At 34.8% G+C, this 64904-nt stretch overlaps 4 protein-coding genes across 6 annotated transcripts; all 4 read left to right on the forward strand.

Moving 5' to 3' along the window:
* Positions 1-12335: 12335 nt before the first annotated feature.
* LOC127872432 (short-chain collagen C4-like) lies at positions 12336-13609 on the forward strand. The gene is made up of 2 exons (XM_052415763.1): positions 12336-12534; positions 13002-13609. Exons 1-2 carry the CDS (start codon positions 12336-12338, stop codon positions 13607-13609), a joined length of 807 nt encoding a protein of 268 aa, XP_052271723.1.
* Positions 13610-26976: 13367 nt separating this feature from the next.
* Positions 26977-29219, forward strand: LOC127873407 (uncharacterized). The gene is made up of 2 exons (XM_052417255.1): positions 26977-27202; positions 27667-29219. Exons 1-2 carry the CDS (start codon positions 26998-27000, stop codon positions 28272-28274), a joined length of 813 nt encoding a protein of 270 aa, XP_052273215.1. The 5' UTR covers positions 26977-26997; the 3' UTR covers positions 28275-29219.
* An 11304-nt stretch (positions 29220-40523) lies between these two features.
* On the forward strand, positions 40524-49266 carry LOC127873652 (uncharacterized). 3 transcript variants are annotated; one of them, XR_008046314.1, is made up of 3 exons: positions 40524-40782; positions 47052-47208; positions 47677-49266. XR_008046314.1 is itself a non-coding variant. In XM_052417542.1 (2 exons), exons 1-2 carry the CDS (start codon positions 40584-40586, stop codon positions 47880-47882), a joined length of 405 nt encoding a protein of 134 aa, XP_052273502.1. In that variant the 5' UTR covers positions 40524-40583; the 3' UTR covers positions 47883-49266. The 3 variants fall into 3 exon arrangements, 1 of the variants encoding a protein (XP_052273502.1); XM_052417542.1 differs by lacking the exon at positions 47052-47208; XR_008046313.1 differs by lacking the exon at positions 40524-40782 and having other exon boundaries at positions 46648-47208.
* Positions 49267-62124: 12858 nt separating this feature from the next.
* LOC127873858 (uncharacterized) lies at positions 62125-63749 on the forward strand. The gene is made up of 2 exons (XM_052417913.1): positions 62125-62330; positions 62779-63749. Exons 1-2 carry the CDS (start codon positions 62189-62191, stop codon positions 63372-63374), a joined length of 738 nt encoding a protein of 245 aa, XP_052273873.1. The 5' UTR covers positions 62125-62188; the 3' UTR covers positions 63375-63749.
* Positions 63750-64904: the final 1155 nt, after the last annotated feature.

Here is a 64904-nt window from a genome sequence, read left to right on the forward strand (position 1 = left end):
TGGAAAAGCAAATGTGTGTTTCAGGTGTTTCTCAACGATGACTTAGCAGTTGAAGATCTGTTCCATTGTGCTCCGACCAGTTCTAAATCCAGCAGTTCCTCGGTCTTTCTTTTCAATATTGTGCAGATGATGCGTAGCATTACTTTGCTGGGATGACTGATGAGGTTGATGGTGCCGTTATTCTCGCGCAACTTATGGTTTCCGTTTTTTTTTCGGTAGGGGGATGACCAGAGACTGTGTCCACTCCTTAGGTCTTCTCCTCTCAAATCTGTTTGAATATAGCCGTCATTGCAGAAGTCGTTGCCTCCCTTTGTTGCGTATCATCTAAACAGGTGTGTGTGGTGTCCACAGCCGAAGATTATCCTGCCTTCAGACTGCGCACTTCCTCCTCCTCCCTGACTAAGTATGGACGGACTTTTGTCGTCTAGGATCGTTCTGAAGAAGACTGGGGGTCTGGTTGAAGCTGGAAGTTATAGAGGTTGCTTCAGTATTCAGTCAACCTGTAAAGGCATTTTCGGTAAGGAGGTTCCCCTCAACGTTTGTTGTAACCCCGGCCTTGGGTGTACTTATATTTGTCAGGATCTTAAGGGTGCTGTCGGCGTTCTTTCTACTTCCTGTGGTCATCGCTTTACCAATCTTAATACAATTTCTCATGCGTCCACTCATTCTTGGCATCTTTCATCTTCTTCCTCACCTTCCTGTTTGTTTTCTGGTATTCTGCCCTAGTGTCCAGGCTGGTGTTTTATACATGCCTCAGTTCTCTTCTTTTGTTACAGTAGTCAATTACATCTGTTGTCACCATGACTTGTTCTTCCTTGTCTTTCTTCCAAGACTTCTTCGACCGATGACAGCAGGATCTTCGACATTTTGTAGGTGATAATTTTGGTTATGTCAACAATGTTCAGGGCTGCAAACTTAAGTGCCATCATTCTGTGCTTAACATGAATCTGCTATTTCTTGATCTGTTAATTTGTTCATGTCAAAACAAATGCGAGAGTTCTTGGTGATGCGTTTGGCCTTTAACGCCAGCTTGATGGTGGTTAGCACTTTGTCATGGCAACTGCCGATGCATGGGAAAGTATGAAATCGATCTGATTGCGTACTTGCCCTTTCTGAGCTGTCCTTGATGTTTGTTTTTGGTTGCGGCATATTCGCCGGTGTAAGTTGGTAGCTTTTCCAATGCCGAATCTATCTACCTACCAGTCTTGGTGTTTGTCTGGTCCAACCTTGATGTTCCAGTCGTCTTGGACGGTGATTTGTTTTATTTCGTGACCTTAAAATAAAGTCTGATATTGGTGCGAAACCCTGGATGATGGTTATGTTGTCAGGTACCGCTGAAATATGAATGAAAATAATCAAGCTGGAGACTGGGGTGCATCTTGCGACGCTATTGACTACCTCCTCACTAACAATGAAAGCGATCCTGTGGAATGCTCCACGCTGAACCATATCTTGTGATCGTCGTGTCGTCTGTTGATTGCATTCCAAAGCCTAGCCACCATACCTTGGCTTGTCCGATGATGTCTCAGCGATAGCGTTTAAGCATGTGCGTAGGTTCGTTGACCTTGCGACACTCATGAAAGGTTCTTACAATTTATGTTTCTATCGTTGATCTCCTTGTTGCAAATTTGATCGGTGGACAAACTTTAGTAGCTAAATTGTCACGTTTGACCTGGGGACCATCATTTGTGAGTTGTTATTCCAGGTCCCTACCGATCCGGCTTGGTATGCTATTGTTTTGTTCTCTTCATGTTCTTTCAGTGGGCTGGAGTCTATCTTGGCGAAGGCCCGTTACCGCTTTAAGGACTTACGGCTTGTCGTACAAAAAGAGCTATCCACTCCCCCCTCACTTCTTTTTGCCCGACAGCAGATGAGGTTACAAGAGTGTTGTTGGGTCTGGAACAAGAAGCAAGAGGAAAATGGTGTGTTGAAAGACAAGTCTCCTTTAATATAAGTGTACCGGTATATGTACGTATATATATATATATATATATATATATATATATATATATATATATATATATATATATATATATAATGCGCGATCCCTCAACAAGACAAATGCCATTAAGCAAACATCTTGATGAATGTTCTAAAATGGAACCAACATTTAAAAAATTTCCATTTTATAAGTTATATTCGGACTCTATTTCAGCTAGGTTAGCAAAAGAACAATTTTTTTTTTGATTTATTTAAGCCCCTGTTAAATTCATTGTTATAATTTGACGTTTGACGTCATAATATAAGTAACGTCATTTGACGTTGTTACTTTGACAATTTGACGTTATTGTTGTATATTTTATATGCCCTGATGAGCTGTGCGAAACCGGTCGGCATAAATTAATACAATTTTTTATACCCATGCGACGTTTGTTTATTTTTTTCAATATAAAATATATATAGAAACCTTGACGTTTTTTGTCGGAAATGATACATTAAATCCAAAAACGTGTACTTAAACTAACTAAACTGGTTCTTGATGATTTGATGTTTACTTCAATAAGTATACTGCATTTGTTATTATCAACACAGTTTCATGATAACATTCGCACTCATCGGTTTCCGCTGTAGATATTACCTCATAAGTGTAAAAACATCCCCAGAAAGTCAAAATGTTATTATTTGATGGCAAATGTAGTTATTTGGGTTAGGTTAATTATCCATTGATGAAACAATTACCTTCTTTGTCAAACAGGACACAAATATTCGCTCAAACCATAAGGATATGGCCGAGCAACGACTATTGTCTGCAACCTTGTGATAATAATCACATTGAGAACCTGTTTTATGGTTTGCACGTGCTTTTTAAGCATTTAATATTTGTGTGACTATGAAATATATTCATGTAACTTACAGAGCGTGGTTAAGCTAACTATAGCAAACAATTAAACTAAAAAAAAAAGTGAGGAGAAATTCTTATTTTCATCTACTTATTTGATATCATAACACCAAATACAAACATACAACGATCGAAAGTGGGATCATCGCATTGGAACAGTAAATGCAAAGCCGCGGTTGTATAAAACGGTTTTATTGCTTGCTAAACCGCACATATAACACAGAATTAATCACAACAAAACACGTATCTTAAACGAGCACAATCAAATATATATGCAGACGGAAACTAAATTACAAAAGATTACGTTTGAATCCAATACTACACACATGCTTTTAGTCTACCAGTGAACAACAGTCTCGTGTACCAAGGATTCGCGGCAGGAACTCCTTTTTCTAGCCACGGAGGGGCCGCAGATTTTCAGTGTCTTCCTGCCGAGCCTGAACTGGAAGCCGTAGTGACACGAGCTACCAATTTTAACAACATAGTCGGGTCTGAGTACCAAACAGAGGGAGCAACAGCCTTGTCTTCACTGGTGGACCAGGAAGTGCCATGTGCTGTATGTTTCACGGATGCTTCATCAACCATTATGATTCCAGCGAGAGAAAACGTGTTACAATGGATGGAAACTCGAGTATAGAGGCTTTCTGATAACTGAACGCGACTCTCATGCTAACAATAAGAAATATACATGTGTTGATAAGGACGCCGAGGCAGCTCAAGGAAGTAGTGAAGTAAATACAGTTGGGGCGCTGCTCCACTTTCTGCTCCCGACATGTGGAACATTGAAATGTCCTCCGTACAACAGCGCATCTGCACTTGCATGCGTTGTTTGTTCAAAAATGTAGGAAGCAAATGAATTCCCGAAATAAAAAGATGACTATTTATCATCGAAAGAAGTCACAAGTGACAGCATGAGGCTCTAACTATGTACTTGCAAACATTTTACTGACAATTATCAGGGATTGAAGGTTTGTTGGAACAATAGCAAACGTTAGTAAAAGTTTAGGCCTTTGATCCGAACACAATGCCTTATATGTAATGTAATTGTCAAAAAAATATGTTTAATATGAACGAAACAATATGTTTAAGTGATTTAAACCGAAAACACGACATTAGTACTCAGTTTCTCCTGCTGTCATTAAGAAGGTCGGAATAACCACGTTTAACCGCCTACAAACAATCCGTCTTGTGCTTATTAAATAACATACTTTTATGTTTATAATGGTGTGTTCATACTAATTCAAATGCGCATTCTTTATATTAATTCAAATTGTAGGGACTTAAAAAACCCGTTTTATTATCAATTACTTGTCATAATCTAAGCATTTAAACGATAACCTTTTGGAAGAGTAGTTTTTACCAATTAAATTGTTTTGACATTAACTATAAACCATCAGGACGTGTCAAAAATTTACAAACAAGCAGGGATCAATGAATGTATAGGTCCCTGAAACAAGTAGCGCGTATGTTTAATGAAATACATTTGTTTTCATGATTACAATTATGTTTAACACATTTTCTGAATAACATAATTTAGTTTATAAAGTCAACGTCAAAAGCTTTCTGCAGTTGAAACAATATAAACAAAAACTTGTTAAATCGCTTATTTTGAAAAGAATGCATGTAACCTGTTCCAATATAAGAAAAGTAATATTTTAAAGCGTTCAATGCGTTCTTTAAATGTTTATTCACTAAAGCCAAAATACGTTTATGTTCGATGTGTATTGCCTTACTAACAAAAGCGTGCTATAATATTTGATACTATAATATACACTTCTTTTGCATAGCCCTATAATAAATACTACTAAATTGATTCGCTCATGAGCATGATTTATTTTGTTTCACAAGTTTACCGACTTGTTAAATTAAATGACATGATTAAAGAGCAATTTTATAGCTTTTTTATAATAACATGAAAATGAATTTAATTTCATTTAAATGTAATAAAACGAAACACTTACAAATTTGAATGAAACAGTTGCTCCATATCAAATTTCGTATTTTATAATATTTTTTTAAATACACATTTAAACAAACAACACGTATCTTCAACTGTCAGTGAAAGGAACAGAGTACAACTACTGGAAATGAAAAAAAAACGCTATTAGGTGACCCCAAAATTCAACGTCAGTAGGCGTTTTATTAAGGAAAACGGCCGAGCCAGGTAGTTGTTTTTTCTTCAATATCTTTGCTGATCGTCCTCTGGCTTTCATATGACCTAGCGTAGGCAATAAGGAATGCATTAAGCTTGCGATCGGTATACCACGCGTTGTGTGTGTTGCTTAGGTTTTCGAGAACACTTCGACATAAATTGCAATCGAAGTAGCAAACGTCATTCAATTAAGTAAAATTACAAAGAGTCAGTGTTCACAAAAATACACGATCACATACTTAAAGGGACCTTTTAATGTTTTTGTAAATTGAGAAAATTGAAAAAAATGGTTTATTGTGACACTACGAAGATTGCTTATATAAAGTACAAAATACATCACTCATAGTATGAGCACTGATGGTCGAGTGGTTTGATAATTTTACCATCTTTTACTAACTTAAATATAAAGTTCAGTTGATTCAAATGGCACACTTCACCCATCCTCTGTCGTGTACGTAACTTAAGTAATACGGTAGTGCTGGGCAAACTCCGCGTCCCCACATACGGTAGCCTCGGGCGAGGAAGAACCTCATAACTTTCAAAATGCACACACACCGAACCACACACTTACCTAGGAATTAATCAGAAACAAGCGCGTATCTACAACAATCACAATAAAATGTAAAAACGGAAAAACAACAACACAAACTGAATTTCAAAACGTTACGTGTGCATCGCATTCACCACACATAATTTAATCTATCTATAAGTGTTCTAAAGGTGAAATGCCGTGCTTTTTAAAACCCTTAAAAGCTCAATATTTATCAAATGTAGTTCATATAAAAAGTTTTGGCATCTCGATTCGATTCAATGAAAGTGTAGAAAGTGAGAACGAATATGACAAACTCACTAATTTTCACACATTCCGATGTACTCACAATTATATCATAATAACCTTACGGACACGTCGGTGATTTGCAAATAAAAAGGACGTATATTTATGAAATACAATTAAACACTAATGAAATTGCTGGAATTAAACGTCTATCTTTGTAAGATGAAAACAAAGTTGAACAGCTTAAGACGTTCCAGTCAACGGGCGTTTTCCTCGGTTTTTGATCTGTTCGTTATCCGCATCCGTAAAAATAATCTTCATAAGCACTCTGCTAAAAGTGTCTACTGCAAGGAGGATAAGCAGTACACGTTTACACAACACTATGATCATCAAATGCAGTGAATATAAGTCTTTGCATATACCCTGTTGTTGATAATGAATGTGAAAACAATGCTTACGTGCGAAACAAATGAATATGGCAAAAACAAAGAATGCTATGTAATGAGTATTGTGTCTCGTGCATAATTCATCAAATTGGAAAGTAATGTTTATTTCAGTGTATGAATAACAAATAAACGCTGTTTATTGTAGGATAAATAATTGTGAAACTTCTAAAGGTTTGAATGTCCTCCATGTAAACAGTAAATAAACCGTTTCGTTTGTTTGTTTTCTGCAATGTTTTGCCGTTTTAGACATAAGTTCAGTCATATCACGACAGTTAGTTAACCTACTCACTCTTTTGCTGAGTGTACCAGTACTGAGTAGAGTGGGTGCACATACTAGCATGGCAACAACTGCCCGCGATCCTCGGATCTTTAGTCAACTGAGATAGCCGACCGGTCTAACAAGACAAACTACAGCTACCGGGTAGTCAGGTTTACGACAATCGACCGAATTCTCCAACACACTCGTAGACTAGAACTTAAGAGCGAATACTATTCCCTTAACTGTTTTCTATCGGAACTGTTACAATATATATATGTGTGTTACTTTAATGACGCCTCCACACTGTAGTATAGATGATTTCCGTTCATACAACGTTTTTGCACTGGCGTCTGAATATCTCTTATTCATTTTATAACCTACGCGGTCTTTTGGTGCCGCGGCGAACTGAAATGATGACTACGAAATAACGATGAAACGGATAGGCCACAAATACGCAGTGACGCGACTTATATCGACCATTTAGTCTATTCAACGTGAAGATGCCGATTTCGAGGAGCTGAATACGATCGAACAATGTTTACGAAAGAAGTTTGCGATTTACACGCTGAAATTGAAGATTCACTACCAAAAGATGACTATGAAAACATCCAGACGGATAAAATTGAGCACGAAGATATAAATTATGCACACCCAGATACATATTAGCAAGATCGCAAGTTTAAAAAAAAGTAAGGGTCTCAAATTTGAATGTTAACTTCCAAGCATTTCTGGCTCCCGTTTTGGGCAAGACATCCCAAACCAACCTCCGCGCAGAGATTCTACTTGAACCAGCATAGCTGAATAAAATCACTTCCTTCATAACCAACCACGTGATGATAGCACAGCAACGTGGTACAATATGTTTGCCGTTGTTATTTTTACTTTTATAATTTAGGTAATTAATGTTTAATGTATTTTCAAAATATAAATAAAATGAAACTACATGTACTTTTCATAATATAATACTTAAACCCCCAAAAATAAAATCCTACCAAATCTGGTTGGATTTTCTTGTGATGGCAGAGATTGTATGTGAGATTAAGGATCCAAAACGCTGCGTGGATACACAGGTGTTAACGTGTGGCTATGATAATAATTAATAGAAACATCATTTTGAAGGAAAATTGATCAAACTCTCATGAAAAATCAACTTCTTTGAAAAAAACGTTTAACTATCAAAAATATATAACAAGGTATGCAACTCAAAATGAAGCGAAAATATTTTTATAATTGCTGGGTCAAATTTTAAGAAATAACACGATATACAACTCGCGTGACCTACTCGTCGACGATCTGACCCGAGCCAACATATAGTTTTAAAGAGTTAAAAACTCACCTTCGCGTTGGACCAATGAAATCACTCGAGTGTTAAAAATATCGACCGGTTGAAAGGTATTAAAACAAAGGTTTCAAAAGGCGCTTGGCAGTTAGTTTTGATGCAAAATATATTGTCATGAACGGTGTGAATGTAGTTTTTTTCATACGTTTAATTGAATTATTGTACCGAGGTCCGTGAATTTTGCAGGGAAAATGCCCTTTACTCCGTAAAGATTTCAGTCTTGAATCGGGTCTGATCTTCAACGAGTAGGTCATGCGAATTGTTCATCGTGTAATTCCATGACATTTGATTCAGCTATGGAGATTGACCCCAAACTACGCATGGATTGAACGACCAATCGCACACAGACTGTATTTCTGCTACATCGCACATTTCAGTATACCACCGACTGCCCTTGCTTGAAAATCGAAGTTCGACAGCAATATTCTCGATTTGCGCATTTGCAGGTGATGAAAAGAAGAGTAAGTAAACTTTAACATCCTTTCGTAATATTATCAACTTCCCTGACCATTATTTATTGTAGATTGTTATATTCGTTGGGTATAATTTGCTTATTTGATTTAGCAATGAAAATGTACTTCTTTGATCCTGTGCATCAGCTTTTTTGCAACTTTTTTTCAAAATGGCGGTCGTTTTTGTACAACGAACGTTGTTGAATTGCAATAACATTCAAATTCTAGTTAATATTTTGTGACTTTTCCACAATACATTAATAAAACTTTTCACGAAAATTATTGGGATTATGTTCAGTGTTTTATTTGCGCGGATTCTAAGAATGCTCTGCGCAACCGCGCGACTCTCTTAAAGAACGCTTAATTTGTCAGTTGTTACTGAAATACAACAATTATTTCCAGGGACAGCTTAACTGGCAGTGCCTCATACACCGAATATCAATGTGTTGCGGATTTGTGTGTGTCGGCAACGCACACTCACATTCATCACTGATTGAAATAATGTTTCTGACCTTGGTACACCTTTTAACATATAACAATTTAATGGTTATATAAATCCAAAACAACGTCCGAAACAAACAAGACGATTACATGTCATATTGTTGATATCATGTTGTATTACTATAGGTTTATACTGCTTTTCGAAAATTTGAAAGGTTTGAAGAGTATTTATACATCAGCAAGTACAACAACTCGTTCTAAAAGAACTTTCTCATGCATGTGGTATTTCCGCAAATTCATAAGCAACATATTCGGGTCAGAGTACCGGACACACGGATTAACCTTCATTGTCAAGTGTCGCGACGCTATTTCCTATATGCTTCAAAATCGCTACATCAACAACGATTATAATTCATAGAAATAAAACATGATAACGAGCATCGCAACTCGAGTCACCGCGGTTTTCTTAAGGCGAAGCACGGACATTCATGCTAGTAGCAAGCGATATGCGTATCTTGACAAGAAAAGGCCGATACAGATACAGAAGTGCAGGAAAAATTGATTACGCGCAAACTCACTTTGTTTTCACGAAGTATGGACCATCGAAATATCCTCCATATAACAGAGCCACTGCACTTGTATGAATTGTTTGTTGAGAACATATTTAAATCCCAATCTGTCAATACCTATTAGTTCTCGTGTATGTTTGTAATTGAAATACTTGTACATTAAGAGTGACAGCATCATTTCAGAACTTGCGTAACAGATTTTACCTGACCTTTTTGTTGTGTAGGAAGCAATGTATATTTGAGTAATGAGAGATTATCATGACCGTAAGAAAATGCCCTTTTTTCATGCGCAATATAAGTGTCATTTTAATACGTTTAACATGCGACAAACTAAAACAATATGCTATTAATAGTAATAAAACTGCTGACTGCCGGAACTACGAAAGTACAAGTTTTTAAATGCTATAGGGAATCCTGAACTGCTTCCCTCTAGCTTTTGTTTTGGCATTTTTATAATCTAAAAATTAAGCAAACCACGTTTTTTATGAACAGCAAAATCGTTTCAGAAAAACAATACTTGTATTTACACACTGTACTTTATACTTTGAACAACAGTATTTTGAATGTCTATTATTCACTTGCAACACTCATAGTTGTTGACGACCTTTCTTTAGGCTTATACAGTTCACATTTTGCAAATACACTTTGTGTAGAACATTCGGTTATTTTGAAACTTTTGTCAGCTATCCTGATAAGTCGATAATGCGATAATGACGAGAATGAATGGGGCGTTCATGGCATACATATGTTGCATTATATCAACACATTCAGAACAGTTGATTATTATGTTTTTGGAAGTGAATACATGTAACGTACTTGGTTGTGTTTTTTTGTTGCAAAGTACTTATATACTACTGTTTTATATATTATTAACGCCATCGATAAGAAATGTAGCATTATGACGACTAGCAAGAACTACTTAACAAGGTATTAAAAATTGAGTGTCATGAAACATAATACTTGATTATATTTGCGTAAACAGCCGGATTTATAATCACGATCTTGTGAGTTAAACATTCTTTTAACAAAATATCTCCGTGATATTCAATATTAACACCCATTATTTTGGATTGGCCAAACACATCCAATTGTGTCGTATCATATGATCAATTGTACAAATTGATTTCTTTGTGAGGAAAAAACTTATTTTCCTGTTTACGTTTTATGATAATTAGCATTTCTTTAAATCTATGTCAGTTGAATTTGAATACATTTTCTTCTTGTCTTTTTTAGTTGCGGTTTTCAATTCTCAAATTTAAAAACCAATCAAACAAAAGCGAGTAATTTGTACTTCAGGAAGTAGTATGAGTGTGCTTTTCATTTGTACTATTGCTTAAAAAGCTCATTCGAAAAAACTTCGTATAGTCAGTCGTAAATGTACGTTGTGTATTCATCTCCTGTACTCGGTTATAGCCAAAGAGGTATATTCTACAGCGGTTAACATATGATATGAAGAACCGTCACATAGATAATATGTAATATATATATAACAACATGGAAAGTACCAACATATAGCAACGTTTGAATGTTTTTGTCTCTATAGCACGTGACCTCGCTTTGGCTGCTATCTTGCAAAGCTCCATATTTGTTAAATAATAAGGATTTTTCTCATGCGATTATAGCAAATAGTCATCAAACACCCATTGTTTTATGTAAACAGAGTTTTCTGATGTTGAAAATGTGAAACTGTGCAATTTTCTTCTTTATTGGTAAAAAGTATAATGAAATTAGTTCAAATGTGATGAAATAATCTCTATCGTTTGTTTTGATATTTTTATTCTCTTAAATTTATTTAAACTACTCTGTTTCACAACAGAAGTTCAATACATGTATATACATTTTAATTTATGCAGATAAAATAAGCTAGGACAATCAGTGTTCAAAATATACATTGCATTTTTGTTGACTATTTAACCGTCTTTATTTTACTTAAATATAAAGTGTAGTTGATTAAAACGGTACACTTCAGCCAATCTACGGTAATGTACGTAATTTATCTCCGCTTTCGGCTTTTCTCATCCCAACTTAAAGGAGTCAAGTAAGGTAATTAGGTAAGAGTGATGTGCCTCACTCCGGATCCTCACACAATGCAGCCTCAGGCGCTATAGAACCTAATTAACTTCGGAATCCACGCACACACCAAACCTCACACTTAAAACAGAAACCAAGCGCCAGTCTGAAACGACCACAATCAATTGTAAATATGCCGACGGAAAATGAGAAAACGGAATAACAAAACGTAACATGTGAATCAAATACTGCACCTATAATTTAAGTCCTCCAGTGGTTGAAGTATCGTAAATGTATTAACACGATAAGGTAATAGGTTTTAAAATTAATAGAACACAAAAACTATAGCCCATTTATAAAATATCTTAAATTATCAAGTTAGCGATGTATCTTCATAAAATTGTTAAACATATAAGGTGGAAGAGAGATTGTAACAGCAGGCATGTTTACAAACTATGAAGGCAGACCAATGACAAAAAAATGTACGGGATTGTGCTGTCTTGAAAATGTCTACCAGTGATCTTGGTATTTTTCTAATATCCAACTTAAATTACTGCTGGAATCACGAACTGAAATTTTAAATTTATGCGTGTATAGACATGTTAGAAAGCTTACCAACTAGCCAATTACTTCGTTTGTTTTGATTCATAAACACAAAACCGCCAATAATCAAGACAATACAAAACACCAAGTTTGATTTGTTTGAAAGTGGATTTCAGATTAGTTCCACTGTTGTTGATCGTTCATAATCTCAATCAACACGAAATATAATGAAACATCAAAATGTATCATTATTACAACAAGAATTCTCAACGATTTCTAGTGTAAAATTGTAGGTCAAAGTTGCAAATTTAAAAACGCTGTTGATTAGTCAATGTAGTTAATGTATTCCGTAATCATATTAAAACTAGTATATTCTCGTCAGGTGAGCAATCGAAACACTGACAGCCCTCTTACTTACTCGTAATAAGCGTATATATAAAGAGAGCCATCAAGTAAACTCAGTCAGATGACATTCGTACATCGGCACACGTGTTTTAAACGTGCATTGAAATGGCGTTCATATCGGTGATGTTGATGGTACTATGTTTGGTAGTTTTGTCTGAAACAACGGAGCCCTTGTGTTCTCCTTTCAACTACGAGGAGAAATTGTTGGAAAAGATGGTTAGAAATGAATTCAAAATGGAGCAAGCCTTGAAGCGTATTGATGATTTTGAAGTGCTACTGCTCAGGACGAACCGCAAAATTCAAGGTGAGTTCATTACGTATTTATTAATTTGTTTTATATGAATTTCTTTTTCTTCATGCATTCGATTTTTACAGTTACAAAAAAGATATAAAAAAAAAACAACAACGCGGAGCAACACACAAAAATATGATGAAATAAATTATGTTTCTCGGAATTTAAAACAAACCTAAGCAAGGACAACATATTTTGTACCTCAGCCAGTAAAACGATTAGTTCTCAAAGGCTTGCCATGGTCATGGGGTATTTGCGAAATTATACATTTTACAATTAAGAACTGTGAAGTGCTATTGTCTGAGGCTTGTTTGCCTATCTTGTTCTTGGTGTTTTTCCTTATGATGTATTTATTTTAGTACTAGTATCTGGCCATTACCCATCTCGATACTGACATTCATGTACTAATACAGGTTGCAAGAGAGTAATAATGTTTGCAATCCATATAATTTTCGCAATGTTTTATTCTTTGTTTACAGGCGCCATTGGTACTTTAAAAGAAATTGAAGCAAGACTTGATTCCAAACTGTCTATGTCCTCAATCGGAGCAACATATATCCGATGGGGTCGATCATCATGTCCTCATTCGAACAACAGTCTCGTGTATCATGGATTTGCAGCGGGCACTCACTATTCTAGCAGCGGAGGGGCAGCAGATTATCAATGTCTACCTGTAGAGCCTGAACTGGAGACTGTTGTCACAAGAGCCGACTATATAAGCAACATATACCAGTCAGAGTACCTAACACATGGAGCTACAGGCCTGTCATCATTGGCGAACCACGAAGTACCATGCGCTGTTTGTTTCACGAATGTTTCATCAACCATCATGATTCCAGCAAGGAAAACGTGTTACATCGGATGGAAACTTGAGTACCGCGGGTTTCTGATGACTGAGCGCGACAATCATGCTAACAACAAGCAATACGTGTGTGTTGACAAGGAACCTGAAGCCGCCCCAGGAAGTAATGCAGCTTATACTAATAGTGTGTGGTTAGGCTTTGTATTCCCAACGTGTGGAACATTGAAATGTCCTCCGTACAACAGCGCATCTGCACTTGCATGCGTCGTTTGTTCCAAATTATAGGCATACATGATACCAAACATGATAAGATATATGTTTATCATAGAAATAAGTACTGAGTGACAGCATGAGATGTACATTTTAAAAACAAATATCATCCTTTCGGGAGTGTTGGAACGGTTGGAAACGTAAGTGGAAGTGTTTCACTGTGATCCGCACAAAATGCCTTATTTTCGCAACTTAATTGTGAACAATATATGTTCAATATGAGCGAAGAAATTGAAAACATTTACAGTGAATACAGCCGATAGCACTTGTTTCCTTAATTAAAGTACGGGTCTTTTCATAAGCCTGTTTCTCCTGCTGTCGTAAAAGATGGTCTTATTTATCCTATATTATTTGTAACCACGCTTTACATGCGATAATCCGTTTTAAAGCTTATTACATGCAATACTTGTATGTATACACTGTGGTATTCATTTTTGATAAACGCTATTTTTATTTATTAAAGAATCCGTATTGTTGTTGACGACTTATAATGTAATCAATTAAAACGATTACCTTTTGCAATAATAAATTTGACAAATGCAATTGTTTTGAATGGAATATAAACCGTCCGGACGAGTCGTAAATTTGCAAACAAATAAGGCGTATATTTATGAAAAACAATTTTATATTATTACAATTATTTTAGCACATTTTCTGAGTTAAAAAATAAGTGATTTTATATAGTTTTATATAGTTAACATGTATAGCAATCCGCAATTTAAACAACATAACATTACTGTTAACATTGTTAATTTGGAAGTGAATGCATGTTTCAATGTATGTAAGTAATATTTTAAGCTTAAAATGCTTTGTTATAATGTTTCATTGAACAAAACTGAACGTGCTATACAAATGTTATACAGTTTTTGGCATCACTCATTTTGTTTCTCAAGTCAGACTATTTTTGTATACAGCAATAAGAAAGGAATTTTATATTAAATTTTAACAAGAGCACCGCATAAAGAGTGCCACGCTCGTCTGCGGGTGCAGTTTTTAATAAATGAAAGCTCGTCAGAATTATTTTTTTAGAGGTCACAGTGACCTTAACCTTTGACTTAGTGGCCCAAAAATGGGTGTGGCATGTAGAACTCATCAAGGTGCAGCTTCATATTAAATTTAAAGGTTGTAGGTCGAAGCACTTTGATGTAAGAGCCAATGTTCAAAACCTTAACAGAATGTAAAGGTTTTAGCACGACGCGGACGGCGGACGTCGGACGGCGGACGTCGGACGGCGGACGACGAGCTGGCTATGACAATACCTCGGGTTTTCTCCGAAAACAGCTGAGCAAATAAAAACATAAATGTGATTTCTACATTATACAAATGTAAAACATTATACAAATGTGATACGCCTACACAATTATAAATATAACAGTAGATCAATGCCAACTTTCGTATTTAGTCAATCGGGATACCTCGGACATTTCCGCCATATCGGCGATCGTCTCTCGGGTGTATTTGGTGGAAGGATATGTCTAACGCCTCTAGGCGGAAGATATTACACCGAAAATATAGTTCGGGTTACACACCATTAAATTTGCACTAAATTAACTGATAATATAGATATAGATGGACCAATGTTATTGTTAAACATTAGTTGTCATTACATACAAAATTTTCAAATGTTAATTAAATGTTTAGAAAGCCAGTTAGTTGTTTCTTGAAGTATAAACAATACCATTATTCAAACTTAAAGAACCAGTATTTCTTATTATTGCATTAATTACCGGTACAACATTGCGGATGTTCTGCAGGGCGACACACTTTGAGATTTAATCCATATGTTTAGGTTCTATACCATAAATAATCGTACAACACTGTACAGTGGTACAAGGAAAACTCTTCGGTGTGATATAAGAAATAGTAAACTCCACTTAGATCCCCCCCCAAAAAAAAAAACAACAACATTATAGTGACAAGCCAGGCAGTCACAAACTGTATAAAGACAAAAGCCATATGGCCCTCAGTGGGATTTACTATTATCAGTATTGAGACACCTAAAGGGTTTCGCAGGATGGAATAAGTGGAGAGCTTGATTGAATTTGAGAAACAATTCTTTATGTGCATTTGATGATGGCAACCATACAGTACTTCTGACAATTTTTTTATATTTTAGCGTAGGCAACTTAATTCCAGATGTTGTTATTCTAGCCAGACCGATACTCTTTAGCTGGGCAACCAAAAAACTAAATATGGTCAACTGTGCAGGCAACAATTGTAACTAGAAGTGGCGCGGCAGAGGCCGACGCGTATCCCCACGCCGCATGTTTGACCCAGTAAGCATTTAAATGAACCTGGTGGTGAATATAATGGATCAGCCCTGTTTTAGCCTTAAGTGTAAATTGGTTATTCCAATACTGTGGAGACACCTATAAACAAATTAAGATTATAGTTTTTATGCCCCCGGTAGGGTGGCATATAGTTTTTGAATTGTCCGTCAGTCTGTCTGTCTGTCCTTCCGTCTGAAAACTTTAGCATTGCCCTTACTTTTGCAATATTGAAGATAGCAACTTGATATTTGGCATGCATGTGCATCTCATGTAGCTGCACATTTTGAGTGGTTAAAGGTCAAGGTCATCCTTCAAGGTCAAATATATGGCTTCAAAGCGGCGCAATAGGGGTATTGTGTTTCTGACAAACACATCTCTTGTTTTTAAATGAAAAACCAAAGATTTTGTTGGAATTTAATAAGGCATCGTGTAAACATTTTAAAACTCAATTTTCCACAATATGAAACAACTTTTTTAAAAGGCACCAATAAATGCTCCTCCATCCCCTATGCACGCTAAACCAAGAATCAGTTTTTTATAAGATTATCCTTCAAAATGGGCAAAAGTCAGGGGCAATAATGTCAAAATGCCCTTTAACAACTCTTGTGACATGCAACTGTAGTCTATTTTCTCTGTATTTTTTTTACAGCAAAACACATAATGTCATCATCATAGATGTATAGCTCAGAATTCATTTTATACTATATAAAAATGTTATGTGGTCTTATTTATACAAAAAAACTGGATATTTATGAAAAAACACCATCTCCCTGTAAAGAGAGATGACATTTGTTCACCATTAACATTTATATATTCAGTAAATTGTAAACAACAAACATGAAAAATTTAGTCCCCCAGTCATCGAGTTTTTAAAGAGTTCAACTTTGCTTAAGTAATAATGCATCAATGTTGATTCTAACAAAAAAAGAGTAGTCATTTATGCCTAAACAGTTCTGCTTTCCAGAAGAAAGGACGTCAAACACAAGCTTTAAACCATTTTTAGTTTTAATTATTAAACAAGAGGGCCATGATGGCCCTGTATCGCTCCACTGCTGAAAAAAACGCTGAAACAAATATTCTCGGCATGTGCAAATACTTAAATATAGGCCCTATTTAAGCACATTTACACTTTTGTGACCCCTGGGCTGGGTCAAATTTAACCCCAGGGGCATAATTTGAGCAAAAACTTTGTAGAGGACTACTATATCTCACTACATACAAAATGTGGTAGCCCTAGGTCCTAGAGTTAAGGACAAGAATATTTTTAAAGTTTTCACAAAATAAGCAAGATATAAGCGTATATAATGTTCAATTTTGTGACCCGCGGGTCAGGGTCAAATTTGACCCAAAAGGCATAATTTGAACAAAATTGGTAGAGGACTATATGATGCTACTGCATACCAAATTTGGTAGCCATAGTCCGAATGGTTTTCGACAAGAAGATTTTTAAAGATTTCACAAAATAGGCGCTTTTTAAGCGTTTATTCAATTTTGTGACCCCCCGGGGCAGGGTCCAAGTAAACCCAGAGGCATTATTTGAACAAATTTGGTAGAGGTTTATTTTAGATGTCACTACATACCATATTTGGTAGCCCTAAGCCCAATGGTTATGGACAATTTTTTTTTCACAAAATACGCCTTATATAAGCATATGGTCAATTTTGTGAACCCGGGGCAGAGTCAAATTTGACCCCAGGGGCATAATTTGAACAAATTTGGTAGAGGACTATTAGATGTCTCTACATACCAAATTTGATAGCCCTAGGCCCAATGATTATTGACGATAAGATTTTGAAAGTTTTCACAAAATAGGTCTTATATAAGCAAATTTTCAATTTTGAGACCCCTGGGGCAGGCTCAAATGTGACCCCAGGGGCACAATTTGAACAAATTTGAAAGAGGTTCACCCCAGAAACATTCCTGAGAAATTTCATCAGAATTGGACCAGTAGTTTAATAGAAGAAGATGTTTAATGGAAAAGTTAACGCGGACGGACGGACGCACGCACGACGAACACAGGACCATGACATAAGCCCTGCTGGTTTTTGGCCAGTGGAGCTCAAAAGTAAAAGTTTTATAATTATTTTTTTTATTCAATATAATACATACAATGTATACATGTATATGATCATACAATAAAATGATTGTACAAAGCAATAAAGTTCAGACATGTTATACAAGATATGCTAAAATATATTTATTTTTTTTTTGGTTTCCTCAAGATAAAGAAAAAAAACAACTGGGTTAATAAGTTTTTTCTTTGGTTGTTTGTGATAGGTGTTGTTTTTTTAAAGAGAAAAGAAAAGAACAACAGAAGAACAGTTATGAAAAATGATGAGTTGTATAAAGTGGGAAGAAAGCATACTGGACGTGTGTGTTTTGTTGTATATTCACAATGATCTAATAAGATTGAAAAAAAAAAATACAAACATATTTTAGAAAGATAAACTAACATTAGAGTGAAATGTATATATAAGTAGACAAACATTATGAGAATTTTATCCGATTCCATTTTTGTTCAAAGATTTGTAATGTGTCATTACTGAGGGCTATTTCTTTCTCAATCTGGATTTTTAGTTTAAGACTATGGACAAAAACAATTAAAAGTTGGTACTTGTTTTTTGTACTTCATATTAAAGATAAAAGATGTTTAAAGGAAAAGTTAACGCGCGGACGGACGCACGCACGACGAACACAGGACCATGACATAAGCCCCGCTGGTCTTTGGCCAGTGGAGCTAAAAAGATATTTGGCGTATATCCTGATTTTGTAATATAGAACGAAAAATAACGTTTTTATTTGATTCTGTAGTAGAAACGAAGAAGAACCCTTTTCTTTTCAAAGTAAAAGTTTTCTAATTATGATTAATTGCCAGGACATAATTATGGGCCTTTGTTTTTGACATCTGATATCTTGTGAAGCTAATAATGGTGCCCTAATACGAATGATACATGACATGAAGTAAAACAAAACAAAATTACTGAATGAGTGTGTGTGAGATAGAGAAAATTATCAAAAAACAATGAAAATTTTATTTGCATATTAAATACAACACACTTTGACAACAAAAAGTATTGTTTGTATAATCAATATGAACATAAGTTGCTGTTAATATGGGATCCCCACCAGGATTTGAACCTGGATTTCCTCTCCATATAGAAAGGTGTGTTTGCTTACACTATAAGGATGTTCCAATTAACAGCAATAATATTGGTTACAATTATTTCTGTCAACTATATTAATTGTTTAATTAAGTCTTGACACAAAATGTGTAAATACACGTTTTAAGCTTTTTAAAAACAATTTATTCTCCATCAATTTTTTAAGGCAACTGTCACATTGATAATGACATGTATCATAAGGGCTCGCCTTTAAAGCTTCTCTGGATCAGGAACTCATGTTTTTCCACCAGCACTGAACCTGAAATCAGAAAAAGATTATTTAAAACCACTTTTTTGTAAAAGCAACAATTAAATCCCTTTTTTATTTCAATAAATTATTGATCCCCATAAAAATCTGGACACATAACCCAACAACTCGTTGAAAATGTGTTTGCTTATTCACATCTGTGAGTACATGTGTTGGTACATGTGACAGTGAGGCGGTAAGATACTGCAACAACTAAATCAAAACAAATATTCAAGTAACTACAATGGTATGTTTCTTATGCTAGCAATTAAGTAGCAAAGTAATGAGAATAACTAAATATGACATTTTGGGCTGCACAAACTATAAAGATCTACATATTGTTCAATGAACTTTATATACAAACAGGGCCGAGTTGCAACATTTTACAAGATAAAACGTTTGATTACTTGTACGGTAAGAAATAACACTGTTTAATTAATATAACATGCATCAAAATAATCCCAAATAGTTTAAACAAAAAACACAGAAATATTAATTGACTAGATAGTAGATTGACATGAACAGACAGTAAAATAGAGTTTTGGAATGGTCATGTTCATCAGATCATGTACAAAACAAAATTGGGACAATCATAGCTCTACACAGTTTCCAACTAGTATTTTCAATGTAAAAGAAACAGATAAAGAAAAAAAGATGTACACAGAACATATGCTTGGAAAGTTCTGGGATTATTTCATCAAAATTTCTTCAAGAAAGTATAATGTGGTGAAAAGTTTAGCTTAATAAAAAACACTTAACAATATATATATAATGTTACAGATATTCACATATAAACATTGGGGACGATTGAACTTTACCGGAACGCAACACTTAACATCAAACAGCGTACCCTAACCCTAACCCTTAACACCTAACACATACCAACAAACGCAACACCTTATAATCCTTTTATCGTATATATTTCCTTAGTATCGGGGGCTACCGCCCCCAAACCCCCGCTTTGTCGAAAGTGGTAAACAACTGCGTACCGGTAAAGTTCAATCTAGCCAAACATTGTTACTGAACTCAACAGAAAACACTTTAAAAGTTTCAATGACTTAACATATCGTTGTTGAAAACAAGGGGCGCTTGCTGCACTGGTAACACCACAATTATATAAGGCGATAATTTGCTCATAAAATGTCCATAATCAAGAATTAGGTAAACATTGTGGACAGTCAATCGTTTGGCATATGGGTGTTTGAACTAAATTGCATCCGATAAACAAAATGGCAGCAAAAGCTATTGATGCTATGTTCATTGAAAACCCGCAGAACTAGATATAATAAGCGCTTGGTGAAATCTACAATTAATTATGGTCACCATCTTGAAATAAAAAGTTCTTCAGCAAGCGTCGATTCTTTCTTGTGTCTGATGCGCAATACACAACTGATTGCTTATTATGCCACTTGAAGTGATTAATAGTAATAACACATTTAATTAATATATCAGTAAACTAAATCTTGCAATAGACTAACACTAGTATAAATTATTACATTTTTTGACTTGATACATTGACATGTGTATAACTATGCTGTTTACAAATTTAGATAAGAGTGGGTCTCACTAATCACTGCAAAGACACACACAGTCTAGCAAAGGCTACACAGACAAGTAAAGTCAGATCAAAACACAAATAAGTTAACCAGTGTATCCTTTATTCAATAAATTTAAGACTATTAGGGGAATATATTTAGGAGGAACAAAGATTTTAACATAAATAATAGTTTTTAATTGGTCTACAGTAGTTTTGATATAATTCCAGGCAAGTTATAACAAAGGCAATCCAAGAGTTACAGTGGGTTTATTGGACTTTGCAGCATGTGTTTGACTTTGTGTACCTTTGCTACACTTTGTGTGTGTGTTTTTGTAGTATTTAGTGTGAGCGTTACGGCATGTAAACAATGGCTTCTTTTAATTTTAGAGACATGTGATTAATGCTATAATGCTTCTTAAACTATGGAAAAACGTTTCGGTGTAATGTTTAGAGAATGTTTTTAATCATGTTATTAATTTATTGTAATTAACATGTACATGTTCTTTACAATATATTCATATTTCTGCTCTAATGATATGCATCCATTGTTCACAGTGATTTTTGTATTATTAGCTAATGTACAATTCGGATGTAATCATTTGGGACCTACTGGCAGGAATTTTTATGTGAATTTTACTGGTCATGATTAAATATAAACTAAGGTCAAAAGTGAGGTTAAACAGCTACGCTGAAAAAAAGAAAGGAAGTCTTCCTTAACTGGGCTGATCTTAACTGATCCTTGGAGTAAAAGTCAAGCGCTTAAACCAATGGGCCATCAGTGCTTCCATAGTCAGTGGTTTATTTTATACTTTATAGAAGCACTCCTTGAAATATCACACAATCAAACAATAAAAAAAGAACTCTCCCAAATTATTTGTGTCATTAAATGCAATATTGATAAATGTAAACATTCGATCTAAAAAGCTCCAATAAAAAACAAGAATAAAATAAAATAAAATAAAAAAGTAACCCTCAACTTGGCTAGAACCATTGACCCCTGGAGTAAAAGTCTACCGCTTAGACCACTCGGCCTTCTATGCGTATACAATGAGTGATGTATTTTATACTTTATGTAAGCAATCCTTGTAGTGTCACAAATTATAACGAAAACAGTCAATTTAAAGGTGCCAGTTAAAAATCAAGAATAGAATTAAAATAAGGAAAAAAAGTAGCCCTCATCAGGGCTAGAACCACTGACCCCTAGAGTCCTGGATTTAAAGTCTACCATTTAGACTACTCAAACATCCGTGCTTATTGAATGAAGGATGTATTTTATACTATATAAAAGCAATCTTCATAGCTTCACAAAATATAAGGACAACAACAGATTTCTCCAAATTATTCAATCGCTTTACGTTGCAACGCTTTATAATTTTCAGGCTTTAAAATCGTCAAAAGATGCATATAATGGCTATTTTAGAGCATGGTAAATGTTCAGTATTACTGTTTCCTTGCAAATATCATAACTAAAACCAAAATATGCGAATCTGAAACATTGTTTTGAAATTTTCTCAATTTATCAAAACGTGAAGATTTAAAATTAACTTAATGTCATAGTCCAAATAATTAGACGTAATCTACCGATGTATACATGTATCGACCTCATATTTATAGGATAGCTGAAATTATTCGCGTTCAGAATAAATCTGAGCCAAGAGTCTGCCAAAGCAGAAATCATCAAAAGACTCTATTGCGGTAGTTCTGGCTACCATAACTTTAAATGTCGCTTTTTATGATTTTTGACTGGCGCGACTTTATAGTTATGGACCAACCCCATTAGGAAAGTTAACCAAAAATTCTCGAAAAGTTGACAGTTACCAAAGACCGGTCCAAAACAGCTTTTAAATGCAGTTATTGGCCCAAATCAACCACTTGATCGGAAAGATTGACATTTTTCACATTTAACTGATATAATCTTTCACAAAATACTATCTTAAACATTTAAAATTTATCTATTCTACTTTTACATATCGAGAAAAACAGCGATGTGACAGACTTACTTAAAATGCGAATCTCACGAGATTTCACGGTCATATGACGTTATTTCTATTTTTAGTAACATACCATGTGCTCAAGTGTTTTCAAATTCAGAATGACATTTCCCGGTATTTTAGATTATTCTGGCTTGTTTTGTAAAAAAATTGTAATGTAAATACAAACTCAAAGTAAATATTATTTAAAACTACCTGATTCACACTGAAATCAGTCTTATAATCCACCAGACGTAAGTTGTTTATCACATATAATAGATTTCAGAAAACGAAAGCAATGTTTACAATTTCAGCAAATAATGTAAAGGTCGATCCGAAAGTATCCAAATGAAAACTCGTCACGTGACAAAGCGACAATGGCGTCAAAATTGTGAATTTCAGACTGATGATAGTTATTTTCATAAATTGTAAGATGCATTTGAAACATTTGAACCTTAAAATAATCCACCGATGCAGTAATTTATATTCATTCACCAATATATGAAGAAATGTATCCATGAAAATGAGCTTTCTTTGATTTATAGCGTGACATAAATATGTTATGACTCTGGTTGACTTTCGATACGGGGTTAGCTTCAGCGTACAGGTCTGTCAATACTATATAAACTGAAGTTTCTTTAGCTACTATTGCGGCAATTTATATTGCCTACATGAAGTCATTATTGATAATTAATACTATAGGAGTACTCAATGTCAATACTGGAAACTTTACATTTAAACAAGTGTAATTATGTTGTGGGAATTCACAGATTTACACTTAATATTATTTAAAGAATGTAATCTTGAAACAGACGAGCTACAAACAACACATTTTAATGTTTCTTCTTTACGTCAGGTTTGAAACCGTGGGGCCGCCATCTTGTTTTCAAAAGTAGTTCCAAATCCAATATGACGGCCGTCTTCGTACATCAGAGAGACGGTGTGGTGTAGCCCACTGTCCGATGCGTTCAGATTGGTATTAAGTATATTTTTAATAAACGTTTAATAAGACAACACGCATCTGCAACTGTCAGTGAAAAAGAACAGAGCCAATTTAATGGTCGCTGTCGTTCTGTGTTACATTACTGACGCCGTATCTTAGTTCAACTGATTTCCGTTAATTCAACGCGTTTTAACTGGCGTCCGTCTATTTCTCTATATTTTCATTATTTTATGAATTACACGACTTTTGTCACGTTACGAATTGAAATGATGACTACCAAATGACAAACAATACAGAAGGGGAGACTATTAAACGCGAAGATGCCGATTTGTACAAAGGTTGCCCTATATCAATACATTTAAAAATGTTTTCAATTATGTTATTTTGGTGGTGAAAACATGTTGTAACGTATTTGGTTGTTGGCATATGGTAACGCGTACTGCAGTTTTGCTAAAGGGTATGAACGCCATTAATAAGAAATGTAGAATAAGGAACACTAGCAAACACTGATTAACAATGTATTAAATATAAAGTGTCTTAAAACATTACACGATCTCGTGAGTGGAACGCCCAAATATACTGCGTGCATAACAAACATTTTTTACACATATATGCGTTATACACATATAACGCCCTTGCTTTCAGATTAGCTAAACGCATCAAAATGTTTTGTATCACAAGAGCAATTGTACACGTTGATTGCTTTGTGATGCAAATTATTTGTTTTCCTGTTTTCGTTCTTTTAAGTGTTTTATTTCAAAATATTGTTTCGGTATTAAAAAACGATGTAAGATAAATTTGAACGAATTTCTCCCTGTTTTAGTTGCGTTTTTTATATATAAAAAAACAACAGAAAAAAACAAATTTAAACTCAATCGTGTGTTGCGCTTCAGGTAGTAATGTCAGTACGCTGTGTATTTGTAATATGGTTTTATTAGCTCACTAAAAAGAAAAAAAAGAATTTTGACCAAGTAAGTCGTAATTGTGAGTTATGGGTTCACCCCTGTACTCGGTTGAAGACACAGCAGTGTGTGGCAGGTATAATAGCAACATAATGCATAAAGAACCGTCACCTAGATAAAATGTAATATATTAATAACATTGAAAGTACCAACAGATAACAAACTTTACACTTTTTCGCTAAATCACTTTGGCGTCGAATTTGGAAAGATATCTCCGTATTTGCTATATTTTTGATGATATTTTATTCGATGGAAGCAAATAGTCATCAAACAACCATATTGCTTTTATTGGTTATGATTGCAACGACGAAAACGTGCTAAAGAGCATAGCAAACCGGTTTTTTTCTCATGCTTTTGCGTGATATTCATTCTAACAATAAGCAATATACGTATGATGATAATGACGCAGAGGAAGCACCAGGAAGTAATGCAGCAGATACTAATGGTGCGCTGTTCAAATTTGTATTCCCGACGTGTGGAACGTCGAAATACCATCCACATAGCAGCGCATTTTCATGCGTTGTTTGTTCAAATTATTAGTACCCGTTTATGTTCGTAAAACATAGTTTGAATTATGACAGCATCTGGAATTGAGTTCTTGTTTGCATTAAACAGGATTTTCTTTCCTGTTTGCGTTTCTGTTTGTGTTTGTTTAAAGATAATTTTCTGGTCGTTACTGTCATATTAGACGAGTTTGATTGCATTTGCTTCCTGTTGTTTTATATTTTAACTGCCGTTGCCAGATCTTAACTTGGAATACTAATCATTCATGTGCGAGTATCCACTTCAGGAAGTTGTGTGATTTTGCTTTTTATTTGTAATATGGTTTCATAAGCTCACCCGAATATACGTTGTCCTAATTCAGTCGTAAAACACTAAAAACATAATGTGAAAATCGAATACTCACTTCCGTATCAAGCGGTTAAGGAAACGAGCAACACCATTTCTAAATTAATGCAAACAACGTTACAATAAACGATATACCTTTAAATATGTATGTAATTCCGTTGAATACATGTCACAATTGCTTATTTAATACATGTTTAAGCACGCAAAGCCGATAGTTCAATACATACCCGCAATAACATTCACTACGCGGGTCCAATCGAGACATCACAACCGAAAGGGAAAGTACTCGATTGCAATAGGCATTAGGCCAACATAAATTTTGGCATATGTGTTGGTATTAAAGGAATTGATAAATTATCGACCGATATGCACGGGGTATTCACAATAAAAATGTGTTTACCACCTAACGCGAGAGTGCGCGCAGATTTCTTATGCTATAATGTTTCATGCATACATTTTCTGAGAATCGGAAAAAAAGTTATTTAAAAAAATATATCTTATAAATGAAAGTATTGTGTTTTCACTAGCGAAGTTGTGTGCCTCATTTAGTAAAATATGTGGCAACTTAATGAAAAAACAACAATAAAATGTATGCAATATGGATATATTTGAATAAGTTAAGTTGATGTACGATTTTGAATTGCAATTCTACCTGTTTTTTTCCTCATTTCTGTTGTGTGTGTATTTGTTTTTAGGCGTAGTAATGTTAGTCAAACAAAATATTCGGAGCGCATGCATGTGGGATCATTACGACAGCCTCGTTCTTATTGTAAAGAAAAAGATCGATACAATGAGACACATGCTATGAGGGAACCGAACGATATACAAATAAGTCTAGACTACCAGTGTTGTTAGCAACGGAAAACCTTTTTACACGATAATGGAATATGTTTTTCAACTTAATAGTACATATAGAACTATGGCCCATTATTACAATATATTAAATTATCAAGTAGCGATGTATCTTTACAATATTGTAAAAACTATAAGTTGGAAGAAAGATTGCAAGTATGCTGAATCCAACTAGTAACATGTTCTATTGTTTACAACCATTGAAGGCTGAACATTGGCAAGGATATGAACAGGAATCGGGCTGTCTTGAAAAAAATCGCTACCATGGAATCGTGGTAGTTTTACAGATATAATCAAATAGAAAGCCTACAATTACTACTGGAATCAAGAACAGAAAGTTTAAATTCGTTTACAGAGACATAAGTAAGCTGGCCTTCAAGCGAATTCCTACGTGCGTTCTGTTTCATAATAAAAAAACCGCCGAGAAACAAAACAACATCAAAGATAAAGCTTAAATAAGTTTTATTTGTCTGAAATAACAATAATATTAAAATATTTATTAAACTGGGGTTGATTGTTTATAATCTCTATCAATATGAAACATATTGAAACATGAATATATGTTCTAATTATGTAATGAGTTCCCAAACGCGTTCTTAGTACAGCGTATGCATGAACATGGCGTTAATATCGTTGATGTTGATGGTACTATGTTTGGTAGTTGTGTCTGAAACAACGGAGCCCTTATGTTCTCCTTTCAACTACGAGGAGAAATTGTTGGAAAAGATGGTGAGAATGGAATTTAAAATGGAGCAGGCGTTGAAGCGTATTGATGATTTTGAAGGGCTCATTCTCAGACAAAACCGCACAATTCAAAGTGAGTTCATAACAGTTTTGTTAACACGTGTTAATGTCTTTTTTTCCTCCCTTCATTCAGTCGAGTTTTGCTTCAGTAACAAAACATTATTATAGAGTAACAGCAACGCGGAGCGACAACAATAGTATATATGTAATGATAAAATGCATACTATATTTCGGAATTTAAAAACAACAACAATTGTTTGGTTTTTCAGCGTGAATCAAAATTCGTTCTCAACGGCGTGCCACGGCCAAGTGGTATTTTTCAAATAATAAATTGTACAATTGAGAACTGTGAAATGCTGTTGTGTTAGGCATATTAGCCATCTGGCTCTGGGTGTTATTTTCCTTTCAAAATATTATTTCTTGTCGTTTCATGTCAGAACTCGATACTGACATACATGTACCAAAATATAGCATTTAATAGCATAATAATGTTTGAAATCTTTTTTATTTGATAAATGTATTTCACTTATTTTACAGGCGCAATTGGTACTTTAAGAGAAATTGAAGCAAGACTTGATTCCAAACTATCGATAACCTCAATTGGGGCATCCTATATCCGGTGGGGTCGATCATCCTGTCCTCATTCGAACAACAGTCTCGTGTATCATGGATTTGCAGCGGGCACTGCATATTCCTCTAGCGGAGGGGCCGCTGACTATCAATGTATACCGGCCGAGCCTGAATTGGAAACTGTGGTCACAAGAGCTGCCTATATAAGCAACATATACGGTTCAGAGTACGAAACACACGGAGCAACAGCCTTGTCTTCATTGGTTGAGCACGAAGTACCATGCGCTGCTTGTTTCACAAACGCTACAACAACCATAATGATTCCGGCGAGGAAAACGTGTTACAGCGGATGGAAACTGGAGTACCGCGGTTTTCTGATGACTGAGCGCGACATTCATGCTAACAACAAGCAATACGTGTGTGTTGACAAGGATGCTGAGTCAGCCCAGGGAAGTACTCCAGCAGATACTAATGGCGCTCTGTTCCACTTAGTATTCCCGACGTGTGGAACATTGAAATGTCCTCCTTACAACAGCGCATCTGCACTTGCTTGCGTTGTTTGTTCCAAAATATAGGCATACATGATACCAAACATGATAAGATATATGTTTATCATAGAAAAAGTATTGAGTGATAGCATGGGCTTTTGTTATATGTATATTTTTACAAACAATTATCATCCTTTCGGGCGTGTTGGAACGGTTGGAAACGTAAGTGGAAGTGTATGCCTGTGATCCGCACAAAATGCCTTTTTCGCAATTTAATTATTAAAAAAAATATATTCACTATGATCGCACGAATAAAATACATTTACAGTGATTACAGCCGATATAAATTTATTATGTTTTTCTAAAATTAAAGAACGAATCTTTTCTTAAGCCTGAGTATTATGCTGTCATAGTTATCCTATATTATTTGTATCCACGCTTTACACGCGATTATCCGTTTTAATCTTATAAAATTCAATACTTGCATGTATACAATGTTCTCTTCATTGTTGATAAACACTATTTTTAATGTGTTTCATTCATATGTATTCAATTTGAATTCACTTACAGAACCAGTATTGTTGTTGACGACTCATAATAAAGTATAATCAATTTAAACGATTACTATTTGCAAAAATAGTTTCGACAGTTGCAAATGTTTTGAACAGATAAAAACTATTCGGACGAGTCGTTAATATGCAAACAAATAAGGAAGAAATATATATAACAAATACAATTTTATATTATAACAATTATGTTTGCACATTTTGTGAATTAAACAAGTTATTTAGTTTATATAGTAAACATATATAGGAATCCGCAATTTAAACAATATAACATTACTGTTTGCATTGTTCTTTTGTAAGTGAATGCATGTTTCAATGTAAGTAAAGTAATATTTTAAGCGTAAAATGCTTTGTTGGAATGTGAATTGAACAAAACTGAAAATGCTATACAAATGTTATACAGTTTTATATGTATATGGTCAATGTTTATTGCCTGACTAATTGTGTATTGTGCAATTATATCTGATATTTTAATTTTTACTACTTTTTATAATTGTATATAATAAACAATACTCATTTATTTCGCTTTTGGCATCATTCATTTTGTTTCTCAAGTCAGACTTCTTTTGTGTACATCAATTAGAAAGGAATTTTATATTAAATTTGAATAGTAACATGAATGTGATATTAAGATTATACAAATTTAATACATTATACAAATGTAATACGCCTGCAATGTTATAAATTGAACAGTAGATCCATGCCAAATTTCGTATTTAGTATATTTTAATGAACGTTTAATAAGACAACACGCATCTGCAACTGTCAGTTATAAAGAACAGAGCGTAATTGATAATAAAACTGTCATTCAGCGACAATTTAATGATCGCGGCACAGTGACGCGCGCTGTCGTTATGTGTTACCTTACTGACGTCGTATCTTAGTTTAACTGATTTCCGTTAATTCAACGCGTTTGAACTAGCGTCCGTCTAATCTCTATCTTTTCCTTATTTAATGACTTACACGATTTTTGTGACATTACGAATTTAAATGATGACTACGAAATTATAAATTATACAGAAGGAGAGACTATTAAATGTGAAGATGCCGATTTGTGCAAAGGTTTCTATTATATCAATACATTAAGAAACGTTGTCAATTATGTTATTTTGGTGGTGAACATATGTTGTTACGTATTTGTTTGTTGGTTACATGGTAAACGCGTACTGCAGTTTTTGCTAAAGATTATGAACGCTTTTAATAAGTAATGTAGAATTAAGAAAACTAGCAAACACTGATTAACAATGTATTAAATATAAAGTGTCTTAAAAAATTACACATGTTAGTCTTAGTGTACACAATATGATTTATAAGCACGATCTCGTGAGTGAAACGCCCAAATATACTGCGCGCATAATAAACATTTTTACACATATATGCGTGTAATGTTGACGCGCCTGCTTTCAGAGTGGCTAAACGCATCCAAATGTATTGTATCACATGAGCAATTGTACACGTTGATTGCTTTGTGATGCAAACTATTTGTTTTCCTGTTTTCGTTCTTTTTAATATTTTATCTCAAGATATTGTTTCGGTCTTAACAACGATGTAAGATAAATTTGAACGAAATTCTTCCTGTTTTTAGTTGCGGATTTTTATTATAAAAAGAAGAAAAAAACACAATTAAACTCAATCGTGTGTTGCGCTTGTCTATAAAGATCACAATAAAGTGTACCTTGGAGACTTAACATGTAAAACTGAATGACCGAAACGTCTTGTGTGAGTCGAATACCGCACATTTAATTTGAGTCAACCAGTGTTGTAAGTATCGAAAAGCTCTTGAGAGTTAAGGGATTCGTTCGAAAGGAGGAATATTTTGTCCTAAAAATGACTACCAGGAAACTTGGTATTTTAAAAATAATTATAATAATAATTCTTAAAATTACGACTAAGCTTACCCATTTGCAATTTCCTTCTTGTGTTTGATAAATAAAAGAAAAATTAATGAACAGACGCCCGATGTCGGAAAAAAAACTTATTTGCATTTGTCTGAAATAACATGGTGGATTTCTGATTATTACTACGTTGGTTGATCAATCATGAGCTCAATCAACAAAAACATACTGAACCATGAACAAAGGCAATTATGAAATGCTAAGCTCCCTCCTGTATCACAGTATAGTTCACACTTTAACTATGTGTGTGATTACAAAATATATCCATGTATGCATTGAACTTTAAATTCCCTTCAGGCGAGCGATATAGGGACAGACGGGTCTCTTGCTTACTCTGTGTTATCGTATACATAATGGAAGCCATCAAGTTAACTCGCACAGAAGGACTTCGTACACCGGCAACGTGCCTGAAGGGCATCGTTTGAACAATAATGGCATTAAACCGTTGTTCTTCAGGTAGTGTGTTTGGTAGATGTGTCCGAAATGCCATTATTTAATCTCGATAAGGACATACATATACCAATACAACTTGTAAGAGCGTAATAATATTCTCCACCTACATAGTTTGCCAAAAGTACTATTCTTATTTTACAGACGCAATTAGCTCTTTAAATGAGATTGAAGCAAGAATGTTGATGTCCTCAACTGGAGCAACGTTTATCCGGTGGGGTCGATCATCGCGTCCTTATTCGAACAACAGTCTCGTATACCATGGATTTGAGGCGGGCACTCACCATGCTAGCAGCGGAGGGGGACGCAGATTTTCAGTGTCTACCTGCCGATCCTGAAATAGAAACTGTTGTCACAAGAGCCATGTTTAGTAGCAACACCCACGGCTCAGAGTACGAAACAAATGGAGCAACAGCATTGTCTTCATTATACAACCATGAAGTACCATGCGCTGTTTGTTTCACGAACACTACAACAACCATTATGATTTCAGCGAGTAAAACGTGTTACAGCGGATGGAAACTCGAATATCGGGGCTTTCTGATAACTGAGCGAAACGGCCTCGCTAACAATAAGCAATCTACGTGTGTTGATCAGGACGCCGAGGCAGCTCCGTGAAGTAGTTCATCAAATACTAATGGTGCGCTGTTCAACTTTGTATTCCCGATTTGCGGAACACTGAAATGTCCTCCATATAGCAGCGCAGCTGCACTTGCATGCGATGTTTGCTCAAAAGTGTAGTACAAACATGATCCCAGATATGACTTCGGTATTTGCTTGCATTAACATACATTTGCTCAGCCGAACGAGTGTGAAAGAACAGAAGGAAACATTAGTGAACGTTAACGACTATCCTCCGTACAAAATGTCATGTTCTTATGTGCAATATCAGTGTCAATGAAATATATATAACATGAGCGATCAAATAACAATGTGTACAGTGATTTTTAAATGTATACCCCAAATGTAAAACTGTTTATATTAAATTACGAATCTGGGACTGTTAATAAGCCTTTTCCGACTGCGGTCGTTAAAAAGTATTCATGTACCTTTATGTTTTATCACGCTTTATGCGTACAGATTATAAAAATATGTATTATTCACATTATTTCAAATGGTATGGACAAATCAAAACTCGTTTTGCTTTTGACGCCCTTACTCAATATCTAAGTATACACGAATTCATGTCTTTCTCTTTTTGCTTTAACGTCCGTAACGAAAGTTTTTGCCGTAACTAAATGAAATGATGACTACGGAGTTACGATCGAAACAATAAGGCGACAAAGGTAGGGTAACAATGTGAGAGCATCTGACGCGAAGATGCCGACAACAAGCAGCGGAATAAGGGTAATTAATCTCTACGACGGAAATTGCGGACAATATTCAATCTACCCGCAAAGATTTTTAATTCATACCAAAAGATAACAAAAACACATCGAGACTGAGATATTAGAGCTCGAAGAGTACGCATACCTATTTCAGCTACATATAACCAAGATAGCCAGATTCAAAACGGTAACGATCTCGAATTTGAATGTTAACTATACAGCATTTTCGGTTCCCGTAGCTGGCGAGAAATCCCAAACAACGAATGTATTAAGCGAAAAGCGTTTAACATATGGTATTCCTGCTACACCACAAATTTAAGTACCCACAAATTACCCAAGATTGACATTCGAAGTTCGACATAAGAACCCTAGAATGGCATTCCCTTTGGGATTTGCCGAGTAACTGATGCACACAAACCTCTGATTTGAGTAACTACAATTGTGGCGCATGACAAACAAACTAAACCTTCAAGTGGTTTACCTATAAAATATTACTTAAAGTATTTAGTTGCTACTTATTATATTTGCATTTGTAATAACATTTGAAATTGAACCAAATCCCGTTTCATACACCTCTATATTACAACATGATCCTGTGTCTTTACTACTCAACTAATTTGCAACATACTTAATTTAGATTAAGTTTTTACATTCATATACTATGTCATTTGAGTCAATCGTATTTTATACGCGCAAATGACACATTAAAATAAAGGGAAAAAAGGCTTGATAACAACATTTTTTCATTCCTTAACAGGTGCATCGGAAATCAAACTGGGTCGATCTTTGTGACCTCGTTTATCATGGATTTGTTGCGGGCTTTTTTATTTTCTAGAAGAGATGGGTGGAATACTATTAGATACTCCCGGTAGATCCTGAACTTAAAACAAAGTATTTCTGATGTTCCTAACGTATGTTGATAATGAAGCCGACGAAGCTCAAACAAGTAGGTCAAGAATAAGGATGGCGCGCTGTTTCTTTGTATTCCCGACGTGTGGAACGGTGAGATGTTATCCATATAACAGCGCATCTGCACTCGCAGACGTTTTTCGCCTTAAAGCTTTAGCACACATGAAACCCTGAAAACGCAATACCTAATACTTTCGTATTTGTTTTTCGAATATAAGTGATATCATCTTTTCCAAAATTATGTCTTTCATTCGTAAACTGAAATCGTATTGTCTTACATATGCTGAAGCAAATTATAAAAAATATAAGTAAACGCTTATTTAACGCTGATGTTAACCGGTAGTACGAAAGTACAACTTAGAAACAAGTAACGAAACTTGAACTTTACATAATCTTTTTCTCAAGAAGTCTTTTTTCACAGTTTAAATGATATTCATCGATACATCCTCATACCCTTATCTCACCGGCCGAGCTTTTTTCTACGACCGAAGCTTACAGTTTTAGTAAAAAGGTCGTTCTAGGAGCGCCAATGTTGTTTTTTTAAACCAAAACATCGCCAACCGTTGCGCAATGGTTAAACTATTTTTTTTCTTCTACTTTGGCTTTTGAATGGCGTCTTCAACGTTCTGCCGGCAAATCCACGGCGTCCTTGGAAACCCTATCGTTTACTAGGTAGCCGGTATGACTTGATATTTTACAATAACAACAATATTTTCATGCTGAAAAAATCCTTCTTAAGATACACTGTCCTTATGGTTTGGTGTGTTAAACTCGCAAATGTACACACGTTATAACAACATTGGTTGTTATACATAATAAAGGCTTGTTTTATCGACTTAGATATTTATATCGAAAACGCTTGGTATCATCATCATTTGGTTATTAAAACACAACAATAGGCAAACAATAAACTACTATATTTAATTATTATTAAATGCAATTTGTATATTAAAGGGGCCGTTTCAAGTTTGGAAAATCGACAAAATTAAAACAAAAAATGGTTCAGTTTCGCAAATTTTCGATGTAGTTATGATATTTGTGAGGAAACAGTAATACTGAACATTTACCATGCTCTAAAATATCCGTTATATAAATCTTTTGACGATTTTAAAACCTGAAAAGTATAAAGCGCTGCAACGCAAAACAATTGAATAATTGAGAGAGTTTTGTTGATGTCGTTTTATTTTGAGATACCACAAGGATTGCTTATACAAAGTATAAAATACATCGGTCATTGTATGAGTCCCGATTGCCGAGTGGTCTAAACGATAGGCTTTTACCCAAGGGGTCAGTCGAGCCCCGTTGAGGGTAACTGTTTTTTCTTTCTTTATTTGTATTATTGTTTGTTTTTTACTTGAGCTATTTAGATCCAGTGTTTACATTTACCAATACAGGGCATTTAATGACGGGCTTGAATAGGTAGATTCCAAAATCTGTGAAATGGTCCCTTTAAACTACACTTGCAGTGTATGGACTAGAGTTGTTTGAGAATGTTTAATTTTTTACTATCAATTGCTATTTTACCATCAATTGCTTTAACATTACAATATAAACAAATTTGTTTAAATGAAATATTTGTCAAACCATGGCTTCTTAAGTCTCTTATCACAGCTACTGAAAAATAGGTGACAATAGTTCATAAACTACACTTTGCCTCATTTCATTAAAAAAGTCAAATTCATTTAGTACATGTCAATATAATGACATGTTTGATTTTACTGCTTTAAGAGTGGGTCGATTTGGGTTAATTTTACTATTATGAATGTGCAGTATGAATGAATATTCAGAAAGTAAGAAAACTTATTGCGTCCAGAAAAAAACTGCTATCATTTTATTGACATGCTTACATTTCAAAAATAAATATTGAATAGTAGCTAATTCGGTTTAATGAAAATTGCAGTTGGCTGAAGAGGCATTTTCGAATTTCAAATAAGCAGGAGTTTGTACCTATGATTTTATGTATAATTCTGTATTTAAACCAGTCTACATTGTAAACCGTGCAATATGAAGGGCCATATCAAAACTTTGTCGCATTTCCTTTGTTTTAATAAAGATTTAACTATTCGACCATTTAATCTGACGAAGACTCAATTTTGGCAATTATTTCATACATTGGTAGTGTACTCTCAGTGTTAACTAAGATGGACCGTGGGCTAGTGGCAATAAAAGGCTTCAAACAGCAAAAGTTATTAGATCTACTGAGCTTCATGTATTTTTTAGCAGCATAAACCTTGTTGCTCGTTTTGTAATGTCACGAACAATATCGCAATGTGGAAATTTAAAGCCACTCACCTTGAAATGAAATAAATGTTAATCATTACACACAGCTGCAATTTGAAAGTGATCAAAATTGTTATTAAACCTATAGCCTAGTAAGGAAGTAATTTATCATTTTCTTTTAATTTAAAAAACGAAAGTAGAATTTCTATACGTATACGTCCATTTCGACAAACGCGAATATTTTTAAGTTTTAAAGCGAAAAAAGACGGATTTCTACCTTGTAACCACCAGATATATTTTAATTTGCATAGATCAAATATGTTTCTTATTTAAACTTAAATTTACTATGCCATGTTTTTCATTTCAAGGTGTTTGGCTTTAATCTATTGCACACAATTGTAACCAAACAATTTGTAGTCAAATTTTGATTTTGATTTCGAGTGTGTTTGTGCTTAACAAAGAATTGATGCTGCGACAACAAAGATAATCTATCGAACAATGTCTTCTCTTCAACAGTAAGTTACTTAGTAATCTGATGAAAAACCATGCGTGTGGCATGTATGTAGGCACTGCTTTTAATCTGTTTCAGATATCAGATGTTTCGTGACCACGGTTTTCCGTGTTATGAATTTAAAACCGCAACTTAAGAGACAGGAAGCTAATTCATTTTATATCAACTGATCTGGGTGTGCAAACCAGAAACTTATCTTGACATATTTTTTTTAAATAAAACGTTATCAGTAAAAAATTATTTTCCCTCACAAAGCAGTTCAACAGTATTTTCAATCACGAGTGTCAATTACGTATCTTGAAACGTTACACGTGTTTATCTCTGCTAAGATAAACATTATTTTTACAAAATACCTATGTGCAATATTTACGCACTTGCTTTTGGATTTGCTAAAATCATCACGTTTTGTCGTATCATTTGATCAATTCTCAAAGGGTATCGTTTATTGAGGAAACATGTGTTCATGTTTACGTTGTATGAGGTGTTTTATCACAGGATAACTTTTCGGTATAAACATATTTATCACTAGAATTTGATTATATATGATTCCTGTATGTTTTAGGTTTTTATTTCTGATTCAAGTTTGCTTTTGCCTCGCATTTGTAATAGTGCTTTTCAAGCTCACCCGATACAAATTCAAGTTTCTCTAAGTGAGTTGGTATCGTATGTTGTATGTTCAACGCCTTGTAACAGATCTTGTGCCTTGTGTATTCAGATCATATAAAGAACTGATACCTAGCATATATCTAATATATCTAATATACATAATACTATTCAAAGTACCAAACTATTACAAACTGTGAATATTTGTGTCGCAATAGCACGTTACCACACATTGAGGTCAAGTATGGAAAACTATATGCATATTTTACAAATGTATAAGCATTTTCCCATGCATTTTTAGAAAACAGTCATCAAGCAACCATATTTTTATTGTTTAAGCGATATGTAAGGTATTGTTCATACTTCAAACATGCTATTTTTCTATTTTCTTATTGAAAGTGATATGGTATTGGGTCTTATGTACTGACAAGAGGATGACACAATATTTCAAAAACAGAGTTTCAATATTTTAAATCAAATTTGTTCAGGTGAAATAAGCTAGGGCAATCCAAACCATACAATATATATATATATGTAAATAAGACTATTACAGCGTCTTTTTTACATTCTAGTTTATATTATACTAGATTAAAACTTTTTTTTAAATTTTGGTCCCAGTTTCATTAAATGGATATAACTTTTTATCATAATACTTCTGCCGCTGTGCAGTTGAATGGTTTTCTATCCGAATTCGTTAACATAGGGCGTGGCTGTAGACAGGGGGATCCCATAAGTCCATACTTATTCATTTAATGTGCTGACATTTTATCGATTAAAATAAGAAATAACAGAAATATCAAAGGTATTTGTATCAATGGCATAGAATATAATATTTCACAATTTGCAGATGATACAACAATACTGCTAGATGGAAGTGAGAACACAGTTAATAAAACACTCGATATCGTTTATCACTTCTCTCAATTTTCTGGTTTAAAAATTAATTTCGAGAAAACCCATTTTATTTGGATAGGTTCCTTCAAATAAAGCAACCGTTCGATAAAAACGAAATGGAAGTTGGATTGGGGAAATAATAATTTCAAAATACTTGGCATACAGTTTCATATTGACTTGGACAAAATGGTGTCGTTAAATTTTAATGATAAAAAAACAAAGTATTGCAAATTGTATCAAATTATGGAATAGAAGAGCGCAAACGACAATTGTTAGAATAACAGTTGTCAAATCTCTTTTATTACTGCTGCTAACAAATTTATTTTCTACATTACCAACCCCAAATTAACAAATATTAAATAAAATAAATAGCATGTTTTACAAATTTGTTTTGCAAGGTCTGCCAAGAATAAAAAGTAAAGTACTTATTAAAATTATTACAATTGAGGTTTAACAATGGTTGATGTCTTTTCGTATGTTAAAAAGTTAAAAATTCTATGGTTTAACAGACTTATTACATGTTATAGTAGTACATGCCATGGATTTGCACTTACCAATATACTTGTATTAGAAAAAATATTTAACTTCGGAAAAAAATATATTGAGTTATGTGTAAGACAGATGTTTAATCCTTTTTGGAAAGATGTATAATAATCTTTCGTAGATTTTATCGACCATTTACCAATAGACAATATCACGCAATTTCAAGAACTTCCATTATACTTTAACCATAAGTTTTCAATTGGACACGGACATTTTTATGTTCCTAGTTGGTATAATAAAGGGATACGATTTGTTAAAGTTATCATAAATAACAATCGAACATTTTTAACTAGAACGGAATTTGAACAAAAACAAGGCGCTAGCGTAAACTTTCTACAATTTGAAGGAATACTACAGGCGATTAAAAAATACTTAGGATTGCTTAAACTTGATAAAATCTCAAAAATGAATAATGATTATTGTTTCCCAATCATCCCGGGATATATTAAGCCTATATTATTGCACAATAAAAATAACTCACATATATATAACATTTTTATACACAACAATGAAATTACTACAGGCCAAGTAAAATGGAACAGCCTTTTCAGTATTGAAAGCTCAGAATGAACAAGTCATCATTCATGGGTATTTAAAATCACAAAAGATTCATAAAACTGAAGGTTCCAAGTGAGACTGACTCACAACATACTAGCCACAAATAATTTGTTAAAAAAAATAAAAATAAGAGACTAAGACAAATGTACTTTCTGTTAAACGGAATCGACTCTTGTCCATTTATTTTGGAGTTGCAATGTCATACAAATGTTTTTACATTACATCACATCTGATATTAAAAACATTGATAATAATTTTAGTTTTGATTGTAAAACATTTATACTGGGTTCATTTGGTAACCAATCTGAAAAGTATAACGTTTTATGTCTCGAAATAAAACGTTTTTTTTTTATAACTGTAGACGTAGAATTGTAACCCCTACAGTTCATGGTCTCCGAAGTAGCTGCAAAATAGCCTCTGCAGTTATACAAAACACGCATTTAGCCTATAGTTATAAAAGGTCGTGGGAATTGGTCGAATCTCTTTGAAACACTAATTTACCTTCATAATTATTAGTATGTTTGTGTTGTATTTTTATAGCATTTGCATACATTATTGTAACATGGCTGATTGTACTGTAATCTAATTTCTTAGTATTCCACCGATGTTTGTATTCAACTGTACAATTCATCTTGGCGAATTTATGGTAAAAAATTTATGGTACGTTTCGCCCAATCCACGAAAATATACATAAACAAATACTTAATGCGAAATGCAATAACACAGCAATTTAATACATCATATTTTAAAAATAAAACTTAAATTGAACTCAGTGTATTGTTACTTGACAAGGGTGAAGAGCCAGGTGTGGATAAATTTTGAAAAATGAAACTCCAGCATTTCTCTCAGGAAACAAATTCTTGTTCTTATCTGCTTTTTCACAGAACAGCAACCATGAATATCAAAATGATAACAATAATCACCGCCTTATAAAGTTTAATGTAAAGCATTAGAGATTTCAATCTGTTTGAGGGTAAGCCGAACCTAGCACTTAACTAGGCTTTAATTACAAACAAAGCGCCTGCCATAAACGATCTCAATCGAACCATGAATCCCAAAAAGCGTCTCGTGAGTCGAATACTTCACATAGTTTTAGTTTAAGGTTTCTGGTTAATAGTACTGAGCGAAATATGGTTCATCTATTACAGATATTACACTATTAACTTGGCGATATAGCAACAACTCTAACAATGATATATTTTATATACAAAACTACCTCTACGACTTACTGTCTTTGACGACTGAAATATGACAAAATTAGAGATATAACGTGGATACAAAATAACATTGGCAAAAGCTTTCGATGTCTTAAAAATAACCGCTAGGGATTTTGGTATTTTTCATTAAAATTTTCAAATAGACAACTAAAAATTACAAAAGTAAAGTATAAATGTGTTCATAGGAAGTTTAGTTAGCTGACAAGCTAGCTAATTTATTCATGTGTTTTGATTCATAAAAACAAAACCGCCAATAAGCAGTATAAAACATACTAAGATAATGTGTTCCTATGAAATTCTGATCTCCAAAATGCGATTAACCCATTTATGTCTAATGAACGTTCCCATAGTTCTAATTTGGATCAATTTATTTCCAAAATTAGGGACATCTAGTATATTTATATCTATATTTAGAACATTTCTTACATAAATTCCTTTAAGCAAACAGCGCAGACCCTGATGAGAAGCCGCATGAATCGGCGTCTCATCTGGGTCTACGTTGTTTGCCAAGGCCTTTTTTCTAGACGCTAGGCATAAATGGGTTAATTTTAATTTATTCCGCAATCAGGTGAGCGATCGATGGACAGACGGCCTCTTGTTAACTCCTTGTAACCGTTTATATCAATAGAGCAATCACGTAAACGCCACTAGGAGAAATTCGTAGACCGGAAAACGCGTAAGAAGTACTTCCATGGTATAATAATGTCATTTATATTGTTGATGTTGATGATACTATGCTTGTCAGATATGTCTAAAACAACGGAGCCAAAGTGTTCTCCTTTCAACTACGAGGAGAAATTGTTGGAAAAGATGGTGAGAATGGAATTCAAAATGGAGCAGGCGTTGAAGCGTATTGATGATTTTGAAGGACTAATTCTCAGACAGAACCGCACAATTCAAGGTGAGTTCATAACTGATTCTTTTTTCTTGCTTCACGTATTCAATATTTGCAAAAGTGACAAAACTTGATTATAGAATAAAAAGAACGCGAAGCAAGAACAGAAATAGTATATATGTAATGATAAAATGCATACTGTTTCTCGGAATTAAACAGAGCAACAAGAACAACATTGTTGCATATCAGCGCGTAACAACATTCTTTCCCAATGGCCTACCACGAACATGGGATATTTCAAAATAATTAATTGTATAATTGGAAACTGTAAAATGCTGTTCTTTAAGGCATATTTGCATCTGGCTCTGGGTGCTATTCATAAGTAACTCTTGTTTACGTTTAAACCGTGTGAGCATGATGCCCGTCATTGGCTTGAATGTAATGAATTAATTATCGTTTTATATTACGTAAATGGTAAAACTGTAATTTTTTGTAAAACAATATGCGGTAAACACTAACTTAATCGACCGACGTCAATAAAAAAATAATAGTCGCCAGTTTACCCTCCGCCCTCATAAGCATTCTTGGAACCGATGGGCGGCGAAAATATCAGTTTGGTGACTAGAAATTTACCTGAGTGATTCTCGTCACGCATCTTTGTCAACACGCATGACTGTTATGTGGCTTGTCAAATTAACCTCGGCTGTCCGGTTATTAGCAAACGAAATAATTTTGATCGAAATATCTCTGTATGTGCACTGGTAGACAATTTAAAGTCAATTCATGCCTGATTGCCTTTTAAAGAACAAGGTTAATTTGCCAAGGGAGTACTGAAAATCAAAAAAGACCTTCTTCCCGCTCCTCTCGCGCTGCGCCGCTTGCATGGCCTGTCTAGAAGCCACAAGCCGTCCACCCGAACCCCAGAACGGTTTTCCCCAGCAAATTGAGCGTACTGGGTATCGCCGTCCTTCGACACTTCCAATATCTCCATAGGGCCACCCCCTCGAAATCCTGGCCTGTATCTCTGCCCAAGGTCTGCCACGCCCGTCCTCTACGCTGCCACCTCCGCTGTCCCCGTCCCTCTTTCGGCGATGTAGTGAAACCACTATCTACCTACAAACAATAAACATTCCGCTAAGTAACAGAAATCAGCAGGAAAGGACGTCCGGTTCGAGAGATGACGGTACTCGCTTGATTAACAGAGCCGCCCGAGGAAGTTCCCATATCCGACCCTCATCCGGCGATGTAGTGAAACCACTTTCCTTCGATGGACAATTACCATTCCGCTTGGCGATTCTCCGGAATATCAAGAAAATCTTCTGCGAGTGACTCTCTCCCCGTTAGCGACGTGCATGCTCCAGCTGCAGCCCGAGCTCTGTTTAACTAATGAATACCATATCGTTTATAGAATAACTTTGATTGTTTGTAAATTCGCAATTTTCTTTTATATTTTCAACTTTAACCTCGAGCTGACAGATTATATTGCCATCGTCGATTTTGTCGATCGGAAACGCTGAAATATAATATCGTGACTTTGAAATAAAGTTAGAAAATACGTTTAAAATAATATAATTAAACAAAAAGAGTTAGATCGTTGTTGTTGCTTTTTGTTACTTGTTTGTCGCATATTCGCCGCTGAAATGTGTGTTATTAATTGCACGTGTCTTTCAACCACACGTAAATGTTTGTAAATAAAATTTATAATACGGGAGATCACATCATTTGTGTCCTCAATTCGCTTACTATGAGTTTATTTTTTTCACCATCGAAATATATGGTATTCAAATATTTTATTAGCAGGCAGTTTGATTTCGACATGCAGTTTTCTTTCGACACATTTGAAAATCATACTTTTTAGCCGCGTCATGCGAAAATAGGTCTTATGACGCATTGGCTGGCGTAGCTTAAGCCCTGTCTGCGCAGTTGCGCAAGATTTCGTGGTCTCATTATGTATCTCCTGACCTACTGCGAGATGCGCAGGCTGAACCATAGCTTCGCTAGTCGCATAAGGCCCATTTTCGCATGACGCGGACATATAAAAATATTTTTGTTTCTTATTAAAGGGACATCTTAGCACAATACTTTTCGATACGAAAATGAAGTCAAACTATGTTATTTATAGCGAACTGGCAAATTTCGGTAGCATTTTAGTCTTTCAAGAACGACTTCAATACTGACTTAAGAGTACGGCAAACATTTGTGGTTAGATTATGAAACGATTTCCGTCTATTCATGACACTATATTTTTCGGTAGTTTTTGTTTCTCATCTTGAAAGCAATACTGTGTTATCAACGTTGATCGAAAGTCTATTGTGTCTTCTCCAGAAGAATTAGTACCGAATCAAAATGCAAAGTATAATTAAAACTTAATACTTATTTTACTATATATAGTAACAAACTTGACTCGAATGCATGTGATAACCTCGACAACTTAAATCCGATGTTTATAATAATAAAATAACAACGATATGCTATTCCGTCCTTTTTTTTGTTATTCCATATTATTTTTATTAATATTTATTATTATTTTATATCGATTTTAAATCACACTTTTTAAAACGATTGTATCGAATGCTAAGGTAACCATTTTCACCAAAAACACGATTTACGAAATCGAATGACTTGTCGGAGCGATTACACAAAGTTGATTCCTAGTAATGCATGTCAAACACACAATCCGAAATAAGTTTTGGATTCGTTCGATTCTAAAATATATTTAACTGTTAAATATAAATCCTCCTCGACGAAAGTGTTGTCCCTATAGATAATCCAGAGAGTCTAGCTAAAACTGTGTTTCGTCACAGAAATAACGTCACATGAGATAGCTACGTCATAAATTGCGTGTTCAAGTGAATGAAAATTAAAGTACGGAAAGCTGGTTCTGTAATAAATAGTACAGATAACGGGGATTTATAGTCGCGGTTGTGTGACGCGCGGTGACGCGCGGTGACGCGCGATGTCGTTCTGTGTTACATTACTGACGCCGTATCTTAGTTTAACTGATTTCCGTGAATTCAACGCGTTTAAACTGGCTCCGTCTATTTATCTATCTTTTCCTTATTTAATGACTTACACGATTTTTTTTTGACGTTACGAATTGAAATGATGACAACGAAATTACAAACGATACAGAAGGGGAGACTATTACACGCGAAGATGCCGATTTGTGCAAAGGTTGCATTATATCAATACATTTAGAAACGTTGTCAATTATGGTATTTTGGTGGTGACATCATGTTGTAACGTATTTGGTTGTTTGTTACATGGTAAACGCGTAGTGCAGTTTTTCTAAAGGGTATAAACGCCATTAATAAGAAATGTAGAATTAAGAACACTAGCAAACACTGATTAACAATGTATTAAATATAAAGTGTCTTAAAACATTACACTTGTTTGTCTTAGTGTATGCAATATAATTTATAAGCAAGATCTCGTGAGTGAAACGCCCAAATGTACTGCGTGCATAATAAACATTTTTTACACATATATGCGTGCAATGTTAACGCCCCTGCTTTCAGATGGGCTAAACGCATCAAAATGTATTGTATCACAAGAGCAATTGTACACGTTGATTGCTTTGTGATGCAAACTATTTGTTTTCCTGTTTTCGTTCTTTTTAGTATTTTATCTAAAGATATTTTTTCGGTCTTAACAACGATGTAAGATAAATTTAAACGAATTTCTTCATGTTTTTAGTTGCGTTGTTTTATTAAAAAAAGAGAGAAAAAACACATTTAAACTCAATTGTGTGTTGCGCTTCAGGCAGTAATGTCAGTTCGCTTTGTATTTGTTATATGGTTTCATTAGCTCACCCAAAAAGAAGAAAATAATTTTGACCTAAGTAAGTTGCAATTGTAAGTTGTGGGTTCACCCCTGTACTCGGTTAAAGACATAGCAGAGTGTGGCAGATATAATAGCAACACATAACATTAAGAACCTTCACCTAAATAATATGTAATATAATAATAACACAGAAAGTAACAACAGATAACAAACTTTGAACTATTTTCGCTAAATCACTTTGGCGTCGAGTTTGGAAAGATATATCCGTATTTGCTATATTTTTGAGGATTTTTTATTCTATTGAAGCAAATAGTCATCAAACAACCATAGTGCTTTTATGGTTATGATTGCAACGACGAAAACGAGTTACAGAGCATGGCAAACCGGGTTTTTCTGATGCTTTTGCGTGATATTCATTCTAACATTAAGCAATATACATATGATAATAATGACGCAGAAGAAGCACCAGGAAGTAATGCAGCAGATACTAATGGTGCGCTGTTCAACTTTGATTTCCCGACATGTGGAACGTTGAAATACCATCCACCTAGAAGCGCACTTTCATGCGTTGTTTGTTCAAATTATTAGTACCCGTATATGTTCGTAAGTTTGAATTATGACAGCATCTGGACTTGAGCTCTTGTTTGCATTAAACAGGATTTTCTTTCCTGTTTGCGTTTCTTTTTGTGTTTGTTTTAATATAATTTTCCGGTCGTTACAGTCATGTTTGACCAGTTTGACTGCATTTGCTTCCTGTCGATTTATATTTTAGTTGCCATTGCCAATTCTAAACTTGGAATACTAATCAATCATATGCGAGTATCTTTCACTTCAGGAAGAAGTGTGATTTTCCTTTTTATTTGTAATATGGTTTCATAAGCTCACCCGAATATACGTTGTCTTAATTCAGTCTTAAAACTCTAAAAACATGATGTGAGAATCGAATACTACCCTCCGTATCTCGCGGTTAAGGAAACGAGCAACACCATTTCTAAATTAATGCAAACAATGTAACAATAAACGAGATTCCTGCAAAGATTAATGTAGTTCCGTTGAATAAATGTCACAATTGTTTGTTTAATGCGTGTTTAAGCACGCAAAGCCGATAGTTCAATACATACTCGCAATGACATTCACTACGCGGGTGGTTACCTTGAAACGAGACATCACACCAAATAGGGCAAGAACTCGATTGCAATAGGCCTTAGGCCATCCTAAATTTTGGTATATGTGTTGCTATTAAAAGAAATGATTAATTATCGACCGATAGGCACGGGATATTCCCAATAAACATGTTTATCACTTGACGCGAGAGTGCGCGCAGATTTCTTATGCTCTAATGTTTCATGGAACATTTTCTGAGAATCGGGAAAAAGTGAATACAAAAAATATATATATCTAATAAATGAAAGTATTGTGTTTACACTAGCGCAGTTGTGTGCTTCACTTCTTAAAATATGTGGAAACTTATTGAAGAAGAACAATAAAATGTATGCAATATGGATATATTTGAATTTGTTTAGTTGCTGTAAGATTTTGAATTGCAATTCTAACTGTTTTTTTCCTCATTTTGGTTGTGTGTGCATTTATTTTTAAGCGTAGTAATGTTAGTAAAACAAAATACTCAGAGCGCATGCATGTGAGGTCATTACGACAGCCTCGTTCTTATTGTAAAGAAAAAGATCGATACCATCAGACGCATGATATGAGGGAACCGTACGATGCACACATAATTTTAGTCTACTATTGTTGTTATCAACGGAAAACGATAATGGAATATGTTTTTAAACTAAATAGTACACAAAGAACTATGACCTATATTTACAATGTATCAAATTATCCAAAGTTAGCGATGTATCTTTACAATATTGTATAACAAATTAGGTAGAAGAAAGATTGTAAGTATGCTTAATCCGGCTAGTAAGAAACAATGTTTTACTGTGTGCAACCTTTGAAGACTGAACAGTGGCAAACGATATGTACAAGAAATCGAGCTGTCTTAAAAAAGCTACAATGGAATCTTGGTAGTTTTACAGATATAGTCAAATAGAAAACCTACAATTACTACTGGAATCATTCAACAGAAAGTTTTAATTCATTTAACAGATATATTAGTAAGCTGGCCTTCAAGAGAATGTGTACGTGCATTCTGTTTCATAATAAAACACTGCCGAGAATCAAAACATCAAAAATAAATTTTAAATAATATTGAAACATGTATATGTGTTCTAATTATGTAATGAGTTCCCAACTTTTTCTAATATTGTCAAAGTGTCGTTCACATGTGCAAATTTGAAAATGCTGGTGATAACTCAATAAAGTACATGTATTCATAATCAACTTAACAATTGCATAGTCCCATCAGGCAAGCAATCTAGGGACTCACGGCTCTCTTACTTACTCTTCGTTGGCGTATATATAAATAGAGCCATCAAGTAATCTCGAACAGAAAGCATTCGTAAACGGTAAACACCGGTAAACGTGTTCTTAGTACGGCGTATGCATAAACATGGCGTTTATATTGTTGATGTTAATGGTACAATGTTTTGTAGTTGTGTCTGAAACAACGGAGCCTGAATGTTCTCCTTTAAACTACGAGGAGAAATTGTTAGAAAAGATGGTGAGAAATGGAATTCAAAATGGAGCAGGCGTTGAAGCGTATTGATGATTTTGAAGGGCTAATTCTCAGACAGAACCGCACAATTCAAGGTGAGTTCATAACAGATTTGTTAACATGTGTAAATATCTTGTTTTCTTGCTTCATGTATTTGAGTGTTGCATCAGTGACAAAACATGATTATAGAGAAAAAACAACGCGGAGCAACAACAAAACTGGTATATATTTAATGAAGAAATGCATAATATTTCTCCGAATTAAACAAAACAACAAGAACAACATTTTGGTATCAGCGTGTAACAAAATTCTTTCCCAACAGTTTGCCACGGCCATGGGGTATTTTTCAAATAAACAATTATACAATTAAAAACAGTGAAATGCTGTTTTTTGCATTTTTGCCATCTGGCTCTGTGTGTTATTTTCCTTTTAAAATATGTATTTCGTGTCGTTCCATGTTCGAACACGTTACTGACATACATGTACCAGTATATATAGCCTTTAAAAGCGTAATAATATTTGCCATGCGAATAATTTGATAAATGTATTATACTTTTTTACAGGCGCTATTGGTACGTTAAAAGACATTGAAGCAAGACTTGATTCCAAACTATCGATGTCCTTAACTGGAGCAACATATAACCGATGGGGTCGATCATCGTGGCCTCATTCGAACAACAGTCTCGTTTACCATGGATTTGCGGCCGGCACTGTATATTCTTTCAGCGGAGGAGCCGCTGATTATCAGTGTCTACCTGCCGAGCCTTAACTGGAAACTGTTGTAACAAGAGCCGACTATATAAGCAACATATACGCGTCAGAGTATGATACACGCGGATCAAGAGCCTTGTCTTCATTGGTAGACCACGAAGTGCCATGTGTTGTTTGTTTCACGAATGCTTCAACAACCATTATGATTTCAGTAAAGAAAACGTGTAAAAATGGATGGAGACTCGAATATCGGGGCTTTATGATGACTGAGCGCGACATTCATGCTAACAATAAGCAATATATATGTGTTGATTAGAACGCAGAGTCGGCTCCAGGAAGTAGTTCAGCCAATACTGGTTATTTAATTACGCTTTCTCCTTAGATGGTCATATTACAATCATTCATAACGTTTATTTATAGATGTTTGTGTTGTGACATATATGGTTATGATTACCATATAAGGTAAAGACGGCCAGGGACCAGAGTCGCTCTGCAATAATAATGGCGCTCTGTTTCACCTTGTATTTCCGACGTGTGGATCATTGAAATGTCCTCCTTTACAACAGCGCATCAGCACTTGCATGCGTTGTTTGTTAAAAAATGTAGGTCACACAAAGATTAGATTACATAACTGATAAATGATTACTTACGTAAACAATTATCTGGCTTTGTTGGTGTGTTGGAACAGAAGGAATCTTTTGTGAGAGAAAATTACTATGAGCTGAACAAAATACCCTTACACAGGTATTCATTTGCGATGTCATTGTCAATGAAATATATTTAATTTAAGCAAACAAAAAGCATTTCAACCGACAGCACGAAACTACAACTTGTTAAACTAAATTACGAATCTTTTAACAAGCCTGTTTCCCTGTTGTCGTTGAGATTATTAGCCATATATTTATGTTTTACCACGCTTCATAAGCGGTAATCTATTCTTAGCTTATACTATGCAATACTGGTACATATGCAATGTCCTCTTCATTTTTGACATACACGTTCATACGTATTATTCATAGTTATTGAAATGTTACATACTCGGAGAACCCGCTGTTGACAACTTGTCATAATTTTATCACTTGAATGGATCACTTTCTACAATTTTTTAAAATTATAATTGTGTTGACATGGAATACACATCATCCGTGCGAGTGGATAATTTGCAAACAAATAAGGCGTTCCTTTATGAAATACAATTTTATGTTATTACTATAACATTTCACACATTTTCTGAATAACAAAAGTTATTAAGATTATTTATTTAACAATTCGCAATTTCAACAATATAAAAGCACTGCTTACATTGTTCATTTGGAGATGAATGCATGTTGCAACCTGTTTCAGTGTAAGTTTAGTAATATGTTTAAGGGTATAAGGCTGTGTTGAATGTTAATTGAATACAACTAAAGTCCTAGTTATACAATATTATATTTAAAGGTTTAATGAGGTCTGCAAAAGTAACAATTGTGTATTGTCCATGTTAATGACTCCATGATAAATATTACTTTTGCATAGTTTTGTATAATAAATATTATTCCATTTAATTCGCTTTTGGCACAATTTATTATGTTTCAAAACGATGTATTATGTTTCAGAAGTGTACCGATTTTTGATATACCACGATAAAAGATGAATTTTTCAAAAATAACTTAAAGATTTGATCTTCCCGGTAGAGAGATGCGCGCTTTCGTCCCAGGCTACATAACGCATACATATTGCATACAAACTTACGCCACATCGTAATATAATTGATTTCCGTTCATTGAACGTTTTTTTTAACTGGCATCCATCTCTCTCTTTATCCTCTCTATTTTTCTCTTATTTATGTAATTACCTACACGAACTTTGGTGTCGTGAAGAACTGAAATGTTGACTTCGAAATAACGAAAAATACATAAGGAAAGCCACAAACACACAATGACGAGACTTTTATCGAAAGTTAACACATTTCAACGCGAAAAAAGTCGATTTGTGCATTATGAGTGACAGCATCTTTTCAGAACTTGAGCTCTTGTTTGTATTTAACAAATTTTCGTATGATTGTATAGGAACAAAAGTAAACATTAGTGAGGGGAGATTTTCTTGATCGTAACACAATGCCTTGTATTAATGCAATTACAAGTATTAGTTTTTATTGATTAAAATATCACGACTGGTATATTACATTACTTGAAACAAGTTGTTAAGTTTTCATATTTTCAGTATATTCAGTAATAAATTTTACTGGGACAAGTACCAGGTAACTACCAATTAACTATAAATAACGCAAGTAGATCGATCATCATCGTCACGTGGTAAAGCCAGGAATGCAAATTGTGCATGCGTAGTGAATTGTATATATTTTATATACATGTATAAAGTGATCAATCAACTTGCGTTATTTATAGTGTGTATATAAGTTATGTCACCTATTTTCGCGATGTACTTCCGATTTCACATCGCAAAATTGTATTACTGAATATACTGAAAATATGAACTTTTTTCAAGTAATGTAATATACCAGTCGTGATATTTTAATCAATATCAACTAATAATCGTAAAGGGTACGGTATTTCAACACTTTTCTTTTTTCGTCAATCGCGGTTGACAAAAAAACCTGTTTTGTAAAATACACATTTTAATTTCTGTAGTGAAAAAGCCAGGAAATAAGTGTTCAAACAATACAGATTTTATTTCAAATATAAATTTGACTATTTTACCGTCTTTTGTCAACATTAATATAAATTGTATTTGATTCGAAAGGATCATTTAAACAAATCCACCGACGTTTACCTAAACAACCTGAGCTTACGGCTTGTTCCGTCTAGTTGTTATTTAATTCGACACGCAAAAACAATGAGATTGTACTATACTGTATTTTGTCAAGGAAATTAAATTGAACTTACAATTCTGTTTTCATATTTTGCCTTTTAAAATAAGAAGAATTGTACTGGATTTAAGCGAACTAGAGGTTTTGATTTACTTGAATAATTTGACTGAAATTGTAATTATCGCTAAACATCCAGTTTAACATTCGTTCTCACCAGTCTCCGCTGATAACCTTACCAAATGTGTATATACCCAACGCCCAGTTATTGGTTATTATATAAGATTTTACTCAGTAAACATTAGATAAGTTATGATTCGTTAGCAATATATTTACCTTCGTCGGCAAACAGACAATGCCATAAAACCTTAAAGATAAAGTCGAATAATGACCAAATTCTAAATTATGAGAAAAATCTATATTCCGGTAATTGTATCGAAATGAATTGTTGTATCAAATATAATTATAGTTTAAAAATACACCATACAACTTGAGCAAACATGTTTAACCACTAAAACTGGTTCCAAGTGTGATATATTATAGCCTTTATATGTGTTTATCCTATATATACAGAGGCGTCGATGGTCATGTAAGCTGTTAACAATTGTTGATCTTGCCATGCCGCGTTCGCTTTACCAGAATAAGGTGTGTGGTATGGTTAAAAATTGAAATCACTGACGCTACAAAAGGAAGGAATTCTTTTTAATATCAACTTCTTTTATAAGAGAACACAAACTATAAACAAACCATGATAGAAACATGGAACGATCAACGTACATCACAAGGGATATAAAACGGTGTTACGTTAAGTCGAACCTCACAGCGGTTGATAATCGCGCTTAACATCTCTGAGGCTCGACTTTAATACCCGAGCCCGAAATCATGGGAGTGTGGTCCGAAGTCACCATACCGAACAGGTGGGATTTCCTCCGGTAACTGCAGCTTCTCCCCACAACCCAAGACCACACCAAATTTGAAATTGGCAAATGAAAATACAACTAAAGAGCAGGAACTTGTTAATTACAAAAATAGCCCTCACTTTCTTAAATCTATTACGTTAATAAGGTGGGAGAGCTGGGAACACGCCAGGTCCACACATAATGCAGATTCAGGCATGATAGGACCTCATGAACTTTAAAATGCGCACACACACAGAACCTAACGCTTACGCCATAATAAATCTGAAACTGAACGCGTGTCTAAATCGGCCACATGAAATGTACATATGCATTCAGAAAATGAAATAAAAAAGTGCTAAAACGTAACGTGTGAATCGGTAAATGATTTTAGTATCGGAAATGCATAAACAATATAAGATTTAAGATTTAAAAGTGAAAAGTACACACAGAGTTATGGACCATCTAAACAAGATATTTATTTTCAAGGTAGCGATGTATCATCATAAAATTGTTTTAAAAGATTAGATGGAAGAACGATATTTAAAATGTTTCGTCCACATAACAAACATTGCTCTATTCTTTACAACCTCTGAAGAGTGAATATGACAAAAGATACGTAAGGGGATTGTGCTTTCTGGAAAGTGGACACATGGATATTTGTAGTTTTCCAGAAATAATCATATGGTAAGGTTAAAATTACCGCTTGAATCACGAACTTATTGCAAAGGAATGTGAGTAAGCTGACTAACTAAACAATGCCTTCTTGCTTTTTGGTTCATAAAAAACGACGAGGAACCCGACATACACTCGGTTTTACTTTTTTTTGAAATGGCAAAATAGATTTCCGATTACATTCATTGTGATTGATCAGACATTAAACAAAACGTGTTGTTTACTAAATACCTTTCATGTATTCTGCAATTATTTTTTTACTTTCTCTTCATGTGAACGATCTAGAGACAGACAACCCTACTGCTTACACTTGGTAACCATATATATAAATATAGCCATCAAGAAAACTCGAACAAAGGGCATTCGTTGACCGGCAAACGTGCTTCAAGCACGATCTTTGTATAATTATGGCGTTTTTATTGTGTTTACGTTTATGGTAGTGTGTTTGGTAGTTGTGTCTGAAACAACAGAGAAGAGTTTACTCCTTCCAACTAAGAGGAGAAATTGTTAAAAAAGATGGTGACATGGAATTCAAAATGATGTAAACATTAAACCGCACAATTAAGGTGAGTTCATAACATATTTGTAAACGTGTTTAACTTGAGTCTTGTTTATGTTACTTCCAGTTAAGCAAAGTGGCAAAATAATTATTGCATAGTTTAAAAACTCATAGAATCAACAAGAAAACCCCCCAGATATAATGAAAAAATCAATAATGCCAATCGAAATTTAAACAAAACAAGAACATTTTTCTGGTAACTCAGCTTATAAAGCGAATCTTTCCCAAAGCCTTACCACTGCCATGGAGTATTTTTTTAAATAATAAATTGACTAATGGCGAACTGCGAGATATGTCGTTTTAAGCATATGTTCTATCTGGTCCGAGGTGGCATTTACCTTATGAAATATTCTTTTGAGTATTAGTATCTGGTCGTTCCTTATCTTATTTCGATGCATACATACATTTACCAATACAACTTTCAAGAGTGTAATAATGTTCGCCATCAATGTAATTTTCCCAATGTGTTTTTTTAAATTTAAATGGGTCATTGGTACTTTATTAAAATGAAGCAAGACTGTCAATGCCCTTAGCTGGAGCAACATATATCCGATGGGGTTCGATCATCGCGTCCTCATTCAAACATCCGTTTTTTGTACCACGGATTTGCGGCGGGCAATTACTATTATAGCTGCGTAGGGACCGCAAACTTTCTGTGCCTACCGGCCGAACCAGAAATAGATCCGGTTGTCACAAGAGCCATGCTTATTACAACTTTATACAGGTCAGAGCACGAAACAAATGAAGCAACAGCCGTGTCTTCATTAGACGACCACGAAATACCATGCGCGTTTTTTGAACGAATTCTACGTAAAACCATTATGATTCCAGCAAGGAAAACGTGTTACAGCGGATGACACAGCAAAATGGCCATGCTCACAGCAAACAATATACATGTTTTGTTAAGGACACCGAGGCAGCAACAGGAAGTAGTTCATCAAATACTAATGGGGCGCTGTTCAACTTGTTATTTCCGACGGGTTGAACATTGAAATTTCCTCCATGTAGTAGCGCATCTGCACTTATAGGGGTATTCCACTACGACCTGATTCCTCACAATTTGTCCCGATTTCCAATATTTTGAGGTCGGGGACATTCGTAGCTCAATCGGCGAAGGTCCTAACTCATTCGTAGCTAGTCGTGTGCCGGTCGTAAGAGATTCCTGCAGATCGCGAGCTCTCGAAAAATCGTGGCCATATTTTTAAACATGTTTAAAATTTGGCCAGGACCTCTTAGACTGATTTTAATCGCAGTTGACTCGGGACAGCGTCGTAGTGCGTTCTTGAGCGTCGTAATGGAATCGTAGGTAATTCGTGACTCAATCAGGAAATAGGTGATCACGTGATCTGTCTACGAATTAGCTACGACTTTGTCAAGACTCTCACGAATTCACCCCGAGTGAGTTGCGAGCCCGCTAAGCTTCTCGCGATTTAGATCAATATCAATAGATATTGGCGCCTTAGTCATGGGTGCGTTCGGCGAGGTCCTAGCCTAGTCGTGACCGATCTGCATCGTTCGTAGTACAGTCGCAGTAGATTCTTACACATCGTAGTGAGGTCGCGACCCTATTCGCAAGACTTCAAACGAACCACACGATTCGTCGTAATTCAATCGTACCAGTGTCGTAACTGAATCGTAGACTGTCACGAGTAATCCCGATTCAATAAATGTGATAAATCGTGGCGAATCGTGGGCTTGTTTTGTAGTGGAATAGGGCCTTTACATGAGTTGTTTGCTACATAATTTAGAGAAAACATGATAACACAAGCGCTAATTGCCGATTACTGTTGTACATTTCTGATTCAAATACAAGTGGATGTTTCTGTTACGAACTTGACATTCTAATTTGCAAATTGCAATGCACTCTAATTGAAAATAAAATATGCTGAAGTAAAATAACAAACAAAGTAGACACAGTGATTTTAAAAATGTGCTTATCACCAGAACGAAGGTACAACTTAAAAACAATAACGAATCTACAACTGTTCATTAGCGTTCACCTCATGAAGCCCTTATTGAAATAGTAACGTAGATTTATTTAAACGTTTTAATACCTCCATTTCATCGGCATTCCATTTTTATGACGACCAAAACGTAAATAAAATTGGGAAAACGCCGAATGTCGTGATAAATACGCCAATGTATTTATTTACTCTCAAAGAAAGTCCGAAGTCTTTCTTTTTTTGTTTTTCGCTTTTGTGCGGCGTTTCTTCATGTCCGAAGTGTTTTCAATTCGTTTTTACGGCGATTTCTCGATGATCAAGCACCGATGTTTGGTCACGTTATGGCTTGTATACTTCGTTCTTGGCATGTCTGATACGTCTCTACTGCAATATAAGCTTTTGAATTGTGACTTCGCTACGCCCTAAAACGCGACAAAATCGCCTCTATTTTTGCTTTAACAAGATTTGTCATACAGCCAAATTTATAGTAAAATACACACTTACCTCGATGACAACTTAAATCCGGTTTTAATAATAATAAAATAACAAAGATTTGTAATTTCATTTTCTGTTATTCCATCCGTTTATCTATTTTGATTTTAAATCACACTTTTTGAACGATTGTATCGAATGCTAAACACTGTCAGCATAAACTCGATTTACGAAATCGAATGTCGAAGCGATTACAATAATTTTATTTCTATCGAAGCTCCCAAGAATGCATGACAAACACAAAATCCGAAAAATGTTTTTGAATCGCTCGATGCTTAAAAAATATTTAACTGTTTAATAAAAACCCTCCACGTCAGAATTGTTGTCCTAAAATCCAGAGAGTCTAGCTGGTTTCGTCATTGAAATTACGCCAAATGAGATACGCCATAAATTGCATAATCAATTGAATGAAAATAAAAGTACGACAAGCTGGAATCTGAATACATTTTAGTGAAGGATCAAAATAGTATGATATGTGATATAAACGATAACACACGGCAGAGCTGGGCCGGACGTCTCAAATCGGCCATAGCCGCATAATGGCCCTCAGGCCGTTATGTTGGCAGCGGGTCGATAATAGACGCCCGGTCCAGCTCTGCCGTGTGTTATTGTCTAAGTAGGATATAGTGTTCTCTTTCAAACAGCGGCTATGAATCAGAGTACTAAACACACGGATCCACCGATCTGTTTTCATTGTCAAGTGACGCGATGCCAGGCGCTAAAGTTCAAAAACGCCAAATCAAGGATTTTGATAGCAAAGAGGAAAACATGTGACAGATAATGGCGGTTTTTTATGTCTGAGCACGACATGCTTACAACAAGTCATGCGCATGTGTTTAAAAGGAGGCCGAGGCAGCGCCAGGAAGTAGTGCATCAAATACTGCTGTCGTGGAATTGAACTTTGAATTCCCGAGATTTCAACATCAAAATATCCTCCATATAGAAACGCCCCTTCACTTGCATTCTTGTTTGTTCCGAAATTTAGAGCACAGATAACGTCCCGGTATAAACATCTTTATCAGTTGAATTTCATTAAATGATATATTTTAGTTGTTTTTTATTACAGTAAAAAAAATGATTAAAAAGCTCATCCGAAATATCCGTTAGTCATTTGTAATTGTATTTTGCAGTGATGCCCGCTGGTTTTCCTAATCCAGTCGTGATTCAGCCTGAACTCGGTTAAAACCACATCGGTGTGGAACGGTATACAGCGTATGTAAAGAACTGACACCTAGCTTACATTTTATATAGGTAAAACCATTCAGAGTACCAAAGAATTATAAACGATAAACATTTGTGTCGCAATAGCACGTGACCACACATTTAGGTCTAGTTTGGAAAGCTATCTGCATCTTCGACAAATTTGAATGTAAAATAATTTTTCCAATGCGATTCTAGCAAAAGTCATCAAGTAACCATACTTGTATTGTTAAAAAGCTGTCTGTAATTTCTGTTTTGCAAATAACTATTTTTTTCCTTTTTTACCTGAAAGTTATATGGGATTCGTTCACAAGTATTGACAAGAGGAATACATAGAATTTCCAAAACATTGTTATTTTTTAATATTGAAATTCAAATTTGCGCAGGTGAATTAAGCTAGGGCAATATTATTTCAAACCATACAAAATATATAATTGTACATTTATCTATTAAAGCATTCTTTTTCAAATCAAGTATAAATTGCACGCGATTCAAAACGTACATTTTGCCCAATCCACGGAAATGTCCGTAAACCAACTCGTAAGTAACTTAATGCAAGCTACAATTAGACAGCGCTTTACGATATCCTATATTTGAAATAAACATCACATTGTTTAATTTTTGTTTAAACATGAGAGAATGGTAATGATGGAATTAAGCGTATAGTTCCTTAACTAGAGTACTGGGTGGGGTGTGCATAAATTTAGACACAATTCATGATACAATGTATACATGTACTTTCTAAAAGGAAATAAATTCTTGTTCGTATCTACTTTTAATACTTACAGAACACCAAATATGAATATAAAACTTACAAAATTGGGATCACGGCTTGTTAAAGTTCAATTTGACAATTTGTTCATATGACGTGCTACTCTCCTAATGGTGATTACTCAATATATTTGATGTTTGTTTTTCAATCAGGTAAGCGATCGATGGACAGACGAACCTCTTGTTTGCTCCTTGTAACCAAACATATAAATAAAACCATCACGTGTACGCCAATACAAAAAATTCGTTGACCGTTATACGTGTTAAATTGCGTTTATATCGTTGATGTTGATGGAACTTTGTTTGTCAGATATGTCTGGAACAACTGGGCCAAAGTGTTCTCCTTTCCATCACGATGAGAAAATGTTGGAAAAGATGGTGACGATGGAATTCAAAATGGAGCAGTCATTGAAGCGTATCGGTGATTTTGAAAAGCTATTGTTCATACAAAACCGCACAATTCAAGGTGAGTTCATTTATGTGTTAAAATGTTTATTTTTAATATTCTTTCTCTTATTTTATACGTACGATATTTGATATAAGATAGTGACAAAAATATTAATTATATTGTTTCAAAAGCATGAAACAACAAAAAGGAAAAAAATGTATAATGATAAAATCACTACTGTTCATCCAAATTAAATTAAAACTACCACACAATATTTGTATCCCAGCAAGTACAAAAGCTTCCCAAAAGCTTGCCACAGCCACGGGGTATTTACCACCTAATCAATCGAGCAATGGTAAATTTTGAAATGTGTTTCTGTATTCATATTTGTCTGTCTGGTTATGGTAGTAACTTTTCTTATAAACATTTAAGTAAAAACTAGTTTCTTAGTTATTAGTTATTTCATCTCGACACGGATATCAATTTACCATTATAATTTGCACGAGAGCAATAATGTTTGACATACATGATACTTTTCTCAGTGTATAATTGTTATTTTGCAGGCGTCAATGGTACTTTAAAAGACATTGAAGCAAGACTTGATTTAAAAATGTCGATGTCCTCCATTGGAGCAACATAAATCCGATAGGATTGATCGTCGTTTCCTCATTCGACTACGAGTCTCGTGTACCATGGATTTGCATATTATTTCAGCAGAGGGGCTGCAGACTATTAATGTTTACCGCCGAGCTTGAACTGGAAACTGTAGTCACAAGAGAAGACCATCTTAGTAACATAATCGGGTTCCAGTACCACACACGTAGCAACAGCACTGTCTTCATTGACAAACCACGAAGTACCATGCGCTGCTTGTTTCACAAACGCTAGAACAACCATTATGATTCCAGCAAAGAAAACCTGTAACAGCGGATGGAGACTCGAGTTTCGCGGGTTTCTGATGACTGAGCGCAGCAGTGATGCTAACAACAAGCAGTATACGTGTGTTGACCAGGGCGCCGAGGCGGCTCAATGAAGTAGTTCAGGAAAGATTGAAGACGCCTTTTTTAAAGTTTTGTCGGACCTTTTAGCTGTATAGGAATAAAAATAAACATAAGTGAGGTGAGATTACCAAGAGTGTAACTCAAACAGCAATGTTAGTGGAAACGTAATAACTTGAACAGGAAAAAAAAAACACATACACTATGTTGTCAATGTTTTAAAAACAGTGTTGACTGCCGGTACAACGAAAGTACAAATTCTTTTAAAAAACATGGAATCTGAAAGTATTTCACTCTAGCTTTCGTTTTAACCTTTTGATTGTCTTTAAGTTATTCAAACCACGTTTTACATGATCAGAAAATTCGTTTAAAAAACATACTTGTATGTTCACACTCCCCTTTATCCTTGTGTATGTTATTAAAAAATGGCGACCTTTCATCAGGCCTAATATTTTGTTTTTGCAAATACACTTTGCCAGTCATCCTGATATTAAGTCGATTAATCGATAATAAGGATAATGAATGGTGCGTTGATTACATACATAGGTTGCACTATATCAGCACATTTAGAACAGTTGCTTATTATGTTTTCTTGGAAGTGAGTACACGTTGTAACGTATTTGGTTGTTTGATAATTAACACGTTCTACAGTTTTTTTTACAGGTATCAACGCCATTGATAAGAAATGTATCATTAGGTAGACAAGCACACATGATTAACAGTGTTTAAGATTTTAAGTGTCTTTAAACATAAGACGTATTTATCTTTGCGTGCGCAATTTGATTTATAAAAACGATCTCGTGGGTGAAACGCCGAAAAATACTGATGATATAAGAAACAGTTTTTGTTTACAAAATATCTCCATACAATGGTTACGCCTTTGTTTTTGGATTGGCAAAACGCGTCATATTGTGTCGTATCACATGATCTATTGTTCAAACTGATGTCTTTGTGATGGAATCTATTTGTCTTCCTGTTTACGTTTAATTTGGTGTTTGATCTCAAGATAATTTTCCGGTCTTTACAACGACGTCAGTCAAATTTGAACGAATTTTCTTCATGTTCTTCAGTTGCGGTTTTCAAGACTAAAATTTAAAAAAATTAAACGCACTCGTGTTGCACTTCAGTTAGAAATGTTTGATTTGTATTTTTAATATTTCTTTATAAGCTCACCCGAAAAAACTCATGTTGACAAAAGTTTGTCGTAATTGTGTGTTGTATGTTACCCCCTTAGTCGCTTCAAGCCCCTACGGTGTGTTAGGGTCGACAGGAACATATTATGTGAAGAACCGTCACAAAGATAAAACGTGATATATTTTTAAACATTTAAAGTGCCAACAAAAAAAAATTGAAATATTTGCTCCACCTCACGTGTTCGTCTAAAAAAAAGCTATTCACATATATGACAAAAAATGAGGATTTTTCTCAGGCGATTGTAGCAAATCGTCATCTAATTGTGCTCCTTATGCATTGGAAGTAATATAGAATACGGTCAAAAGTGCTGACACAAGGTTAGCAAATTTTCAAACGTTTTCCTCTATCTTTCGTTCTGAAGTTTGTATAATGTCAAGTTTGTTATAATTACGCTGTTTAAAAAACAATTTTTCTATTTTTGTCTTTTAATATCAGCAGGAAAAATAAGCTAGGACAATAAGTGTTCACACTTAACATATTACTTTGTTTTATATCTTTGACTATTTTACCGTCTCTTTCAAATGATATCTAAAGTTATGTTCATTAAAACTGTCCATATTACCCAAACCACGAACAAGTACGTAATCATACTAAACTGTCGGCGTTTCCCGTCCGGTTGTTATTTATTTAATGCAAACTGCAATATATATATATATATATATATATATATATATATATATATATATATATATATATATATATATATATATATATAAATAAGAATAAATTAATTGTGATTAAATTAACTGGTTATAGATGTAAGGATTCTTTTCAATAATTTGACTGTTTTTGAGAGTATTCCCTTATTTTCATAATAACATTCGTACCTCATCAGTTTCTGCTCCCTGACCTTACCATATGTGTGCATACCCAACGCCCTGTTAGTCCAAGAGTTATAATCTGAAAACAAATACTGTTAAAGTTGGTTGTTTAATGATTCACTAATCATATAAATACCTTTTGTTTGGAAACAGGACATAGGAATGCCCCCAACCAATATAGATAATGCGTAAAAATAACCGTATGATAAAATCCACATACCGGTGATTATATCAAAATCAATAATCATATAAAATATGAAGATTTACCTTTCTATAACGCGGTAGCTTTACTAGAGTTCATGATTTGGTTTGGTTTAACATAGAAAACAATGACAGTCAATACATTCTAGCAGGAGAGAAAGTCTTGTTCTTATCGCTTATTGTATAACAGAACACAAGTTATAAACATAAAATTATAAAAACTGGGATCAGCGCATTGGAACGGTCAATGCAAAGCATCGGGTAAAAACGGGTTTAGAGTAAGCCTCACACTGACTGATCGCTAAACGCAGTACTTAGTACACAAGCTTCTCACCTCTGCGGCCTGGGTTCAACCCATGTGTCCTTAAGCATGTGAGTTTGGTTAGTGATGACAATACCAGACAGGAGGGGTTTCCTCCGGCTCCGGGTAAATCGGCTTTTCCGACAAACAATACTACGAAAAATGAGAATGTTTAAAAAATAACTAAGTAGCTAGAAATTGCAGCTTTAACTAAAAATTCGTGTAAAACTTCGTGAGTTTAGAAAGTAAATTAACAAGAAGTGCTGGGACACACGCGGGGTCTTCACATAATGCAGCATCTGGCGCGGAAGGACCTCATATACTGAAAAAAGCACACACACACACACACACACACACCGAACTGCATACTTGCTCCATAATTAATCAGAAACCAAATGCTTGTCTAGAACGATCACAATCAAGTGTACCTATGAAAACTTAAAATGTTAAACGGAAAATGAAAACGCCATGTGTGAATCGATTACTACACATATAATCTAAGTTTTCCAGTGTTATAAGTATCGAAAAAAAATTACACAATGAAGGGATAGGTTTAAAAGGTGGAATATGTTGTCTTTAAAATAAATACCAGGTTACTTGGCAGGATTCTAGAAATAATTATTTGGCCATCTTTAAATCACAACCTGAAAGTATAAATTCGTTTATAGAGATGTGAATAAGCTAATCAATTTGAAAATTCCTTGTTGCGTTTTTATAAATAAAAGCAAAACCGCTGAAAAGAAGCCCAATGTCGAAAAAAAAACACAGTTGTATATGTCTAAAATAAAAGAGTGGATTTCTGATTAGTTACACGAAATTCATGAGCTCAGTCAACACAAACATACCGAACCATAAACACATGCGATTATGTATCACAGTAAAGGTCAAATGTGCACTTTTAAAATGAGTGTGATTACTAAATGTGTTTCATGAATGCATCTAACTTTAAACTTGTTAAGTCCCCTCAGGTGAGCGATATAGGAACAGACTCTCTTTCTTACTCTTTGTTAAGGTATATATAAAATGAAGACATCAAATAAACTCGAACAGAAGGAATTCGTAAACCGCCAAACGTGCTTGAAGGACGTCGATTGTATAATAATGGCGTTTATATAGTTGATGTTGATGTTAGTTTGTTTGGTAGTTGTGTCTGAAACAACGGAGCCCGAGTGTACTCCTTCCAACTACGAGGAGAAATTGTTGGAGAAGTTTGTGAGAATGGAATTCAAAATGGAGCAGACATTAAACCGCACGATGCAAGGTGGGTTTATAACATGTTTGTTAACGTCTTTGATCCAAGTTTTTTTCTCTCACTTCATTCCAGTTTTGCATAAGTGTTAAAATAATGATTGTAGTGTTTATTAAAATGTACAACAACAACAAGAAAAGTGTATATAATTATATAATCGATACCGGTAATCGAAATTAAAATAAAACAAGAACAACATTTTAGTACCTCAGCCAGTTAAACGATTTGCTTTACAATTGACTAATGGCGAACTGTGCAATGTGATGTTTTAATCATATTTGTCTATCTGGTTCTGGGTGTAATTTTCCTTTTAAAATATTCCTTTAGTACTAGTACCCGGTTGGTCCTTATTATTTCAACTCGATAAGGAAATACATTTACCAATAAATCTTGCAAGAGCGTAATACTATTTTCCTCTCCACCGCCATAATTTGACAAACGTACTATTCTTAATTTACAGGCGCAATTGGCACTTTAAAAGAGATTGAAGCAAGACTGTTGATGTCTTCAACTGGAGCAACATACATCCGGTGGGGTCGATCATCGTGCCCTCATTCGAACAACAGACTCGTGTACCATGGATTTGCAGGGGGAACTCACTATTCCTACATCGGAGGGGGCGCAGATTTTCAGTGTCTACCTTCCGATCCTGAATTGGAAACTGTTGTCACAAATGCCAAGTTTAGAAGCAGCATGTGGGGGGCAGAGTACGAAACAGATGGAGCAACAGCCTTGTCTTCATTAAACAACCACGAAGTACCATGCGCTGTTTGTTTCACGAATGCTACAACAACCATTATGATTCCAGCAAGGAAGACGTGTTACAGCGGATGGAAACTCGAGTACTATGGTTTTCTAATGGCTGAGCGAGACAGCCTCGATAACAATAAGCAATATGTGTGTGTTGATCAGAACGCCGAGGCAGCTCCGGGAAGTAGTTCATCAAATACTAATGGTGCGCTGTTCAACTTTGTTTTCCCGATTTGTAAAACATTGAAATGTCCTCCATACAGCAGCGCATTTGCACTTGCATGCGCTGTTTGCTCCAAAATGTAATACAAACATGATCCCAGACATGACTTCGGTATTTGCTTGCATTAACATACATTTGCTCAGCCTTATGAGTGTGAAAGAACAGAAGGAAACATTAGTGAACGTTAACGACTATCCTCCGAACATAATGCATTGTGCTTATGTGCATTATATTTTTCAATGAAATATATATTAAAAATGAACGATCAAATTACAATATGTACAGTGATTTTTAAATTGATAGCACAAATTTACAAACAACATTCTTGTGTACCATGGATTTGCGGCGGGAACTCACTATGCTAGCAGCGGATGGGTCGCAACTTACAACTTGTAACTTACAACTTTTTATCTTAAATAACGAATCTAGAACTGTTAATAAGCCTTTTCCACTGTTGTCGTTTAAAAGTATTTATGTTTCCTTATATTTATGTTTTATCACGCTTTATACTTACAGATAATCCGTCTCATGCTGATGAAATACCAAATGTGTACATATACAATGTTTTTCTTCATTTTTACAAAAACAAACACTATTTGAAATGTGTATTATTCACATTAATTCAAATTGTATGGACGAAACAAAACTCCTTTTGCTTTAGCCTTAACGACAAATTGAAGTATACATGAGTTCAGTTGATACAACGTTTTTAGAACTAGCGTACGGTATGTCTTTTTTTATTATTTAATGTACCTAACGAAATTTGGTGCCGTAACTAAATAAAATGACTACGGAATAACGATCGCTGCAATAGGGCAACACAGGTAGGGTAAATATTTAGGACTATCGGACGCGAAGATGCCGACAACGAGCAGCGGAATACGGTTATATAATCTACGACCGAAATTGCAGACAAAATGCGATCTACCCGCAAAACCAAAGGACCCCATTGGAAATAAGTGCTTGCACTTTCATGGGTTATCCTTGACTGCAAGGTCAAAAGAAATACACTACAATACTACAACACAACAAGACTGGGTTACAGAATAAAACACACAGAGCAACAAACTAATCTTTTTAGCAAATCACGAAGTACCGTGCGCTGTTTGTTTCACGAATGCTATAATAACCATTATGATTCAAGCGCGGAAAACGTGTTACAGTGGATAGAAACATGAGTAGCAGGGTTTTTCCGATTGAGTTCTGTACGCGTGTTGATTTGGAAGCCGAAGAAGAAGAAGGTCAAGAAGTACTGATGGCGCGCTGTTCTACTTTGTATTTCCGACCTGTGGAACAGTGATACGTCAGCCATATAACAGCGCATCAGAACTGGCATGCGTTGTTTGTTCCAAAATCTAGAGAACATATGATTCCCCAAAAACGCAAGGCTTAGTACTTTTGACATTTTTAATGATATTTATCGATACGACCAAAGCTTACAGTTTTAGGAAAAAGGTCGCTATAAGAGCGCCAATATATATTTTTCTTAAGAAACCAAAATACCGCCAACCGTTTCGCAATGGTTTAGCTATCTGTTTTCTTCTGGTTTGGCTTTTGAATGGCGTCTTCAAACGTTCTGCCGGCGAGTCCACGGCGTCCTTGAAAACACTATC

The sequence above is a fragment of the Dreissena polymorpha genome, chromosome 3 (genome assembly GCF_020536995.1).
Source record: "Dreissena polymorpha isolate Duluth1 chromosome 3, UMN_Dpol_1.0, whole genome shotgun sequence".
In the NCBI taxonomy this organism is placed as follows: Eukaryota; Metazoa; Mollusca; class Bivalvia; order Myida; family Dreissenidae; genus Dreissena; species Dreissena polymorpha.

What these genes read in the sequence shown, in the direction of transcription:
- LOC127872432 (XM_052415763.1), top strand. Translation starts at nt 12,336, where the DNA reads ATGGCGTTCATATCGGTGATGTTGATGGTACTATGTTTGGTAGTTTTG. An exon ending in GACGAACCGCAAAATTCAAG is followed by an intron (nt 12,535 to 13,001) that starts GTGAGTTCATTA and finishes CTTTGTTTACAG; the next exon opens with GCGCCATTGGTACTTTAAAA.
- LOC127873407 (XM_052417255.1), top strand. Translation starts at nt 26,998, where the DNA reads ATGAACATGGCGTTAATATCGTTGATGTTGATGGTACTATGTTTGGTA. An exon ending in ACAAAACCGCACAATTCAAA is followed by an intron (nt 27,203 to 27,666) that starts GTGAGTTCATAA and finishes CTTATTTTACAG; the next exon opens with GCGCAATTGGTACTTTAAGA.
- LOC127873652 (XM_052417542.1), top strand. Translation starts at nt 40,584, where the DNA reads ATGTCATTTATATTGTTGATGTTGATGATACTATGCTTGTCAGATATG. An exon ending in ACAGAACCGCACAATTCAAG is followed by an intron (nt 40,783 to 47,676) that starts GTGAGTTCATAA and finishes ACTTTTTTACAG; the next exon opens with GCGCTATTGGTACGTTAAAA.
- LOC127873858 (XM_052417913.1), top strand. Translation starts at nt 62,189, where the DNA reads ATGTTGATGTTAGTTTGTTTGGTAGTTGTGTCTGAAACAACGGAGCCC. An exon ending in ATTAAACCGCACGATGCAAG is followed by an intron (nt 62,331 to 62,778) that starts GTGGGTTTATAA and finishes CTTAATTTACAG; the next exon opens with GCGCAATTGGCACTTTAAAA.